Below are 72,089 nucleotides of genomic sequence, written 5' to 3'. Positions count from 1 at the left end.
AACAAAAATAGGCTACGTGTTAGAACAGTTAATGACAATGTTAAATTTATTTGAAAAATATTGTCACGGGTATTGTATTATTCTGGAAGAACTGTGTGGTCAGGTTTTTACTACTCACAGATGTTCAACATCAAACTATTGGAGCAGTATGCTGATGTTGCTTGCAGCCTATTAATGAGGCTTATCAACATTTACCAATAGTGGAGTGGCCATATGGTTCTGTAACATCGGAGGGTTGTGAACAGTGAAAATAAAGACATGTGAAATGCAATTTTGCAGCTGGCAGCTATATCATTTAGAGTAGTCAGTGTTGAACTTCCACCCCCCTCATTTTTCAGCTAGTATAACAATGCAATATGTCGACACCGAGCACTATCAATGAAGAAATAAAGTAGGCAAAATCACACGGTGTACGTCAGGGACGGCCAAGAATGCGGCACGTGTGCATACACGTGTGCCGAGCTTTCACACGCGTGCGGATTGCTGCCTTCTGACGTCACACGTCCACTTCCCCCACTACCGCACCAGCTGACTGCACGCGCATGCGCGGAACTACAAACACGCCGCACGCGACAGTGCATTCGCGTAAGGAACACCGCCCTGCTAGCATGTGGCTGTTTCATATTACGGCATTTGATAATATTAAACTCTGTACAACACATCATGTTGAGCAATACTGAATCTTTGTTGACTGTTCGTACACCTACGGAAAATAACAATAACGCTGAGTTTGAAACTGCATTACACCAACAATATCATGCTTCTCACATCGTCACTCATAAAATTCTTACAACAGTTAAGCTGAGATATAGGAACAGACTTGAAAGTAGTCTACAGCATGCAGTATGATGTGGTATATGTGATTCCAGCTACATGTGAAACAAGCAAATTTTATATTCTGGAACTATTGTACAAAATTTGCAATAACTACAATTCTCAACAAAGCATATGACAAATACAACAAAATTATCACCATTAATTTAATTATTTTTGGTTCGCTGTAGACAATAAAGTACATATCCGGCACAAACTGACGGTACACGGACAAACGCATACAGTTTCTCATATTTTCGTCACTCAGATTGCCACGTACTCCTGACTTATTTAGTTTCATAATCGAAATAAACATTTCGCACACGTATGTCGATCCAAACACTGATATAACTTTTGCAGCCGCATTGTGGAGACGGGGAAACTCTTCCAGAGGAAAACCTTCGTAAAATTCCTGGACAGTTTTTACGTAAAAAAATTGTCTTTCAAATGGGTATTACACTGCAGATCGATCAATTCCATTTGCAAATGCACTGGAGCGCTATCAACTGAAACGGCAAAGGATCTAGGAAATAGTTCAAAAACAGATGTCAGACTGGCAGTGTCCTGAAAACGTTTAGAAAATTGTGCTTGTTGTTCCTCCAACACAGAAACGAATTCGTCAGAAGTTGCGTTTTCTCTGACTTTAGAGAGCTTAGGGCAATGGGCGGTATTCATTTTCATGAGTTGTTCCTTCCACAATGCGAGTTTCTTATTAAATGCATCCACTTTTTTCATCAGATCAGAAATAAGCTGCTACTCACCTTGCAAAGTCTTATTGAGAGCGTTCAAGTGTGCAGTCAGATCAACTAAAAAGGCGAGGTCGGCAAACCATTTTGGATCTTCTAATTTTGGCTCTGCATTTCCTTTTTCCTTCAGAAACTCAACAATAGCGAGTCTTAAATTGAACAATCTTTCGAGGCATGATCCTCGACTTAACCAACGCATTTCCCAGTGATAAATAACATCTCCGTACTCTTCGTTCAGTTCCATGAGAAACTGTTGAAACTGACGGTTTACTAAACCATGCGATTATGGTTACTACCAACTTCATCAAGTGCTCCAAATTTGTATAATTAGCACAAAGAGCTTCTTGGTGTACAAAACAATGAATTCTGTACAAATCTTCTGTCGATCGTCCTAGGTTTTTACGCAACAATGCTATAAGCCCATTTTGAGCACCTCGCATTGCTGGCGCTCCATCCGTGGTGACTGAAACTAACATTTTCCAATTCAGGCCAACGGCTTCAACTGCCTCTTCAACTGCTTTTAGCCTCTGCCATACCAGCTATGCGGCGAGCTATTATCTGTCTGAAAAGAATAATTTCACTAAACTTCTTTACTTCCAGTGGCGTCAAGAGTTCCGCCGCCTATACAATACACTCCTTGATGAAATCACCATCACTGAAAGGCTTATTCGCTCTTGCAATTTTGAGCGCTATTTTGTAGCTTGCTCTTAAAGACAGGTCGCTACATTCAGTTGCAGGCTAAGGAAAGGAAACAAAATTTGAGTGAACTCTAAATTCGAATTCTAATGACAAATATGTACAAATACAAACATCAGAAACACAAAGATTTGTAAGTGGTACTCGCGTTCAGGCCGTCTTGCTGCATAACACTACGTTTTCTTAATTCCGCTAACTTGTTTGATCTATCAACCCAACTAAATCATTAAGTCCTTTGTGTGTGGTGTTATAATGCCGTTCTATTGCAAAAGTGAGTATGCGACTGCATAATAGACATTGAAAATTTTCATACTTCTCTTTGAAAAAATATTGCAATTCCCATTTAGCTCTGAAGGCTCGGGACGTTGTGTCACTACCCTGCCTCTTCGTGAGCATGTGTTCCATTGCAACAACCACTGTACAGTACTTCCTACGAATCACTAACAAATAGCGAGGCATAAACTTGGCTGCCACTACGAATCAACTAACGCACCCTATGCCGGATGAAAAGATGTCGCATCGCACAGCTAGTCTAATGTCGCGCCGTGCCGAGCAGTGACGCGAAAGAGCGAGGAAAGCCGAGTAGTGGCGACGAGGACCGAGCCCTGCACGGCACGCGTGCAGCACATCTGTACACGCGTGCAGTTTGGCACGCCGTGGCCTTCCCTGGTGTACGTTCTCTATCCAGAAAAAACATTTGTTGCTGTTTTCAATTAGTAAAATAATCAATCCATGGAGAAGAAATAAAAACTTTGAGGTTTGCCGAGGACATTGTAATTCTGTCGGAGACAGCAAAGGACTTGGAAGAGCAGCTGAATGGAATGGACAGTGTCTTGAAAGAAGGGTATAAGATGAAAATCAACAAAAGCAAAACAAGGAGAATGGAATGTAGTCGAATTAAATTGGGTGATGCTGAGGGAATTAGATTAGGAAATGAGACACTTAAAGTAGTAAAGGAGTTTTGCTATTTGGCGAGCAAAATAACTGATGATGGTCGAAAGTAGAGAGGATATAAAATTTAGACTGGCAATGGGAAAAAAAGCGTTTCTGAAGAATAGAAATTTGTTAACATCGAGTATTGATTTAAGTGTAAGGAAGTCGTTTCTGAAAGTATTTGTATGGAGTGTAGCTATGTATGGAAGTGAAACATGGACGATAAATAGTTTAGACAAGAAGAGAATAGCAGCTTTCGAAATGTGGTGCTACAGAAGAATGCTGAAGATTAGATGGGTAGATCACATAACTAATGAGGAGGTATTGAATAGAATTGGGGGGAAGTGAAATTTGTCCCACAACTTGACTAGAAGAAGGGATCGGTTGGTAGGACATATTCTGAGGCATCAAGGGATCACCAATTTAGCATTGGAGGGCAGCGTGGAGGCTAAAAATCGTAGAGGGAGACCAAGAGGTGAATACACTAAGCAGATTCAGAAGGATGTAGGCCGCAGTAGGTACTGGGAGATGATGAATCTTGCACATCATAGAGTAGCATGGAGAGCTGCATCAAATCAGTCCCAGGACTGAAGACCACAGCAACAACAACAAAATAATCAATTACTGGTTAATGATCAATTATTGATAATATAGTGTAATAAATCTGCTCATGAGAACACATACACAAAAGGACTTAACTTTTACAAGCTTTTGCAGTCATTGGCTCCTCCTCCTGGCAGAAGAGTTGAAGGGAAGGAAGAGGGGTGAAGGAAAAGGACTGGAGAGGTTATGGTACCCCTGACTGGGGGTTCTGGGTGACTTTTCTAAACTACACCCCTTTCTCAAAACCTCTCATAGTGCTTTTCCTTCACCTCTCTTCCTTCCCCTTCACCTGTTCTGCCAAAACAAGGAGCCACTGGCTCCGAAAGCTTGTAAAAGTTAAATCCTTTTGTGTGTGTGTTACCCTGCCACCGCTTGGTGAGTAGATTTTTTTTACATTATGTTTTCGGTTACTGTAACTTTACATAATGTGGCTAAAACAGTTGAATTATTCTGAAGTTTTGTTATTATTTTAACTAGACTTTTTAAATTGTTGTTGGTTGAGCCATTTTGTTTTATTAATTTAATTTTTAGTATTACAGTTTTGTCAGAAACACATATGTAATCCAGGACCTATGACATTGCCCTATGCTACTTGATCAGTAATAAAACATGCCTGTGTTCTCATTGTTACCCCACCCTCTGTTCATCTTTATCTGTAACTACTTTACTTGAATACTACATACAAATCAGGTAGAATGCTATCGGAATCAGGATCACCCTGCTATATGCCAAACTTTTCATAGATCATATGGAAGAGGCATTTCAAAAGACACAGAATTTGGCATTGCTGTCTTGGTACAGATTCATTAATTATATCTTTGTGATCTCAATCTACGGTGAAGAATAACTCCGTCACTTTGTGTGCCAACTTAACTCCTTCTCATAGCTCAAATTCAATCGATCCCTTTCCAAAACTAAAGCCACCTACCTTGGGGGTAACTTCCTTCTTATTGAAGCCCACATTCAAATATCAGTTCATGTAAAACCAGCCAATAAGAAATATTACCCACACCTTGACAGCTTCCTCCCTTTCCACATCACACATTCGTTTCCCCACAGTCTTGGCATCTATGGAAAATGTATGTGTTTAGAATGTCATCCTCAATTGTGAGAGGATCATAATGAATAAACATCATAGCTTTTCAGAAAGAAGGGAGAGGTAAATTTTGAAGTAGTTGTGGTGTAACGGTTCATATCACGAAATTTCAAAGTTGGATTATTAACAAACAGCTTATTCCCCTTAGTTGCCAAAAAAATCAGGTAGTATATTAATGTGAAATTTAACCTGAGATAGAAAACTCTTTTTTTAAAAAAAAAAACAGTTATATGTTCTGCCTACCAATAACTTTGTTTACTCCTGGGCTTGCAATTTGATCCATAAATTTATCATATATTTATACTGTACAATCAGAGGTGACCCTTGTTAAACAGTCAGTCCCAAGTGTCTTATTGTTTAGGACAAGGCATGCCTGGAAAGTAAATACTTTTTTTAAATAACTAAGTTCCTCCCCCATATAAATTGTTGTGCAGTAGGTGCAAGTTAGTTGTTAAACAACGGATGCGGTTGCTCCATGTTTAATATTATTGGATTTACTTATATTAGGCAGCTGTACCAGTTTCTTTGGCTCTTCAGTGTATATTTTCCTTAGTTGAATGTAATGTTCACTTGGGGTCACATGTTGCATATGAAAAGACACCTAGTCCGACATTATAAAATAAGACAGTTGGGACTGACTGTATAATGTGGATAACCTCCGATTGTAGAGCAAAAATATATATAATAAATGTATATAAAAAAAATCACAAGCCCAGAAGTGAGTCAAGTTGTTGGTAGACATGTGTTTGACTCTGTATAAGTGTTTTAAATGTATTGAACTGTGCTTCCAAGTGGTATCAGCTAACAAGTAACTTACAGAACATCTGCTGTGTGGCGTTTAATAATGCTTTGCAGTCTCTCTTTTGGTGCACATAAACCACCCAACGAATCAAAATTATTATTAACTAAGTTCTGTTTGCAAACTGCTTTAATAAACTACACTGATTACAACAAATGTGGCATAGAAATGCTATATTAAAGCAGGGGAAACGTTGTTCTTTGCAAGAGCAGCGATGCAGTCCTTCCATCATAATTTATACACTGTCACACACAATTTGCCAAAAGGATTACTGTATTTTCTCCATAATTTCTTGGAACTTAGCATTAAATTATTCTCTTATGAGAATATTTGGCACCACTTGGCGACATATTCTATGACATCATTAATTTTTATACTCTCCATGTGGAATTCACATACTACTTTATCTCATAAAACTACACTATAAATCTTCATTAACAGTTAGTTCATTAGTTACGTGTTACATTGATCAATAGCACAGAAAAACCAATATGATATGGAATGTGTCAAATGCACAAGAGATGTGCACAGGAAACTTTTTCTTACATTATTGTGTTATTATACTGTTATACCTACATATTTCTATTACCTGTCCCATTCCCTTAAATGGCACAAAATGCATATATCTCCAGATTTATTTACTTATATTCAAGAATTCATCTATGGTATGGAAGGAGTTGTCAAGGAGGTATGATTTCAATTTGTTTTTGAAACTATTAGTGCTGTCTGTCAGACATTTTATTTCATCTGGTAATTTATCAAAAAGTTTTATAGCAGCATATTTAACCCCTACCTGTGCCAAAGATAGGTTGAGTAAAGGATAGTGTAAGTCTTTCTTTTTCCTGGTATTGAATGTCACTGTTGTTTTTAAACTGGTCCATGTTGTTGAGAACAAATTTCATTACTGAGTAAATCTACTGTGAAGCAGCTGTAAGAATTCCTAACCTTTTAAACAGATGCCTACAAGATGTGCGAGTATGAACCCCTCACATTATTCTAACTACTTCCTTTTGAGCAGTGAATACCTTTTGCCTAAGTGTTGAGTTGCACCAGAATATTGTTCCGTATGACATAAGAGAGTGGAAGTATGCAAAATATGTTAGCTTACTAATTTCTACATTCTCAAAATTGGCAATTATTCTGATTGCAAAAGTTGCTGAACCTAGATGCTTTAGGAGATCCAAAATATGACTTTTCCAATTAGGATTCTCATCTATATGTACACCCAAGAACTTAGTAATGCTCTACCCAGGCTACTGACTTCTTTTGATGTGTTATGTTTATTGCAGGAATTATAGTTTTTGCAGCAGAAATTTGGATGTACTGTGTTTTTTCTAAGTTCAGAGCACACCCAATCACAGAAAACCAGTTAATAACTTTTGAAAAGACTTTATTTGTATTATTTTCTATCGAACTTTCTTTTACTGGATTAATAATTATGCTACTATCATCAGCAAACAGTGTCAGTTCAGCATCTTGTTTCACATGAGAAGGGAGGTCATTCACATATATCAAGAACAGGTGCGGACCCAGGACCAAACCTTGTGGAACACCTAATGTAATTTCACCCCAGTTAGATAAAGTGGCAGACTCCTTTGAGTCACTGGAAGCATATAAAGAGACTTTTTGCTTCCTGTTCTGCAGATATGACTTAAACTACTCTTATGCTGTTCCATTTATACCATAGAATTGTAATTTCTCTAATGTAATATCATGGTTCACACAATCAAATGCTTTGGATAAGTCACAGAACATTCCTACTGGTGACATTTTACTATTTAAAGACTATTATGTGGACAGTGAAATTGTATATTGATGTCTCAGTGGAACAGCATTTCTGAAATATGAACTGTGATTTACTAAGAATCCCAGAACTGTTGAAATGGCTAACCACTCTTGAGTACATTACTTTCTCAAAGATTTTTGAAAATGCTGTAAGCAAGGATATTGGCCGGTAATTATTGATATCTGTGGTTTGCCCCTTTTTGTAGAGAGGCCTGACAATGGCATATTTTAACCTGTCAGGAAAAATACCCTGAGTCAGTAATGCATTACATATGTGACTCAAAACATCAGCTGTAATTGTTCCACATTGTTTTAATAACTTGTTAGAGATGTCATCTACTCCAACAGAACATTTATTTTTCAACTCTTTAATAATTTTTCTTATTTCACAAGAGGCTGTTACATGAAACTTAATCTGGCTTTTTCTTTTGAACTATTCTCACCATTGTGTTCTCCTACATTTAAGAAGTGATTGTTAAATACATTAGCTACCTGTGTACTGTTGGTTAAGATGGTCTCATTCTCTTTAACAATACTACTTACCCCAGTGGTTACTTTCCCAGTCTCCCTTCTAACAACATTCCATACTGATTTGATTTTATTGTTGGAGTTATTAATTTCTTCTCTAACATACATATTTCTTGATTTCCTTACAACTTTTCTTAGTATATTACAATAATTTTATTAGTGTAAAACTACTTCTGGATCTTTACTAGTTCTTGCTGTCTGATACAGTTTTCTTTTTCTTTCTGAAGACACTTTAATACCTGTAGTAATCCAAGGTTTCTTTGAAAAGTTTGTGGTGTTACATTTAGTAATTTTCTTTGGAAAACAATGTTCAAAAAGGGATATAAATTTATCAAGAAATATGCTGCATTTGTCATTAGCATTTGGCTCATTATATACATCTTCCCAGTTTACATTTCCTAAACTTTCTCTGAAGTGATCTATAGATACCGGGTTGAGCACCCCCACACTTTTACTTAATGGTTTCTGAAGTGTATGCCCTGTTAGGTTTTGTAAGTTAATCAGTTGTGCATCATGGTCAGATAATCCATTTACCACAGGGAAAGCATGTGTTTGTTCTACATCCTCTTGCTGTACAAATATATTATTTATTAGAGTACTACTCTCCTGAGCTATACGTGTAGGGAAACTAATCACTGATTCTAAGTTATATGTTGTTAACAACACTTCTAGCTCACTTTCCCTATCAGAATTGCTTAGAAAGTTAACATTGAAATCACCACAGATTAATAACTTCTTAATTTTGTCTGACAGACAGCATAATAGGGAGTCAAACTTTTTTTATGAATAGCTCCCAATCTCCTAGTGGAGATCTGTACACTGTTACTAATATCAACACAACATTATCTATCTGAAATTCACGTCTACAAACCTCAAAGTGCTAATCAACACAAAATTTGCTTACTTCAACTGTTCTGTATTTTACCCTTGTTTTATGGAAATGGCAACTCTTCCTTTATCCATACTAGATCTACAAGTGTAAGATGCTAAATTATACCCACTTATACTGTCATTTTCCATCCCCACAGTTACATGGTGCTCAGACAAAGTACACCAATCTCATTCTTATTTTTGAGATCATCTAAACACATTATCAGCTTATCTACTTTAGTTTTTATTCCCCTGATATTTTGGTGGAGTAAGTTGATACTGCCCTTAGCTTTATTCCTATTTGCTGAGTGTAAAGTTTCTTTTCTTCTATTTTCCTTGGTTGTTGTCTGTCTGGAATCTGGCTTTAACCTAAAAAAAAAAACCTATCTGCCTGGTCCCGATAACCACAGGGATCACCCCTTGTGTGACTGTGCCCCCCCCCCCCTTACGGTATCTGCTAATAGAGAAGCTAATTTATCTTTCCCCTTCCTATTAAGGGGCAGGCCATGTGTAGTGTAGCCCCACCTAACAATAGCATCAACTGGAACAACACTCATGTGAGACTTTGTCTTACATGTGTCTGGAGCATCCAGTTCAGCTCAGTGTTAACATGCCTTACAGCAGTGTTTACCCAGGGCTGATCATGGTGCTGAAAGACCTCCACAAACCCCACATTCGTGTGCTCAGTTTCTGCTCCTATTTTATCCAGGTCACTCCTAATACTATATCTTGGATTCATAGCCAGGCTGTTTCCTGCTCCCCCAACTATAATCACCTGATCTTCCTTCTCGAAGTCCCTGCATAGCTGATCTAAGTTTTCTGTCACCTAGCTAAGGCTAGCACTTGGTTTCACAAAAATTGTGACCTGGTTCTCTGTCCCTAACTTCTCCTGAAGCTGTTGGCCCACACCCCTCCCATGAAGCTGAATTTTTCTTTTCATATTCTGGTTTGATCCCGACCTGTCTTTTTTCTTCAAGCTATTATTCGAGAAGCTCTCTACAGTTCTTTGCCACAGTACAGCAATCATAGGAACCAACCACAAAAGTCGGCCGCGGAGGTCTCGCGGTTCTAGGCACGCAGTCCGGAACCGTGCGACTGCTACGGTCGCAGGTTTGAATCCTGCCTCGGGCATGGATGTATGTGATGTCCTTAGGTTAGTTAGGTTTAAGTAGTTCTAAGTTCTAGGGGACTGATGACCACAGCAGTTGAGTCCCATAGTGCTCAGAGCCATTTGAACCATTTGAACCAACCACAAAATAAAACTTTCTGGGCAAGTCAACAGGGTTAGTAATCAGAAGAAAACTGGATGCCAGATTAAACCACAGGAAGACACAATTACCAGATGTCAAACATGCAGCTAAATTTCCTTCCTACATAAGTGTTTTGTGTCATAGTACAGCAGTGTTGAGACAAATAGATGTTAGACACATCCAGTTACAGATCTCCGATTGTCTTTCCTTCTCATCCCATATGATAAGTCTCCCCTGACCAGTGGTTCTGGATGACTTTCCCGAAATCTGACCCTTTTCCTACACCTCTCCAGTCCTTTTCCTTCATCCCTCTTCCTTTCCATTTAACCTTTTTTCCTGGAGGCCACTGGCTCCTAAAGCTTGCCAATTACAACTGTCTTTTATGTGTGTGTTCTGCCGCCACTTGATGAGTAGATTTTTTATCTATCCACTTAAATAATTTTGTCGTAATTGATTGTTATCATTATTATAGATCTCAGATTGTGGATCACAGACATTGAAATCACTGCAAAATGATTTGATTCTACTTTAAATGGTAATGATGTAATATGGCTGAGACTATCACACATACAAATACTAAAAGAGACTGCTGTGAGGCCGAAACCAGCACCTTCCAGGCAATTGGGACTTATAATTAGTTACACAAATTATCAAACCATTGATACTGACACAGATGTGTCTCTTTTCACCATTTCTGAATCAGCATGTGACATATTTGACATATTTTCTTTAATGGAGGATTTATTAATGGTGGTATGGAATAGAAATCAATTCGTCAGACACGTTACTGGAGTTGGATACCACCATACAGTCAAGACTGTAAATAACATGAGTATTATTATTGTTGTTGTTTTTAGCTATTACTAACGGTTATGTGCTTGCAACTGTGCTCTGCAAAAAATGAAATAAAATACAAGGTGCCAAACCAGGTAAATACATTGGCCAGTCTTGGCTGAACCTCTGCTACCCACTTGTTCACAAATCTTCACTTAGGTACTTTTTTAGTATAAGGGACAAAATGAGCTGCTGCTCCATCCATATGGAACTCAACAGAGTCAACAATGCCTTCTTGGTGAAGCTGAGGTTCCAGGAATTGTTCTTTGAGATTCGGGAAGTTGCATGAGGTGGCTTGTTGTCTTATATGAGGCCCTTACGTTTCTTAACTTTTCCACAGATGTTGTGGAATGTTGGTTCAACAGCAAACAAAAGTGATGCATAAAGTGTTCATTGTGTACAGCTCCTATCATATTCTAATATGCAGCTTGTCGAGTTGCATTATCTTTGTCATCTAATTTGTGAAGCACTTTACTGATGTGACTTCAGTGTCTCACAAGCAACACACACCAGTGTAACACGGTATCTGTGCCCACAATTAACTTATTGCTTGAAAGTGCCTGTATTATTTAAATGTCAGTCGTGTGGTGCCAAATCTGGAAACTGCCAAGATTGGCTGTACAACTATTAAATGAGTTGGATGTCAAATCTGGAAATTGGTAAAAAGATTGATAGGGTTCCCTAAAATGCAAAAATACCAGCCAAAAGAAATTGAACACTTTATGCTGATGTGTGTGTGTATCTGTCTACTGTGTAAAATGCATCTATTCTTGCAGAAAAAGATGCATCCAATGTAAATAATTAGGTGCCTGATGTTAAGTGTAGATCATCACCCAAACCGTTCTCAAGCAAGAGCTAATTGCAATCATGTAGGGTGTACTCAAAAGTATGTGAATGATCTGACATACCTTAATTTCACATTAGTGTAAAGTTATTACATGGTTTGGGTAAAAAGAAGTTGCATTTCACATGGATGGGTCATAACGTGTAGTGATTCGAGAATTTCTGTGTAAATTCCAGAACCACTCAGCCTTCCACCATCTCGAACACACGATCTTCTGGATATGAGTGTGGAATGGTAGAATATTACCTACTGCACATTACATGTTTGTGTGTGCAGATTTGAAAGTAGTTGTGGGAAGAAAGTGGGTATGGCGGTCGGACGGCACCAACAAGTACCTGTCGGGCAATCCATAGATGTTTTAGTGAGTGCGTAAGGAAGAACCATGGAGTTCATATGCAGCTCTGTGCTTATTGTGTCATTGACTATCGTTATTAAAAGAAGAACAGTTGAAAAAAGTACTCTTGTGGACTCTTGACGCAACCTTGTTAGAGACAAGACTCGTTTTATGATTCATGTTAAGAAAGGTCGTGGTATCGAAGCCAACTTTCTTTTAACTGTAACTCTATTTGTTTCTAACGTCTGACTGTATGATATACTTGCAGGAAGTTACATATTCATGTGGAAAGTGAGATTTTTATTGTATATGGAGGTCAAATACATTGTTAGTTGATGAAAAGTAAAGTTTTTATGTCTACTTATTTCATAAGTAGAAAGAGTCTAAAAATTCCTGTACCTTGCCTTATTCGATGGAGAAGAATTCAAGAGGGTTTCCAGCAGCTCACTATTAGGTAAAGAAGAGCGGCTGCAAATTCCAAGTAAGTCACCTCATAAAGAAGTGGAAGGTGGTTTGGGGGAATAAGACGATATAACCCAGATCCACACTCACACTTTAAGTTGTCAGAGCGTTAGAACGTGGTGCCCTGTGTGAAAGGACTGAGAAAACAGGAATTTTAAATAAAAAATGAGAGAAGTAGCTGTTATGTGTTGCCACAGCAACCTAACATAATAAGACAAGGGAATTACTCCTAGACATTGGAATACATTCAAGTATCCAATGGAGTGAAATTTAATTGGAAAAATGTTGAAGAAATTAAAAATTCACAACGATAAAAAAGATTTCGATGTATTTGTCTAAGAAGTATGCATAGAAGGCTCCAGATAAGAAGATCCAGTGCGGAGAGTATACAGCTCTCACATACATCGCAGTTGATGCAGATGCTGAAACCAACATACATCTTACGCCATCAGCACCAGCTGCTGTTCACCAGTGCTGACCTGCCTCCATATACACTTACCTACACAACAAGAATTTTATGCCAGGTGAGTGTGAAACAAAACTTGATTACTTTAGTATGAAGTGGTACAAACTACTGTTGAGTAACTGTTATTGTGCAATTATCATATTTAAGGTTAATTTTAAATGCTTACAAGAGCTAAGGCATATAAAAGTATGCAAAATATACAGGAGGTTGGGGAAACTCAAGACCCAGCTATGGCCATGAAGATTAGCAAAGAAGTGGCTGAGTTGGTAAATTTAATCAAAGCTCAGAGTCTTAAGTTAAACTCATTAAATTCTCAATTAAATACTCAAATGACAAATTTAGGTTTGTTAAATGCCAAAGTTGATTCTCAAAGCAAGGAATTTAATAAACTATGCAAAGGCATGTGTGCTTTGAAGACTGAATTTGACACCATAAGTAATAAAGTAGAGAATTTAAAAGTAGATTTAAAGAACGAGTTGACAAATTCTTTGACCACTCATATAAATCATATGTTTATAACCTTAATTAGAAACAGAAAGACACTTTTCAAGATTTATCGAAAATGTTAGAACTTGACATTGAGAACAAATGTAATAATGTAGAATCAGAACTTATTGAAAATTAGGATCTTTTGAAAACATGTACAATATTAAATATAATTATGTAAGACAGGGAACGAATACTCTGAAAGAGAGTGTAGATAAGCATAATGAATTAATGCCAATTATTCAGTCACAAATTACAGGTGTCAGTACATGGGTAGATAATGTAGAAAGGAATTTCAAAGAGAAAATAGCTAACCCTGATATTATAAATGTAATTAGTTTGGAGGAACAATTTGGAGAAATTATAGATCAAAAGGTTACTGAGAGAATAACTTCTGGTAATATGTTGTCCATACCATCTTCCGAACTTAATAATACCACGAGGGGTATAGACGACCTGTGGAGAGAAATTAAGCTTTATTGATTGGCGACTCCATGGCCAAAACAAAGTAGAAAAAAGGGGAACTTCACCTAAGGTTGTGTTAAATAGTGAAGTGGTGACTGATTTGCAATGGGGAGCTAATTCAGGGTTATCTAGACAATTCCCTAAACTTAAGCCAGGTGGAGATGTACATCCGACCCATTTCTTAAAAAGATTTAACCAAGCTTTGCCAAAAAATTGGGAAGATTCCAAGAAGATTGAATTTGCTGTGGGGTACCTTCTAGGGGAAGCTTCAGAACAAGGAACAGTAAATATTGAGAATTTTTCCTCTTGGGAAGACTTTCAAAAGAAATTTAAAGAGAAGTATTGGTCTGCCAGTGCTCAAGAAAAGTTAATATCAAATCTGTGGGACCCAAAATATTATAATACTTGGGTACTATGAGGAAATATTTTGATTGGTATTTAACATGAGCAAAGTATTTAGATAAGCCAATGGAAGAAGAAGGATTAGTACATATTTTAATTAGAAGATTGCAAATCTATGCGAGAAAAGACATCTTATGTAGTAACTGTAAAAAGATAGAAGAGTTGTTGTCTTTTGTTGACGCACTTGATGCAATAAATAAGGATCACAACGAAACTTTACACCAAGGTGAAAGTTCAAACTATAAAAGAAGTAGCAGAAATAATTTTAAAAAGCATGAGACAAACTTAGCAAAAGTACATCAGTACAATAAGAAAAGTTGTAATGACAGTTGTCAAAAGAAGCATCCACATTCAAAACTAGATTCGGTAGCTTCTCAAGAACTTGTACTGAATAACCATAAAACACACAATGGGAATGTAGTATCTTGTTTTGGTAACCAACCCATAATTAGTAGTAGTGAGGAAAACGTTGTTCGACCTGGATCCAGGGCCGGGGTCCAGGCCGTGGAGATACATTAGGAGGCCTTTTTCCATATAAGTCTGTTAACTTTACACACAAAATACCCACAAAGGAATGGTTGCTGCTTGAAGGGCCAAGCTTGGCCACTAATTGCCCACAACATATAATAACAGGGGCAGTGGAAAATTCTGAGGTTAACATATTTATAGATTTGGGAAGTGATGTATCACTCATCTCAAATGCATTTTTTAACTTGCTACAGAATAAACAGCACTTACTGTTATTGCCAGTGACTGGAGAATACATGATCAGGATAACAGATAACAGGAACGAAAAGAAAACTTGTAAAATACAAAACACAAGTGAACTGCAGTATTGGAAATGTGTTATTTCATCAAACACTATTAATAATAGAGGATATTAATAGAGATGTACTGTTCAGTTTAGATTGGTTGTTAGAGTAAAAGTCATCTTAAACTTTGATGAACATCATCTTTGTTTTGGTGGAGGAGACGGTAGATGCTGGACACCATTTGTGACAAATGGTCGCATTGAGCGACAAACAACTGAGTGTCAGTGTCTGCGATTAACAGCTACAGCTCAATTATCACCAAAAATGGATAATGTGGATCAAGGAACACATCAAACTGATATACATGACACAGTTAATGTATTCCTAATATTAGCCTATCAACAAAGGCGAGAATTATACATAATTTTAATGGAGTTTGAAATGGTATTTCCGATTGTCCAGGTAACATCAGCGACTATATCTACAAGTTCAAAATCAAAGATGACACTCCATTCTTTTGCAAACCCTATCCAATACCAGTGAGTTTGAAGGAAGCAGCTTGCGATGAAATTATGATTGATGATGATATTATAAAACAAAGTTCCAGTGTAATGAATAATCCTATGTTTGTGGAGAAGAAAGCTAGAGGTGGGGTACAATTAGCCTTAGACGCTCGTACATTGAATCGACGTATACAGACGGAGAGAGATTGACTGATTAATATCGATGAATTGTTATCCACATTTGAAAAGACAAGATTCTTTAGCACAGTGGACATGACCATGTGATATTGGTAGATAAAATTACATCCAGAAACCAAAACATATACAGCCTTTTTGTTTGATGGAAAATCATATCATTTCAATGTATTGCCATTCGGACTTAATATCTCTGTGTCTGTATTTATACAAGTATTAGATCAAGCACTAGGGAGAGACTTATTGAAGGATTTGATAATATACATAAACGATATCCTAATAGTATCAGCTACTTGGGAGGAACATTGTCTAACTTTGTGCAACACTCTGCAAAAATTTAAGGAGAAAGGTATTACGGTGAAACTGTCTAAATCATTTTTTTGCTTGCCAAGAACTTAAGTTCTTAGGTAAAGGGAATTAGACCAGACCGTAAATGCATAAAAACTATCAAAGAATGTCTGCACCCCAGAAATGCAAGACAATTAAAATGATTTATAGGTATGGCCAGATACTATCTACAACATATATGAGGGCAAGAGTTAAATGACCCGAGAATTTTACATTTATTAAGAAAGGGAGTACCATGGACTTGGGATCAAGGTGCAAATAAAGTGTTTGAAAATGTTAAAAGAGCACTTGTTGAGTCACCCATATTACATCACCCAGTTATGGGCAAACCGTTTAAACTTTCGACAGATGCATCTGATTACAGTGTTGCTGCCAAACTTTTCCCAGGAGAATGGAATCCAAGTAATGGAGAGCACAGAACCAAAGCTTTTGCTAACTGTTGCCTAAATAAGCACAAACTAAATTACACAGCTACCGAAAAGGAACTATTGGCGATTGTGTGGAGTATTCAAAAGTTTCGAACACTAGTATGGGGATCAGAAATCTATATTTCTACAGATCATCAAGCTTTATCCTTTCTGATGAGTAGTCGCTTACTACATAGTGCGTTGATGAGATGGATACCTTTCCTACAGGAATACAATATTAAGGTACGATACGTAAAAGGTTCCAAAAACATTGTACCTGATACTTTATTGAGGCTACCCACAGGAATGGAAGAATTAAAACGAATGGAAGGGCCCAACATTATTTTTGCCATTAATTTTGTGTCAGCAGAATATCTGAACTTCATTGTAAAGTAAATGGCTCAAAGAATAACAAGGAATATCCATCGTGATCCTTATTAGAGGAGGTGAGAAGCCAAAGGGTATAAGTGACATTTTTGGAAAAAATGAGTTAAGTGCAGAGATGGGTTCCAAATGTACGTAAAATTATGGTGGCCAAGAGGTACAATGTATCTCTGTCTGGTGCTGCAATATGGCGGCAGAAAATTTAACTACTTGCAGAAACGGGTGTATTGTTTGGCGGCCAAGGGCTATATGTGAAGAGGTAATAATGGTGGAATAATGCGTGTGAACACAGTGCTACTGTTACGAAGTGAAGTTTGTTGTTTCATTGCATATAAGTGATAAAACAAACTTCATTTACTGTCTTTCATCGATAAATATGAATATTAATATTATTTTTATTGTAAATTGGACGTAAAATACGAGAGAGAACAGTAATCATGACATCTCCAGAAGGGGACTTTTCTGACAACCCTGAAGGAGAGTAATTAAGTACACCATTAATATTATTGTCTCGTGTTTAAATAAAACACTTCAAAAATATGTATATTTTATATTTAAAGCGAAAAGCTGTTGATATTATTCGCTAGAATGCCCCCCACCCCCTTTTTTTCTACAGACCAGACAGATGATGATATTTCATATGAACCAGAGGTAGATAGTGTAGATACTGGCTCCAGGGAGAACTCTAGTGATGCAGGTTATTTTCTATAATTGATGTAATATGAGAAGTAAACTAAGTTACAGTTTTCCTGGCAGAGTAGCTCCTTTCTTCTCAGTGGAAGTCAGAGTGCATGCATATCTAGAGTGGATTACATATAACAAATACCTACATCCTATTCCTCTCAGCACAGAGCACTCACATAAAGTGGAGAGCAAATTGCCTAAGACCAGTGGAGCCCTACATATTGTTCAGATACTTTTGAGTACAGGCTATGTTTTTGTGATTAGCTCTTGCTCAAGTGCTGTTTGGAGGTTGACCTATCAGGCACATTAGGCACCTAATTATTTACAGTGGAGGCATCTTTTTTTTGCAAGAATGGATGCATATTACACAATAAGCACATACACACATACCAGCACTAAGAGCTCAGTCTCTTTTGGCTGGTATATCTGCATTTTGGGGGACACTACAAGGTATTTTGCTAATTTCCAGATTCAGCACAAATCGAAATCATTATTTTATACTGTCAAAGTACCTTACCTGGCCATTTTTTTTACTCTGCTCCTCACTACATTGCCTGATCTCCTCACTACAGAGCAGATGCCTTGAATGGAGAGCCAGAGCACGTGACTGCTTCTCACGACATCGCATATGGATGCTATGAATGCTAGCAAAATGACAATTTACCATTTCCTGATTCGGCACCACTCAAGTAACATTTTTTACCACATTTGCTATGATGTCTTTATTTTTATACTGTTTTATCTTAACACGTCATGTGTACAACAAATGTGGTGTATGTATGATGTATAACTAGTGCATTTGTGAGGTAATTGTAGTGTAATTGTGTTTGAATTGTGACATTGTGACTCCACTTTATCAATTATACAGTCAGTTCACCAATTTCCTGATGTGAAGACCTACCAAGCTGCCAATTCTACAGCCAATAGTACTTACTTCCAGATTTGGTGCCAATCAACTTACATTTTGCAGACTATGCGATAATGTCATTATTTTGTACTGTCAAAGTATCTCACCCAGCAATTTGTGTGTGTGTGTTTGTGTGTGTGTGTGTGTGTGTGTGTGTGTGTGTGTGTGTGTGTGTGTGTGTTTCCCATTGTACCACCAACCCTCTCACTACAGAACAGAGGTCTCAAAAGGAGAGCAACACCTTATGGTTGATAAATAACACCAGTACTTTTGAACATAAAATTAATTATGGGTCTTGACATGATGTTACACAGACACAATGTATGTGTGTAACATGTGATTTCATTAGATCATTTGGATACTTTTAGGCAACAAAACATTAATTTGTTATAACACATACCTGAGCACAAAGCGAGAATGGACAGTGACATTATGATACACCTGTGTGTGTGTGTGTGTGTGTGTGTGTCGAATATGTGACAGTGATGTTACACTGATGTGATGCATCCATCAGATTGTTTCGATACTTTTGGACAAAACAATAATTTGTTATTACAAATACTTGATCACTGACCTAGAAAGTAGATAGTATTGTTCGAAAGCAGTGGAAGTGCTCAAACGCAGCAGGAACACCTTCATCCTCAAAGTACACACAATAGCCAAATTAAAATTGTTCAAAGGGTGGGGGGCGTGCACACCTTGGCAGATTGCATGATGATGTTGGTAAGCAGGCATGCGATTTGCGGAGGGTGGGAGGTAGGGGTGCATGTCAGTGAGTGGCACTGGTGGAATGTGGTGTGGGTGTCCTTTGCAGGGCAATTACTTGATGATGTCAGGGTTCTGAGAATAGCCTTGGCGCATGTGGCTAAATGTAATGATGGCAGAATTCCTTGAACAGCCTTGATGATAAGAAACTGCTGATGCTGATATCAGTATTTTTCTGCCTAGAATGCCCAGTGACTCCCTCCTAACCGTGTTTATTTTTGTATTTCATTTTTGTAGCCTTCGGACATGATCCCTTCAGCCAGCCTTTGATACATATTATACTGCAAAATGAAATACATATCCACTCAAACTCATACTTACACCCACAATTCCACAGAATATTTTCATTGGTTGTAATGATTAATTACATCATGATGTGCTCCCATCTTTGCTATGAGATGTCCGTGCAAATACCAATTACAAATGAAACAGATAACATTCATGCCTCCTGAGAACTTTCCTAGAATTCACTGCTTAAATCATGTAAGTTATATTAATGTGATGATATTCAGTTACCTGACAATGTTCTCTGAATTGCATGTACGTATAATTCTATGCTGTGGCTCACAAACAATGTTACTGCTACACCTGACAAAGCATCTGGCTGTAGATACAATGTGCTACCCATGCAAAGCCAAAGTGGTTACCAGTCAAAAATTAGAAATGTTAGGTGAAACTGTTACTTAAACTAATGCTGCATATAATAAAAACAAAAACGAAAATCCTAGCTGTTGCATCTGGGTCAAAATCTGCACAGTTTCATAGTAGTAAAAACATACTGAAAAAATTAATTACTCACCTGCAGAAGACAGGTATCTTTGTTATTGTATACAAAGACACATGGCGATGTTGTTCTAAATGGTTTTCAATAGGCCATGGGTTTTTGAGTGCAGCGGAAGCTGAACACAAGAAATTTCCTGAACTAGCTGGATTCACTTAAGCAGCATCAAATACTTTTTCTTCCAAAATATTTTATCATACTACATGAAGTCAAGCTTCTAGAAGTTTGCTGGTACCTTTCCAGCACTATAGTCTGATGCATGAAAAATAGGAGTTTGTGCATGTATCCCCTCTTTCCGTTATCCACCAGGCCTCAATCACCGCTAATTTCAAGTTGCCGCCACTCGTACCTCACCTGTCATTCAACAACATATTTGCCTCTGCACTTCCGCCTCGACTGACATCTCTGCCCAAACTCTTTGCCTTTAAATATGTCTGCTTGTGTCTGTATATGTGTGGATGGATATGTGTCCTTTTTCCCCCTAAGGTAAGTCTTTCCACTCCTGGGATTGGAATGACTCCTTAAGCTCTCAATTAAAACCCACATCCTTTCATCTTTCCCTCACTTTCCCTCTTTCCTGACAAAGCAACCATGGGTTGCGAAAGCTCGAAATTTTGTATGTGTGTTTGCGTGTTTTTTTATTGTACCTGTCTACCTCCCCCATGAACCATGGACCTTGCCATCGGTGGGGAGGCTTGCTTGCCTCAGCGATACAGGTAGCCGTACCGTAGGTGCAACCACAACGGCGGGGTATCTGTTGAGAGGCCAGACAAACGTGTGGATCCTGAAGAGGGGCAGCAGCCTTTTCAGTAGTTGCATGGGCAACAGTCTGGATGATTGACTGTCTGGCCTTGTAACAATAACCAAAACGGCCTTGCTGTGCTCGTATTGCGAATGGCTGAAAGCATGGGGAAACTACAGCCGTAATTTTTCCCGAGGGCATACAGCTTTACTGTATGATTAAATGATGATGGCATCCTCTTGGGTAAAATATTCGGTAGGTAAAATAGTCCCCCATTCGGATCTCTGGGTGGGGACTACTCAAGAAGATGTCGTTATCAGGAGAAAGAAAACTGGCGTTCTATGAATCGTAGCATGGAATGTCAGATCCTGTAATCGGGCAGGTAGGTTAGAAAATTTAAAAAGGGAAATGGATAGGTTAATGTTAGATATAGTGGGAATTAGTGAAGTTCGGTGACAGGAGGAACAAGACTTATCTGACTAGGGGTAAGGTAGACACTGCCTACAGGAAAATGAAAGAGACCTTTGGAGATAAGAGAACCACTTGTGTGAACATCAAGAGCTCAAATGGAAACCCAGTTCTAAGCAAAGAAGGGAAAGCAGAAAGGTGGAAGGAGTATATAGAGGGTCAATACAAGAGTGATGTACTTCAGGACAATATTATGGAAATGGAAGAGGATGTAGGTGAAGATGAAATGGGAGATATGATACTGCGTGAAGAGTTTGACAGAGCACTGAAAGACCTGAGTCGAAACAAGGCCTCCGGAGTAGACAACATTCCATTGGAACTACTGACGGCCTTGGGAGAGCCAGTCCTGACAAAACTCTACCATCTGGTGAGCAAGATGTATGAGACAGGTGAAATACCCTCAGACTTCAAGAAGAATATAATAATTCCAATCCCAAAGAAAGCAGGTGTTGACAGATGTGAAAATTACCGAACTATCAGTTTAATAAGTCACAGCTGCAAAATAGTAACGTGAATTCTCTACAGACGAATGGAAAAACTAGTAGAAGCCGACCTTGGGGAAGATCAGTTTAGATTCCGTAGAAATTTTGGAACGCGTGAGGCAATACTGTCCCTACGACTTACCTTAGAAGCTAGATTAAGGAAGGGCAAACCTACATTTCTAGCATTTGTAGACTTAGAGAAAGCTTTTGACAATGTTGATTGGAATACTCTCTTTCAAATTCTGAAGGTAGCAGGGGTAAAATACAGGGAGCAAAGGCTATTTACAATTTGTACAGAAACCAGATGGCAGTCATAAGAGTTGAGGGACATGGAAGGGAAGCAGTTGTTGGGAAGGGAGTGAGACAGGGTTGTGGCCTATCCCCGATGTTATTCAATCTGTATATTGAGCAAGCAGTGAAGGAAACAAAAGAAAAATTCGGAGTAGGTATTAAAATCCATGGAGAAGAAATAAAAATGTTGAGGTTCAGTCGATGACATCGCAATTCTGTCAGAGACAGCAAAGGACTTGGAAGAGCAGTTGAATGGAATGGATAGTGTCTTGAAAGGAGGATACAAGATGAACATCAACAAAAGCAAAACGAGGATAATGGAATGTAGTCGAATTAAGTCGGGTGATGCTGAGGGAATTAGATTAGGAAATGAGACACTTAAAGTAGTAAAGGAGTTTTGCTATTTGGGGAGCAAAATAACGTATGATGGTCGAAGTAGAGAGGATATAAAATGTAGACTGGCAATGCCAAGGAAAGCGTTTCTGAAGAAGAGAAATTTGTTAACATTGAGTATAGATTTAAGTGTCAGGAAGTCATTTCTGAAAGTATTTGTATGGAGTGAAGCTATGTATGGAAGTGAAACATGGACGATAAATTGTTTGGACAAGAAGAGAATAGAAGCTTTCAAAATGTGGTGCTACAGAAGAATGCTGAAGATTAGATGGGCAGATCACATAACTAATGAGGAAGTATTGAATAGGATTGGGGAGAAGAGAAGTTTGTGGCATAACTTGACCAGAAGAAGGGATCGGTTTGTAGGACATGTTCTGAGGCATCAAGGATCACCAATTTAGTATTGGAGGGCAGTGTGGAGGGTGAAAATCGTAGAGGGAGACCAAGAGATGACTACACTAAGCAGATTCAGAAGGATGTAAGTTGCAGTAGGTACTGGGAGATGAAGAAGCTTGCATTAGATAGAGTAGCATGGAGAGCTGCATCCATCTAGTCTCAGGACTGAAGACCACAACAACAAACAACATCTACCAGCGCCTTCCCATTTGGTAAGTCATGGTTCTTTGTTTTTAATATATTCGTGCCATGTGGAATGTTTCGGCAAAGAGTTTGGGCAGAGATGTCAGTCGAGGCGGAAGTGCAGAGACAAAGATGTTGTTGAAAGACAGGTGAGGTATGAGCAGCGGCAACTTCAAATTAACGGAGGTTGAGGTCTGGTGGATAACAAGAAGAGAGGGTATACTGAAGGGCAAGTTCCCATCTGCTGAGTTCTGACAGGTTGGTGTTAGTGGGAAGTATCCAGATAACCCGGACAGTGTAACACTGTGCCAAGATGTGCTGGCCATGCACCAAGGCATGTTTAGCCACAGGGTGATCCTCATTACCAACAAACACTGTCTGCCTGTGTCCATTCATGTGAATGCACAGTTTGTTGCTGGTCATTCCCACATAGAAAGCTTCACAGTGTAGGCAGGTCAATTCATAAATCACGTGGGTGCTTTCACACGTGGCTCTGCCTTTGATTGTATACACCTTCCGGGTTACAGGACTGGAGTAGGTGGTGGTGGGAGGGTGCATGGGACAGGTTTTACACCAGGGCAGTTACAAGGGTAGGAGACAGAGGATAGGGAAGGTGGTTTGGGGATTTCATAGGGATGAACTAAGAGGTTACAAATGCATACTATGTCAAGAACTCATCTATGGTATAGAAGGAGTTGTCAATGAGATATAATTTCAATTTATTTTTGAAGCTATTACTGCTGTCTGTCAGACATGTTATTTCATCTGGCAATTTGTCAAAAAATTTTATAGCAGCATATTTTACCCCTTTCCGTGCCAGAGATAGGTTGAGTAAAGTATAGTGTAAGTCTTTCTTTTTTCTGGTATTATAATCATGTATGTCACTGTTGTTTTTAAACTGGTCCATGTTGTTGAGAACAAATTTCATTAGTGAGTAAATGTACTGTGAGGCTGTTATAAGAATTCCCAATCTTTTAAAAAGATGCCTACAAGATGTGTGACTATGACACCCACACATTTTTCTAACGACTTTCTTTTGAGCAGTGAATACTTTTTGTTTAAATGTTGAGTTACCCTGAAAACATTATTCCATATGACATCAGAGAGGGAAGGTATGCAAAGTACGTTAGCTTACTAATTTCTATATCCTCAAAATTGGCAATTTTTCTGATTGCAAAAGTTGCTGAACTTAGTCGGTTTAGAAGATCCAAAATATGAATTTTCCAATAAAGATTCTCATCTATATGTTCACCCAAAAACTTAGTGTGCTCTACCCTGGCTACTGACTTCTGTTGATGTGCTATATTTATGGAAGGAACTGTACTTTTTGCAGCAGAAAATTGGATTTACTGTGTTTCTTTCAAAGCTTAGAGCAAGCCCATTTGCAGAAAACCAATTAAGGACTTTTCCAAATACCTTATTTATTTCATTTTCAAGTGAAGTTTCTTTTACCAGATTAATAATGATGCTTGTATCATCAGAAAACAGTCAGTTCAGCTACCTGTTTCAGATAGGAAGGGAGGTCATTCACATATATCAACAACACAAGGGGACTTATGATTGTACCCTATGGAACACCTAATGTAATTTCACCCCATTTAAATGAAATGGCCAGCTTATTTAAATCACTTGACCCATATAAGGAAACTTTTGGCTTCCTGTTCTGTAGGTACGACTTAAACCACTCATATGCTATTCCATTCATACCATAGAACTGTAATTTCTGTAATATAATGCCATGGTTCACACAATCAAATGCTTTGGATAAGTCACAGAGTATTCCTACTGGTGACATTTTACTATTTAAAGATTATTATGTGGACAGTGGACTTGTGTATTGCTGTCTCAGTGGAAGATCATTTTTGAAATCTGAACCGTGATTTACTAAGTATCCCATTACTGTTGAAATGACTAAGCACTCAAGTACATTACTTTCCCGAAGATTTTTGAAAATGTTGTAAGCTACTATACTGGCTGATAATTATTGGCATCTGTGGTGTCCCCCTTTTTGTAGAGCGGTCTGACAATGGCATATTTTAACCTTTCTGGGAAAATACCTTGAGTTAATGATGCATTACATATATGACTCAAAACATCAGCTGTAATTGCTCCACATTGTTTTAATATCTTATTAGAGATGTCATCTACTCTAACAGAACATTTATTTTTCAAATATTTAATAATTTTACTTATTTCACAAGAGATCATTTGGTGAAACTTAATCAGACTAATTTTTTTTCAAAACAGACTCTTCCATGTACAGCCTGCCCTTTTTTTTAAGTGTTCTCACCTATTTTTTCTCCTCCGCTTAAGAAATTGTTGTTAAATACATTAGCTGCCTGTGTACTGTTGGTTAAGATGGTCTCATTCTCTTTAGCAGTAACACTACCTACTCCAGTGGTTACTTTTCCTGTCTCCCTTCTAACAACATTCCATATTGATTTGATTTTATTGCCGGGTTTGTTAATTTCTTCTCTAACATTTATATTTCTTGATTTCCTTAAGACTTTTCTCAGTATGTTACAATAATTTTTATAGTGTAAAACTACTTCTATACCTTTACTAGTTCTTGCTGTCTCAAAGTTTTCTATTTCTTTCCGAAGACACTTTAATACCTATAGTAATTCAAGGTTCCTTTGAGAAGTGTGTGGTGCTACATTTAGTAATGTTCTTTGGGAAACAATGTTCAAAAAAGGGATATAAACTTATCAAGAAATATGTTGCATTTATCATTAGCATTTGGCTCATTATATGATGATGATGATGATTATGATGAGGTCCCACACTACGAGGAGCATAGGGAATGATGCGGGAGACCCGCACTGGCGATTAGGCTAGGGCATAGTGGAGGTAGTTTGCCATTGCCTTCCTCCGACAAATATATATTATATACATCCCCCCAATTAACATTTCTTAAGCTTTCTTTGAAATGCTGTATAGATACCGGGTTGAGCGACCTTACACTTTTACTTAATGGTTTCCGAACTGTACACCCTGTTAAGTTTTGTAAGTTAATCAGTTGTGCATCGTGGTCTGACAATCCATTTACCACAGGGAAAGCATGTGTTTGTTTTACATCTTCTTTCTGTACAAATACATTATCTATTAGCGTGCTACTTCTTAAGCTACACGTGTAGGGAAATTGATCACTGATTCTAAGTTATATGTTGTTAATAATGCTTCTAGTTCACTTTTCCTCTCAGAATGATTGAGAAAGCTTACATTAAAATCACCATAGATTAATAACTTCCTCTTTTTGTCTGACAGGCAGCATAATAGGGAGTCAATCTTTTTATGAACAGTTTGCAGTCTCCTAATGGGCACCTGTACGCTGTTGCTGATATCAATTCTATATTATCTAGCTGAAATCAACATAAATTTTGCTTACTTCTACAGTTTTGCATTTATATCCTTGTTTTATGAAAATGGCAACTCCTCCTATATCCATCCTAGATCTACAAGTGTAAGATGCAAAATTATACCCAATTATACAGACACTATCCATGCCCACAGTTACCTGGTATTCAGACAGACAGAGTATTTCAATCTCATTCTTATTCTTATTTTTGAGATCATCTAAACACACTAATAGCTCATCTACTTTATTTGTTAATGCCCTGATAATTTGATGAAGTAAGTTGATACTGCCCTTAGCTCTACCCCTACTTACAGTACATGAAGTTTCTTTCATTCTATTTTTTTTTTTTTTTTTTTTTTTTTTTTCATCTGTCTGGTCTTCAGCTTGAACCTAAAAAAAACATGTCTGCCTGGACCCATTAATCACAGGGATCACCTCTTGTGTGATGGTGGACCCCCTTACAGTTTCTGCTAATAGAGAAGCTAACTTACTTTTCCCCATCCTAGTCAGGTGCAAGCCATGCGTAGTGTATCCCCACCTACCAATAGCATTTACTGGAACTACACTTATGTGAGATTTTGCTAGCGTCTGGAGCATCCTGTTCAGCTCAGTGTTAACATGCCTTACAGCAGTGTTTACCCAGGGCTGATCATGGCACTGAAAGACCTCCACAAACCCCACATTTGTGTGCTCAGTATCTGCTCCTATTTTATTCTGGTCACCCCTAATACTGTATCTTGGATTCATAGCCAGGCTGTTTCCTGCTCCCTCAACTATAATTACCTGATCTTCCTTCACAAAGTCCCTGCATAGCTGGCCTAAGTTTTCTGTCACCTGGCCAAGGTTTCAAAAAACTTGTGACCTGGTACCCTGCACCTAATTTCTCCTGAAGCTGCTGGCCCAGAGCCCTCCCATGACTGCCGCCTCTAAGCAGAATTCTTCTTTTCCTATTCTGATTAGATCCCAACCTGTCTTTTTTCTTTAAGCTAATATTCTGCTTCAATCTACTTTCCACTACATCTGCCAGAAGACAACAGGTAGCAATAAGGACATACCATGATCAGGATGACCTTGTAAAACAACTGAAAGTGACAATAAATATATCAGAATTACCAGTAAGAGAAACAGATTCAAAACAGCACCCCAAATTCATGCAGAATTGGTTGGAATTATCACAACAACAATATCTGTTGCAACAGTAAAAAGGAGACTTACTCAAGCTGGCTTTGAAGGATGTGTCACAGCGAGAAAACCTCTTCTAATGCCCACAGATAAACAAAAGAGACTTGAATGGGCTAGATAACATTGTAACTGGAAATCGGAAGAGAGGACGAAAGTGTCCTTCGCTGATTAATTGAAGTTTGAGATTTTTGGAACCAGAAGGAGAATATTTGTTCGCCAATTTGTAGGGTAAAGGGTCTCCCAGCAGTGTGTTCTAACTAAAGTTAAACAAGGTGGAGATTCTATTATGGTTTGGGGATGTTTTGCTGGAGATAGAGTTGGCAACATTGTGGAAATAGGAAGTATGGATCAGAAGCAGTACAAAGTGGATTGCGCTTAATAGGGAAAGGGTTCGCCTTATAACAGAATAAAGACCCAAAACATCAGGTGGCAAACCGTACAAACTACACTGCATCAAAGGAAAAACAGAAAGTACTGAATGATATGGCATGGCTGTCCTAAAGCCCTGATTGTAATCCCTTTGAAACTGTTTGGGATGAAGTGGCCAGACATATCAGGGAAGTTAATATATCCAACAAGGAACATCTCTGGAATATTGTTAAGGATGTGTGGAATCATATAGATTCACAACATCTACAAGAATGAATCAGCTGCATGCCTCAAGTCTGTGAGGCAGTCATTAAATCTAAAGGAGAATACTTTGATGAAATTAAAATATAATGATTGTAATTGTTTTATGTATGTGGAAGTTAATATAATTATATTTTGTCAGAAATAATGTTTGATTTGTGTTGTAAATCTGAAATACCAGGGCATATTTAAATTAATGAGCAGTAGTGTAAGTGCACAGAACAAGCCTAAACTTGACCACAATCATTCATGACTCCAATGTGGTCACTCCAAAGCACATGCTTCTGAAGGGGGGATAATGTCTTTACACAGTGGTACCGAAATCAGGGGATTCTTTTGACAACTGACATTGGCCACAGACAGCGGATCTTTTCAAATCAATACAACAGTATGAGCACAGTCTCAGTGCAGCTGACCTCAATGCCCAAACACACAAACTTCAGATAAAAATACAGAGTCCATCGGAAAAATGTATACACACTTTAAGGAACAAAAAACATTGCTCATGTCTTTGTTTTACATTTAATAATTGATCACACATGTTGTACAACCTTCAGTTTAGCACAAGGTTACTCTAGATGTTCAAAATGTTCACTGTTGGGAGCTATACACGTAACAGAGCGGTCGCCACAACTATGTCAGTCAAACTTACAGTGGAGATTGCTGCACAAGTCGCTATAATCTCCTGGCAAAGTTCCTCCATCATGCATGGCTTACTTCAATAGACGTTATCTTTCACAGTTCCCCATAAGTAAAAGTCTATATGAGTTAGATCTGGTGACCGTGGAGGAAACTCGATGGGCCCTCTTCATCCAATCCAATGCCCAGGAAAATGGTCATCCAGGAAAGCTCGTATGACCAGGTGGTAGAAGACGTCTTCATCAGCTCCGTGAAACACACATATACCTGGCAAAATTGATGTGTGTAACATTTCCAGTTACACTTCTACAGTGACAGTAGCATCAAAGAAAAAGGGTAATACTAAGTCCGCAGATGATAGTCCATATCACACATGAACTCCTGGCAGATTGACCACTTTATCCACATAAATATGCGGATTTTCCAGTGCCCAGTACACACTGTTATGCCGATACACAGTCCCATTAAGTTTAAATTGTGCCTCATCACCCCACACTACCTTCATCACACATTGTTTGTTATCAGTTACCATTTGCTGATACCATTTACAAAATTGCATTTGGTGATCAGGAGTGTCGTCATTAATCACATGCAGTAATTGTGGAATGTAAACTTTCCACTTTGCAGCATTCAGAATTCGTTGTACACTTGTACTGCTAACCCCCACTTCATGTGTACATTGTGTAGCAGACTTCTGTGGAGAATTAACAAATGTTCCAACATGAGAGCCAATGAAGCAGGACTTGTAGCTGTAAGCTGTCTTCCTGATCTTCCTTTGTGAATATCACAAATCATTCCATGCCATTCAAACTTGTCAATGATGCATTTAATTGTTAGGCAGGTTGGCGATTCTGTTCAAACTCCCACCTCTACTGACATTGCACTTCAACGGAATTATCAAACTTGCAAAACCACTTCACAATACATTTACGTTGCTCGAATGTCAAGCGCTCACCAACCATTTTGTTTTCTCAATACCACGATGAGAATAATAAAATCTGTTGAGCCAATGACCATACTACAACAAATTTGTAACTCAAATCGAATGGCAATATCAATATCTCAACAGAGCCTGACAAAGAATGTATACATTTTTCTTGTGGACTTTGTAGGTGGAATTCAGATCCGTTTGTTTTCTTTGGCTGAAATTCACAGATCTAACATATGGATAGTCAGACATTTTTAATGGTTCAAATGGCTTTGAGCACTATGGGACTTAACTTCTGAGGTCATCAGTCCCCTAGAACTTAGAACTACTTAAACCTAACTAATGTAAGGACATTACACACATCCATGCCCGAGGCAGGATTCGAACCTGCAACCGTAGTAGTAGTGCAGTTCCAGACTGTAGCGCCCAGAACTGATCAGCCACCCCAGAAATTTTTAAGTTTGGTACAAGAAAGATGCAATTTGTAGCATCCTGAGGATGAGAAAGATAATGGCAGGGTTCTCTCGGAAGGTGTCAATTGAAATCACTACCTTATCAGTACCAGTACCCATAAGTTTAAAACAACTTAAAAACAGCCTAACTAGTGGTATGTTGCATTGTATTACATTACTCATGTTTTGTGTCTGTCTATCCATTTCAGCCTCATGCCTATACTTAACCCTAACAATACCAATGTCTTTTTTTTTTCATAACAGCCATTACAAGGGAGAGGGGTGTTACTTTATGTCCATTGTAAAAAGAGTTTCTTTCAACTTTTCCAGATCCCATCTCCTTAATTTTCAACCTTTCTCCAATTTATTCAGTTTTAATCTACAGTTAATAACCAATAAATTGTGGTCAGAGTCCACATCTGCCCCTGGAAACGTCTTCAAATTTAAAATCGGGTTCCTAAATCTCTGTCTAATCATCATATAATCAGTCTTAAACCTTCTGGTGTCTCCAGGTCTCTTCCACATAAACAATCTTATTTGATGATTCTTAAACCAAGTGTAAGTGATAAATAAATTATGCTCTGCAAAAAATTCTACCAAGTGGTTTCCTCTTTCATTCCTTTTGCTGAGTCCATATTCACCTACTACTTTTCCTTCTCTTCCTTTTCCTACTATCAAATTGCAGTCCCCCATGACTATTAAATTTTTGTCTCACTTAACTATCTCAATAATTTCTTTCATCTCATCATAAATTTCTTCAATATCTTCATCATCTGCAGATCTAGTTTTCATGTAAATTTTTACTGCTGTGGTAGGTGTGGGTGTTCATAGTAGCTTACCCACATTTCCATTTTTTTATTCATTGTTAAACCCACTCCTGTATTACCTCTATAGGACTTTGTATTTATAACATTGTATTCACCTAACCAACCAGAAGTCCACTTCCTCCTACTACCAAACTTCACTATTTCCTACCATATCTAACTTCAAATTATCCATTTCCCTTTTTAAATTTTCTAACCTACCTGCCTGATTAAGGGATCTAACATTCCACACTCCGATCTGTAGAATTCCACTTTTGTCTCTCCTAATGACAACATCCTCCTGTGAGTAGCATTACCGCCTACCACACAAGGGGGCCCGGGTTCAATTCCTGGCATGGGACAACGTGTTGTGTGTCCATCATCACTGACACGCAATGCGCTGAAGTGGTGTCACCTAAAAAGACTTGCAATATGGTAGCCGAACCCCTGAAGTGGATACCCCAGCCAATAAATGCCATACAATCATTTCATTTCATTTCTAATTGTATCTTCATGAACCCTATGTGAGCGATAAGCAGGGGGTTATGGTATATTCCTAAAGTAATCTTTTAATGCTGGTGTTTGAAATTTTTTTAATAGAATTTCATGGAATAGTTCAAGTCTACCTTCAAAAGTCTCCAACTCAATTCCTTCAGTATCCCTGTGACACTCTCCCATGGATTACAGAAACCTGTAACTATTCGTGCTGCCCTTCTCTGTATCCCCTGTTAGCCCTACCTGGTACAGGTCCCACACACTTGAGTAATATTCTAGGAATGATTGGATATGTGATTTGTAAGCAATCTCCTTTGAGGCTGATTGCAGTTATCCAGTATTCTACCAATAAACTGAAGTGTACCACCTGCTTTACCCATGACTGAACCTATGTGATCATTCTTTTTCTTATCCCTACAAAGTGTTATGCTCAGCTATCTGTACGGGTTTCCCTGATTCCAGACATGACTCACTGGTATTATTGTCATAGAATATTACATTTCTTCATTTTGTGAAGTCCAAAACTTTACATTTCTCAATATTTAAATCACATTGCCAGTCTCTCCATCACTTTAAAACCTTACCAAAATCTGACTGAATGTTTATGCAGCTTCTTTCAAATGGTACTTTATAGATGCTTCAAATAGTACATTATAGATAACTGCATCATCTGCAAAAAGCCTAATTTTGCTATTAATATTGTCTGTGAGGTCATTAACTTACAACATGAACAGCAAGTGTCCTAATACACATAATCTAAATCATTTGATCCAGTTACAAGAGACACATCAAAACTGTGATAAAAGTTTACTGTAACCATAGAAAAGCTGACACTAACAAACAGCATAATAATAATACAATTTTTCCATCCTCTATGAATTCTTCTACTGAATAGTAGCACTTCTCCCACAGAATCTGCTGTAGGCTTGTTTTTAAAATATCTGACTTTGCCCATTAACCTGTTATATATAGTCATCCCCACATGCTGTGGGGTCCGTGCCTATAATTTCAATTGGTGTGTAGGTAGCATTAAATTATTTTTATTTCTCATGTTACATGTGTTTAAATGATTCTCCTAAAATAATTTTTGTCTGCTCTGTAGGAAAGATTATCATTTCATAAAATATATGGATTGAACAGTTAGGATTTGTAGTTTTTGCTGTGCAGTACATACATATCTGACAATTTTCTTCTGCCATTTCAATAATTAAGATACACTATTTGAACATCACCAGAAAATTATATCACATCATATCTAATGACAAATTCAAAATAAATATGATATGCTATTTTCCGTGTACTAAAGTCAGTGGAATTTGCTATATGTGAACAGCAAATGCAAAACTGCTTAGTTTATTTACTAGGAAGTCAATATGTGTATTCCAGCTTAAGTTCTTGTCCACATTCAATCCTAAGATTTTGATCACGTCACCTTCTTCCATAAGTTGATTGTTGTGTTGTATTTTTAAGTTCCACATATTTCGAATGTTATGTTTTGAAATGTGCCATATGAGTTTTGTGGTGTTCAGCTTAAACCCATTTAATCAGTTTTCTAGGGTATCCACTGTACTTACAATGGAGCTTGGAATTTTTTCTGCATCATCATCTTCACTTAAAACAGATGTATAATCTGCAAACAGAACTAATGGGGACTTTATGTTTATGGGTAAGTCATTTACAAAGAATATGAAAAGGATTGGCCACAATGGAGCCTTGAGGCACACCTTGTGATACTGTACTCCATTTAGAATAATAATTCAGTGCATATTAAATGATACTTGCCCTCTGTTTTATGTTGCCCTTAATCCCACATTTGTCTAATTTGTAAATAAGCAATTCAGGGTTCATGGAGTAAATTTCTTTTGTAAGACCATAGAAGATACCTGCGACTTTACTCCTCTGATCCCATGATTTTCATATCTTTTCAATAAAGTTATTCTCTGCATCCAGAGTGTTTTTCCCTGGTTGAAATACAAATTGGTTACTTTATCATCATAAATAAAATTTTTAATTGGATTGCAGCTACTTTCTCTAATATTTTTGATAGGACTGAAAGAAGAGAAATACAGCAACAGTTTCCCACGTCTTCCCTCAACCCATTCTTGAACAGAGGTCTGATTTTGACATACTTCAAAAGAGCAGGAAAGCATCCCTGTTCAAAAGAATGGTTGAGTATTTTTGTTAGTGGAGTTACTATTATGCCACACACTGTTTTAATCGTTTTAGTGGGGATCCCATCCCACCCAGAAGAGTTTTGATTTTTTAATGATAATATAACATTTACCACATCCTTTATTATGACTTTTTCAATATCCATAAGGTAATCAGCTTCTTGGTGGAATCCAAGGGATTTACTTTAATTTGATGCTCTGCTGCAACAACATATTTTTGAAAAACTCATTTAAACTTTCTGATATTTGATTGGATTTACAATAGGTTTATCGTCTACTTTAATCCTACATATTTCATTATTAATAACTCTAATGCCTAACTCTGATTTGGCAATGGACCACATTGGCTTTGTCTTACTTTTATATTGTACAATGAACTTACTGTTTGTCATTTGTTTGCCTGCCTTCACAACTTTTTTAGATATAGCTTTATAAAGTCGAAGATACTCAGTAAAATGTTTGTTTTTATTATATTTCACTTCATTTGGGAGTTGCCTCTTCCTGACAATAGAAATTTTTATACACTCAGTTAGTCATTTAAGTACATTAGTCATTTTGTTAATGTCGTTCTAAGTGGGAAAGTATCATAAAACATTTGAAGAAAGCTACTCAGACATTTGTTAAAGATCCTACTGCTTGAAATACAGTGTTCTAACATCATTCAACCTTTATTAACCTTAGAAATATAACTGATTTTTTTAAAATTGAAGTTCCTTTTCATATGGCTTTTGTTACACGAAATTTCTTTGTTAATTTTGGATAGTTCCATGAATAATACATAGTGACCAGAGATGCGTAAATCAATGCAAAACTTATAAACATCTTCAAATACATAATTTGTTAAAATATTATCAATACAGGTGGCTGACTGTGCATTTACTCTAGTAGGTTGCATGAAGTTTATTTTGAAGCCAAAGTTTTCTATTAAGTCAGTGAATTTGGACACATCATTGCTTTCATGTGTGATATTAATACTGAAGTCAGCAGCTATTACAATCTTTTTTCTTTACTGAGCTTTTCAAGCAGGTAGTGAAAGTTCATCAGAAAAGCTTCAATTGTAGCTTTCTCTGGAACTCTGTAAATAGAAACTGCTATGTCATTTAGGTTCCTTAACTCGATATGGTGGCTTTCAAATATAAACCCTTCATTCAAATGATCAAAATCATTTCATATTTTACATCAGAAAGAGTAACTATGCATGAGCCTCCACATGATTTCTCTCATCTACAAAAGCTGTTGGCTACTTCTCAATCTACAACACTCAATAGGACTGTGTTTGAACATGACTGGAACTCTTCAAACTGTTTACGTCACAGATTGGAAAATCTTGGGTTTTGATCAGCCTGCGATCTACTGACATTTGTTGGTACTATCACAGTGACTTTTATTGGTCCACTCAGTTATTCAATGTACACAAGTGTACAACATGATATGGGACAAGTCAATCAGATGATGAGAAAAACATTTTATACAATATTGTTACACAAAGTATACATCTCACAAAAGACGTATTACAGATGTATTCTTATTCAATAATTCGCAATGGTTTATAGATTACACTGAAGAAAGTCTTGTATACTGCAGAAGCACTGCTTTGTTAAGGGTGCTCCTACAGATCTGCCTCCCTTTTAAGTTAGTTGGTTCTTGAATAATTTCTGTTTCTCCCAGAAGATGGTTACAAAGTTTGATTCCCATACATTTAACACTGCTACTGTACAGTTTAATTGAATGGGGAACTAACATTAACAATCTCTTTGGGGAACTAACCTTAACAATCTCTTCAGCCTTGTGTAATGGTGGTGACTAGCCAGGTTCCGGTCCAGGCTACTGATTTTGTTTAATAAAGCAGAGTAATTCAAAAATGTATTGACTAGGGAAAGGCAGTGTGACTATTTTTTTAAAAATTGGTTTATAGGCTTGTCATTGATGCTTGTGCAGGATTACTTTAATTGCTTTCCTTTTGCAGTTTGAATAATTTCACTGATTTGGTATTATGACCCCAAAAAATAATTCCATAACTTATTACTGAATGGAAAAGAACATGATACATAAATTTGATGTGCTGTTATTTAGCTCATCCCTGAGTGGAACATAAAACACACTTTTCTTTACCTGTAACTAATCACATCAGTGCAGTTTCTCCATGAGAGCGTGTTTGTGATGTGGATCCCTAAGAATTTTGTCTCATTGGGAAATTCAACATTGGTGTCATGTAATGTTACTGTTGGAATCTATGAAGTTCTGTTCTGAATTGTGTAAAAAGTTACACATACTGTCTTTCCTGTACTGAGGAGCAGTCTGTTTGATGCTAGCCAAGAGTCTATTTGGGCTGTATTTCTGTCGACTGCTGACTGTAGAGATTCAGCTGTATTTGAGATAAGGACATTAGTGTTGTCGCCAAAAATAAAAAAAAAAAGCTTTACTAGCAGGTAGGATGAAGGGGAGGTTGTCTACATAAAAAAGAAATAACAGAGGACCTATAACTGAGACCTGTGGCACAGCATTTTTTTTTTTTTAATGACTTGTGTAAATGAGTGCACCACATTTAGGATACCTGAATGATTTACTTTATTTATATGAACATACTGAGCTTGATATTTAGCATAACTACTGATCCAGCCACCAGCAGTTTCCTCTCATCTGATACTAGGCCAACTTAAGTGTTTTTAATGCACTATAGGTTTTATAATAAAAGTAACTGTGAAGCACTGACTGAAATATCTTCTAGCAAGCAGGTCATGCTTAACAACAGTGGTTGATAAATAAATACACAACTGCAGTCATGACTGCCCAATTTTCGAACTTTCACTTGTCCTGCAATCTAGTGACATCTGATGGTACTATCTCCAAGATGAGTTCTGCTGCTGTAATTTCTAGGGATGGTTGTGCAATCTCGGGATAAATCTACAGGTAGCTAACTGAGTAATAGGGTAGTCACGGGTTAACTTGGAGTATGCATTTATTCCTCAATTAATTATTTCCGGAATAGTGTTCATGTCCAGTTAAGTTGGTAACAACTGAAGAGTACTCGGGGTATTTTCGCATACCTCATTTCATATTTTCTTAGTCATCATCTGCAGAAATAGCATGTCACTTGTCAGACACGAGTGATAAGCATTGCATACCACAAAACTTTTCACTTGACCATACTTTGAGTCTGGCAGTTTCTATAAATGAGTTCAGGAGTATAGTAGAACATGATAAGTGCTGCAGTCTCATTCAATGAAAATTAGTGCAAAACATTTAACATAATTGGTAGAGTACTTATATATATATAATGGTTTATCTTTACATTAGTTAGAAGATCGGGTATTTGATATTTGCCCAGTCAGACATATTTCTACATTTCCAAATAAAGTACAGGAAAAAAATATGCAACAGTTTCCATTCACAAACAACTTCACATAGATCGACAGAGCACCTACAGCAGATGTACAATTATTATTAAAGAAAGAAACATGTAAATATTATGCACAGAAAAGGTAGCACAGGCTTCAGATTGGTGGTACCCCATATGTGGAACGTAAATTCCAAATTGTGTCCAATGAAAAACAGAAGTTGATAAAGTTGTCAACAGAAGGACGCCATTGTCAGTTCAATTCAGATGAACATTTCTACGTGACAGTATTCCACCAAATGTACCTGTATGGTAGATGGTGAATTGTAAGTAGGTACGTAAATAGAAGCAACTGTGAAATGTGGTCTTCTCCATCTCTCCAACAAACTGAAAACACAGCCATCATAGAGATTGATTTGACCAAAAATTCTGAGAGGTGTTTCTGGCAAGCTTACTGCTTTATTTACATCTTAGAATGATTAATTCATTACAGCATTAATTGATATTATACTTAGCACTATTTGTGCATCCACTTTCGCACTTCTTCGGCAAATGTAAATTCTGTTTCTATCATTTGGTGATTATTAATTATATTGAAATATATGAAGAATAAAATGCCAACATTACAATAAGCAACCAATATTTTTTTTATAATCCTGGGGTAGAAACATACCTGTGGCACATATCAAACTGGAGGCTGTCGTATCTCACACTACATGTTTGAGGAACATTTACGATTTCAAACATAATTTTAGGTTTTGCAGTCATCTCTAGTAGCTATAGGTAACCTGGGAGGAGAAGGGGAAGTAACCAGAGGCATTACATTCCGAATAAAAATTCCTGTTCTGAAATGTGAAAGAATTAACAGAGTTACAGAGGGTGCTGCTTCAAAAGTAGCTTGGCAAGAACTACAGAAGGAAGAAAATCTGTATTGGTTAAAAGAGAATAATGAAACTCAAAATAAGGATCAGAAAATAAAAACAAATGATTTTAGAATAAAAATATATTAACCCATATACATTTATTTATTTTATTTTATTATAATTACATCAGAGAAGTGTATGAATGAAGTCTCTAGTGGACACAAAGAAATCGCCAGAGGCCTATATTCTTAGGCATTACAGAAGTGACAAATTCCAATTGTCTGCTCTGAGCAATGATGTCATCAACACAGCAGAAAGGGCAACTTCCAGCGTATACAAAATGACTACAATAACGTCACTACATATACATGACAACAAACACAAACAAAAATTAAAATGACACAATTATGTCTCATTCCAAATATAAAATGAAATTAATGGAACAACAACGGAAAACTGAGGGTTTGGAGCAGGTAAAAGATAAATATACAACAATAAAAGAACGCCGCACCACCCCACAAAATAATATAAAATAATAATAATAATAATAATTTATGGCACTCCGCTACAGCAACAAAACCACATGAATCTGACACTTCCCTTGACCTACATAGGTCAACTGCAGCTACCGAAACCAAAAAACCAATACCTACAACTCCAAAAAGTGGAATGGAACCAACGCACACAAACACACACACATTTAACACATTATAACGTGAAAACTAATTACCACACGAGTGCCAAACTTGGTCGCATTAATGGCAAGGACATGGGGAAGAGATATAATGCAGAACCAATTCAATTGGAACACTTTAATTTGCTGCAATGGTACATCATACCATTACACACTGATACCATCAGCGTCCAGAAGAAATCTGAAAGCGCAAGATTGCATTCTGTACAGCAGAACAAAGCATGTCCATAGGTATGCTGCCTACTTCTCTTGATATGTTGTGCTTGAGATCAGCACATATGTGAATGATCCTCTAGTAAACTCTTTCCATCAGTTAGGCCCACAACCTGAAATCGCAGGGGGTAAGATTAGGTGATTGTGCTGACCAAGCATTTGGAAATGATCAGCCAATAATTCAATGGTTTCGAAATGTGTTTTGGAGAAGTAGGTGAATTAACGAGCAATGTGCGGTGGGGCCCCATCTTGCACAAAAACTGTTCAGTTTGATGCGTCTTTCTCCTGTAGGACGGGTATAGCATGCTGGCGAAGCATATCACAGTAATGCTGCCCTGTCACACTGCACGCCTTGGTCCTTGAGTGCCAACCTGTTCCTAAAAGACTGGGCCAATGATGAACATAACTGTGAAGCCACACCATACGGTGACATGTTCACTGTACAGAGCAACTTCATGCACAGTGACTGGAGGTGAAGATCCCCCACACTCAGCAATTCTGTGTGTCCTGTCACAGAAAAATGAGCTTCGTCTGTCCATAGGATGATCCAGGGCCAGCCCATGTCAACTTTGATCCTTGCAAGAAAGTAGAGAGCAAGCCCAACACATACTTGTGCATCCTGTGGTGCAAGCTGCTATAAAATATGGATCTTGTATGGATACCACTTGAGAATGGTTTGAAGCACCTTCCATACAGTTGATCATGGGATGCGCAACTGTCGCGATGGCATATGCACTGCCTGATGATCGGGAATTGTGTGCAGGGTAGTCTGCCATAGCAACAGCGATTTCATCAACCTCTCCCCAGAGCAATGCCCAGTTCTCCAGTTGATTCAAACTTCTTCGTCATGCTCCGAACATCAGGTGGAGAAAGAAGACCCTTCCGTAATACTTTCAGCCAGAGATATTCTCAAAGTGCAGCTACAGCATTACTGCTGTTTTGATAACAGAGTTTCACCAATAATGCCCTGCTCCTTTTGAACAAGCTCATGTTGACACATCAACAAGTGCATTGTGTTTGGTCAGGTGTGTGAGACTATGCATCACCATGACTGATCACAGCAACTAGTGGCCATAGTTGGCACTGGATGGTAGTGCAGTGACGCATGGAATCATGCACCCCACACTCAGGACATTAATGCTATCACGTTTGGTACTCATATGGTAATTAGTTTCCGTGTTATAATATGTTAAATAGGAAAAGTTTAATTATAACCACCTGGTACATATCCTGGGCCCGAGCAGCTGGAACTCTCGTCAACCTCATGTAATTGTCACAAACACGACGCTTAACATATTCAGCAATAAAACCGAATATCGGCAGAAACTGTATGACAGACATCATATCCTCATCCATATCAGAACATATTGATACACTCATGAACTTCACTATCATATCCACACCTAACCAAAAAATCAGTTAATAAAATTAGATTTCTTCCACAACAAACACCAAAGTAATCAGATCTAACAAAAATGACAAATACATAAACAAAAAAAAACCTTATTAACTCACTGAAAACACTTCCACAACTCACATTACCTCACCAACTACCGAAACTCAAAACCATGTTAGCACAATGACAACCAAAACTCAAATGAGCCCAATACCACACATGAAACTCAGCACATTCACATCCACCACAATAGGGCACCATCAAATACAACAACACCACATCTAAAAACACAGCCAACTTAAAAACTCCACGCCATAGCAACATCTGATTCACAACACCATTACATCATGGGTCAATGCAGAAGGGTGGAATTGGATGCTTCCTAGGCCACTCCCAATCCCTGTGGAAGACCTCGATCCAAGACCTGTCCAACGGGTCAATGGGAGCATTTGATTCCACCCATCTGCTTTGTGTGACCCGTGATGTAAGGGTGATGTGGTGTGTGACGTCACTATGGCGTGGAGTTTACGAGTTGGTTGTGTTTGTTGATGTCGTATTGTTGTATCTAATCGTGGCCTCTGGTGGTGGTGGTGTGTGTGTGTGTGTGTGTGTGTGTGTGTGTGTGTGTGTGTGTTTTGGTATCGTCAGCTGTGGTTGACCTATGCAGGTCAAGGGAACTGTCCTATTCCAATTTTCGTAGTTTTAGTTGTAGGTGTTGGTGTTGGCGTTTTGGTATTGTCAGCTGTGGTTGTCCTATGTAGGTCAAGAGAAGTGTCCGTTTCCTGTTGATTTTTGTTCGTGTAGTGTAATGAAATTTTTCTTTGGATCGTGGTGTGTTATTTTTATTGTTATATCTAGCTTGTCCCCAACCTTAAACTCGCAGTTACCAGCGGTTGTCCCATTAGCTTGATTGTATTTTCGGAGGGACATGTTACTGTCTTATTTATTTGTATTTTCGTGTGTATGTAGTCATAGTCGCCATCTTGGAGACGCTTCGAATAGCGAACTTCCGCCAAATTGTTGATGTCATAGGTCAAAGCAGATGGGTGGAATCTGACACTTCTGTAATCCCAAAAACATAGTGGAACAGTATTTCCAGCTATTGATGAAATTGGAGCACTACCATTTTATCAAAACGTTTTGCAACTTGAAAAATCGATTTTCCCTCAAAAACAAAAAAAAAACTTTCAATAGTATACATAACAGGTGTGGTTTTCTGTTTTGATTAAGCCTATTATGGGACTGTCTGCTAAATAGAACGGAACAGTGCTTTTCGCTACTGCAGCATTTTTAATACACACCAGATACACAAGCCTATGTTTTGTGCGAATCTTCATTTTAATGTGCGTGATTTACATACATAACACCACGAAATTCACTTGGTACTGAAATCGAATAAAAAGTATTATTTTATGGGGAAAATAGTCTCACCTGCCGTCATGTGCTCCAGGTTTTGACGTACAAGCTTGACAAGACGAAGTACGGCTTCCTTTGATAAGCAATATGTGGATATAAATTCGGAATCGGCGTCGTCTCTCTTCCTTTCCCTTCCTCTTCCTCATGAACAGTACTCCAAAATCTCGTCATCACTGTCTGCACATTCCATTTTGAAAAGTTATTCCCCAGCTACCCTTGCCATAAATCACCGGTTACATTATCACGAGTTTTTATTTTTTATTTTTTTATTGAGTCCTTTGATCATATGTAGTACAGTGTACAGGATGATAATGGACTAAGTTCAAAATGATACATATTTAAATACTCATTTGTCAACATGCTACCAATTTCAATAGTTGTAGTTCTTACAATGATACAATTTTACAAATTACAGTAGCTTTAGTTCTTAACAGTTATTCTGGTCCAAGTAGTCCTTTACTGAGTAGAAACAGTGGTACTGTAGATATTCTCTGACAGATCTTTCAAAAGCACTAATATTTTGTAAGCATTTTACACTATTTAATAGTCTTTATAGAGTTTAATACCCAGATAGCATGTACCTGTCTGAAACAAACTGGTATTGGCTGGGAGTACATGCAAGTTATATTTTATTCGAGTATAATAATCATGTATATCTTTGTTTTTTAAAGTATTATCATCATTTCCAATCATATACTTTCTTACAAACATTAGTGTGTCAACAATAAAGATACACGGTAGAGGTAGTATATTCAGTGCTTTAAATATTGGTTTGGAGGACTGTCGAGCATCACTCGCTGTCATAATCCTAATGGCTCTTTTTTGTATTCTGAAAGTCCTTGAGCTGCTGGGGAATTTCCCCTGAATATGAGTCCATACTTGAGATGGGCATTGAAGTACGTATAATAGACACACAATAGTGCCTGTTCATTTATGCATCGTTTGAGAACCCTAAGAAGATAACAGCCCCTGCTCAGCTTGGCATTAATTTGTTCTATGTGTTTGTCCCATTTTAAGTCTCTCTGTATCCAGATGCCGAGAAATTTTGTTGCTTCATCATTTGCAATAGGGTGTTGACTGATTTTTATTTCTGGATATATCAATGTGGTGTTTTGGTGGTTATGGAAATTTAAGGCTACTGTTTTGTTGTAGTTTATTATCAACTGATTTTCTGCTGTCCAGTTACTTAGATGTTTTGTAACTGTGTTTACTTCTTCTTGTATATCTTCATTCTTTGCTACTTTTACCAGTATTGTTGTGTCATCAGCAAACAGTATTACTTTGAGGGAATCAATATGTATATCCAAATCATTGATATATAACAAGAAAAGTAGGGGTCCCATTACCAACCCTTGCAGTACCCCGTAAGTGATTGGACTTTCTGATGATACATATTCTGTGATTATTCGTGCTTTATCATCTATATGTCTGATGGATACTTTTTGTTTACAGTCGCTGAGAAATGAATGAATCCATTCATTTGCCAACCCCCTAATTCCATAGTGCTCTAGCTTCTTCAATAGGGTTTTGTGGTTTACCATATCAAAGGCTTTGGTTAGGTCCAAAAATATACCTGTTGTTTATTGTTGTTCATCTATTGTTTTTAATACAGAAGATATGCATTCATAGATTGTTGTCTCCGTTGATTTCTTGCTTCTGAAGCCATGTTGAGTATTAGATAGCACACTATTTTTGTTTATAAACATTAACAACTTACTACACATAATTTTTTCTATTACTTTTGAGAAACAGGATGTTAATGTAATGGGACGATAGTTTATTACTTCATCTTTGTCACCAGCTTTGAAAATAGGGGTGACTTTTAATGTTTTTAGTTGATCTGGAAAGATGCCTGACTCTAGGGAACAGTTGCATAAGTGAGTAAGGGGGTCAATTATATTTTGGATACAGAGTTTTAGGATTCTGTTCGGTATACCATCAATTCCTGCTGAGTATGTTGTCTTTAGTTCTCTGACAGCCTTCAATGTCTCCTCCCTGCTTACTTGGTCCACAAACACTGAAAATTTATTACTGTTGCACTTGTTTACCACTTGATACTAAGTTGTAAAATTAGTTTTTATTAAATTTTCAGCTATCCCAGTGAAGTATTTGTTGAATATGTTTGCTGTTTCTGTAGGCTGTAAAATCTTTTTATTGTTGCGTATCAAGACAATGTTCTCCTCAGTTCTCTTATTTTTGCCAGTTTCTTTTTTAATGGTGTCCCACATAGCTTTCACTTTATTTGTAGAATTATTTATGTAATTATCATTGTACATTCTTTTTGCCTGTTTAGTGACCTTTTGTAAGATTTTAGTGTATGTTTTGTAGTGAGTATGCATTTCCTCAGTGGCATTATTTTCTTTGCAGATTATGTGGAGCTCCCTTTCTTTCTGGCAAGAAGTTCTGATTCCCTTAGTAATCCAACCCTTTCCTCTTGTCTTCTCTCTTATATTTATCATTTTTTGAGGGAAGTTTATTCTCCGGTAGACGGTATTCTGAATTCGTGAAGTTCGTACAGCCCGTTTCTCGCGCTATTCCGATAACAGAGCTTAATCAGCTGCCAACTGGAGATTGTACAACTGGCCCGTATTCACTTTATCATTACATATTTTGTTAGATCGATATTTAATTCATCATCAGTTGCCTTGACTGTTTCATCTGAATGTTGCCGTCTTTTTTTAAAACTGATGAAAATATGGCAACGTTTTTATTTCACTCCTTTCTGACGATGTGGTTCCGTTTGGAGTCACCTGGCATTTTCTCGTGTCGTGGCATATGCACAATAGCTGCTGCATCTGCAGCCACCCTTTATATCTCCAATACATGCTACCCTGCAGCTTCTGCAGCTCGAACGGCAGTTATCTTCTTGACAACAACACTGCTTCTCAGCATGTAGGCAGCACTGCAAATTGATGTACTTCATCAGAAGATGGCCTATTGTATTTCACGATTCCTGTCACTTAAAATGAATGATTTTTGCGATCGTGACTGTTTCTTCGTAAGCAATCATCACAAGGACGATCGCTGACACTGCCTATCATGTTGGTTACGGTACAACTTCATGTGTCTGAATCTGTATTTGAAACTGCCCAGTAAGTGTTCTATAGTAATGCATGTCACACTTGTTTTTTCACATTTTTTGTTTCAATGTACGCTTCATAATCTAATAAAAACAAGAAAATTCAAAGAATGTAATTTTTATATGTTTCGACTTTCGAGCCTGAAAGGGTTACCTATTCTAATAAGTGAACAGGGATTGAATTGCTCATCTGCAACCTATATGGTACCGGTAAATCATTACCGCCTATCATGAACAAAGCACTATACGGTGTTTAGTCATTTGGAGGAATATATTTTCATATTTGCATTTTATCTTTGATAAGAAACAGCAATCAGCGTAAAAGTTTATGTATATCATACATACCGGTAATGTATAAGAACTCATGCTGTAAATTTGCTCAGACTCAATAGGAGTTTTTGTAGAGATAGGACTTAATGCTATTTTCTACGTTGTTTCACGAAAACGTCAAATTTTAAGCACAGCCATAGCTTATTTTTATGGCTAGTTCACAGTTACTCATGTATCCCTTGCACTCACGCCGCTCGAGAGTGGAGTCAAATGTAACATGGTTCTTCAAATAACTTGGATACTGTATCGGACGCTGGGGCATATCGGGAAATCTCGAGCCCGGTCGAAAGCGAGCATCGTTCGTCCAGCGCTAATTACAGGTGACATCACGACCTCCAACCAATCAGCTCATAAAGGGCTTCATTCGGTGGCCGTTCCCATTAATTAAGGTTTGTAGCCAAAAACTTTGTTTGCAATGTAACAGATTCATACCTGTTTTCATACCCCTCCAGAAAGTAAAGAGCGACAAATTGAAGATGAATCTTCGTTCCAGGTAGTGTTTTTTTTTTCTTTATTAGTCGAGTTTCAATATTTGGATATAATTTCTCCTCCTCCTGTTAGACGTTGTCTATGAAACAGTCAGACAGTGCATAAATTTTTGGAACATAACCTTTCAAGCGTAAATTTTAAAGTTTTAAATATTACTTTTTACGTTCCATAGCCGCCAAATGATGTTAGTTTGAGGAAAAAAAGACAGACATCTCCCCGCCCCCACCCCCCGCCCCACCCATTCACTTTCACCTGAATGGGAAGCACAAAAATTCAGACGTATTACAGATGATGGTCTTTGTACTAATGCATGATGCTGTTATAGACTCATCAGTATTTTATTAATTTCACCACATGTACGTAAAATACATGAATGAGAAAATCAAATGAATGTGAATCCCTTTTTGCGTATATGTTTGTGTTGATGTATGCAAATAATCGGCGCCTCCGGATGTTACGGAACTTCAGTTAAAGCTGCCCCATAGATATTCAAGTGGTCGACTGTGGCGTATTCCTGAAGTGATTACAGAGCATTCTTCCAGTCATCAAGATAAACTTAAAAAAAAAAAAAAATCAGGTTCTACTGTTGCAACCGTTCATTGTGTGTCGTGAAAGACAAATATCTGTGCCTTTGTAATTATTGAGCAACATGTTTTAAATTCTGAGACAAAACATAAGCTTCTTCCTGTACAGAGGCGCTCCTTGTAGATAAAAAGGTTAATTATTTTCTCTTTGTTTTAAACAATCTGCTGTTTTTAATAGAAGACGAGGACATTGATATCTGTGATAACGTGAATCATATAATTCCCAATTTCAGAAACAAAATTACATAACATTTCTGTGCGGTCGAATTAGTTCTTTCTGCAGTAATGCTGAAACGTTGAAGTCCGAAAAAGCGGAATTTCAATATGAATCTACTTACAGGCGCAATATTTACTTTTGCGCTTTACACGGGAATCTCATGTTTTGTTCAGACCCGTAACCAGCCACTTTCTAGATGGATGCTTGGAAGAATCCAAAACGCTTGTCCATCGGCAGCAAATGATTCATTTTGCCTCAACGGTGGCACATCCAGAGCCGAAAAGATATATAGACAAACTTTATGCTACTGTGAATGTCCTCCAGAATTTTTCGGAGAAAGATGTGAGATCAGAAGAAAAAGTGATGAAAGTAAGACCTGTCACACAGAAGTGGAGCAACATTTTTGCTTGAACGGTGGTACATGTGTTGAAGGCAACATAGGAGAACAATTAATTTACTACTGTGTGTGTCCAAACTACTACTGGAAGGAGAAGTGCCAAGCGAAATCGTTACCAGAAGCGCAGCCGTGTCCACCTGATAAGGACGAAACTTTCTGTATGAATGGTGGTACATGTTATTTTCAGTGTCTTGAAAACGAAGAGCATTACTACTGTGACTGTCCAAGAGATTATACTGGACTTCGTTGCCAGCATGAAACATTCCCTGAGAAAGCTTGCGGACCACCATTCTATTTTCTTCTCTGCTTGAATGGGGGCACGTGTAGTCGAATGATATGGAAATATACCGTCGTTTACAGTTGCCATTGTACAGAAGGTTTTTATGGCGTGAGATGCGAACATGAGTCGAGAAATGCAGGCCACGATAAGTGTCAAAGTGAATCATTCTGTCTGAACGGTGGAACGTGTTATGCCGTGAGCGCAGAAACCGAATCTGTTTATTTTTGTGAATGTAAAGATGGATACACAGGTCAGAGATGTGAGTTACAATTAGAAGCCTATGGAGAGCTGTGTTCGTCTTCATTACAAGAAACATTTTGTCGGAATGGTGGCACTTGCTATGAAGGGAACGTCACTGGAATTACCATGTACTATTGTCAGTGTCGTGTCGGCTTCTGGGGAGCTAGATGTGAAGAACAAACTATAATGCGGCTCGAATGCCCAGAGACATTAAAGCTAAATTTATGTGAGAATGGAGGAACATGTCTTGCCATTACATCCAACGGACAGGATATGATGTACTTCTGCAAATGTGTTGAAGGATTCACTGGAATAGCCTGTGAGTATTCAGACCAGCTTTTGAGCACTGTAAGTGATTGCCCACCACATATGTCGAGAGAATACTGCTTAAATAATGGAACATGCTATAAGGATATAATTTCAGATGTATCAGGCTATTATTGTGTCTGCCCTTATCCATTTCACGGGGAGAGATGTGAACTGACGTTCCCCACAGAGTCACATTGTCCAGATTTCATTCAAAAGCAGTTATGTTCACAGCATGCTACCTGTATTGAAATCACGTTGAACGGCTTTGTTATATACTACTGTGAATGTTTAGAAGGGTTCTACGGTTTAAGATGTGAACATACTTCTATAACAACAGCAGAAATTGGAGAAATGGTTTGTCCACCTCCTCTGGACTCAATTTTATGCCTGAATGGTGGAACATGTGTTCAAATAATAACAAAACAACTCCACAAACTTCACTTTTGCGAGTGTGTAGTGGGTTTCTATGGACTGTCTTGTGAATATCCATACCCTCCTGTACGCAGACTTAAGTGCCCATCAGTGATAGCTGATACTCGCTGTTTAAATGGTGGTACATGTTTCATGATGATTGTAAGTAGTATGCCAGCATATTACTGTGTTTGCCCTAGTCAGTATCATGGAGACAAGTGTGAATCTAAAAGTGCTCGAAAGTTTGATATTCAGGATTCCTCAGGTACTCAGTGTCCAAACAATATTGCAAAATCTTACTGTCAGAATGGTGGTACATGTTACATGGAATTTAGCACTGTAGGTGAACCAGTCTACTATTGTGCCTGCTCTAGTCCTTATTATGGTGAAAGGTGTGAAGAGAAAGTTCACCGTCGTTCCCTACATCTGCCTGCTGAGGTAAATGGTACACGCTCACCATTAAAGGCAGCTATAAAGTGTCAGAATGGTGGTACATGTGTTACAAATGTGACCAGTGGTGAGACAATTCCCTATTGCGTTTGTCCTGCACCTTTCTATGGAGAGGAGTGTGAATTCAGTACTCTAATTTCAAATTACCGCTCCAAGCGTTCTTCAAAACTCCCCTGTCCACCAGAAAAGAACGATTATTGTCGGAATGGTGGTACATGTTACATGACTGACACACAGGAGATCTTTTGTGACTGCCCACCCCATCTCATTGGATATCGGTGTGAATTTAATTTCGGGATACGCGGTGGAAGACTACCTTGCCCGGAAGATTTGGATGTCAACTTCTGTCAAAATGGTGGTACGTGCTATATGGAGCGTGGCATTGGTTCTCCTACAGTCCATTGCATTTGTACCCCACATTACAGTGGAAAGAGATGTGAACAAAATGTTTATTTCCATTCTCACAGTGGCCAGTGTTCTTCAGAAAATGCTAATAAGCTTTGTCAAAATGGTGGCACATGTTTAGCGTATACTTTTACTGGTGATACAATATATTATTGCCATTGCCCTTACCCCTTTTATGGCAAAACATGTGAGCTGAAATACCCAGAACCATTCAGTTGTCCAACAGAACTCCAAGCATCACTGTGTCTGAATGGTGGTTTATGTGTAGAAGCAAAATCATATGGGCAATATATTTACTGGTGTCAGTGCCCAGAAAATTACTATGGAGCTAGATGTGAGCACGTTCAGCGAAGACAACTTTTTTGTCCACCACCTTTTAATACTGTTTTGTGCAAGAATGGTGGTTCTTGTGTCAATGCCATAGACAGTGAAGGACAACAATTTTTTTTCTGCCAGTGTGCTAAAGCGTTTACAGGACCATCTTGTGAATATTCTCTCCCTTATATGCCTACACTACCTGATGTCTGCCCACCAGCTATGAAAGCAACCTTCTGCCTGCATGGTGGAAAATGTCAAGTGCATCGATTCATGGACAGTCTGACATATTTTTGCAGGTGCCCTTATCCTTATCATGGTGAGAGATGTGAGCATATGTTTTCTGCTGTATCACCTTGTTTACAGAGTGTTGGTTCTTGTCTATGCTGCAATGGTGGTGAGTGTTCCAAAATAACCTTGGATAACTGTGACATTTATTACTGTGGTTGTGCAGAAGGCTACTATGGAGCTAGATGTGAACATGCTCATGAAACACAACAGGAATGCCCACGTCCCTTTAGTACTGAATTGTGCAAGAATGCTGGCACATGTGTATCCATCATGACCAGTGGCAAGCAGAATCTTTACTTCTGCAAATGTGTAGAAGGATTCTATGGAATGTCCTGTGAATACCCCTATCCAGCATTACAGTTATCATGCGTCCAATGTCCTCCGTATGTTACAAGAAGCCTTTGTTTAAATGGTGGTAAATGTTGTATGGATATTGTTGTTGGAGAGCCAATCTACTACTGTGTTTGTCCTGAGCCGTACTATGGCGAGATGTGTGACCTGAAACATTCCCAAGAATTAAGTTGTTCATTGCCATTCAGACTATTTTTATGCCTAAATGGTGGTTCATGTGTTCAAGGGAAATCAAATGGCTATAACATTCAGTGGTGTGAATGCACAAGAGGATACTATGGAGCAAGATGTGAACACGTTCAAAATCATACTGCAAGCAATGTACTTAAATGCCCCCCTGATCTAGAGACAGATCTATGTAAAAATGGTGGTACATGTGTGGGTATAGTATCCCCTGCAGACCGTGACTTATTCTTCTGTGAATGTCCAGAAAGGTTCTATGGGTTATATTGTGAAAACTTACATACACCTGTACCTTCCACAGTTGTGTGTCCACATGAAGAAATAGCACCATACTGTCTACATGGAGGTACATGCCTTTTTGATGCCTTTCGGTTATTGTACTACTGTACTTGTGCTTATCCTTTTGCTGGTGAAAGATGTGAGTACATGCATCCTGTGCAATCATCTTGCCCACAGTCCCTTGCTAAGTACTTGTGCCTTAATGGTGGCACATGTATTCATATAAGACTGACCCATTATGGAATTTACTTTTGTAAATGCACAGAAGGGTTCTATGGAAGTAAGTGTGAATACAATTCTGAAGATGCAGGTGTCCATACATTTAAGTGTCCACATCCATTGGATTCAGAATTGTGTAAGAATGGTGGAACATGTTATGGTGTAGCTCAGCCTATTAATCATCAAGAACTCTATTTTTGTAAGTGTCTAGAGAATTTCTATGGTCTTTCATGTGAACATCAACATGTTCATGAGGCAAATAAAGGAAATGAATGCCCACCAGAAATCGAACGACATTTCTGTGAAAATGGTGGTACGTGTTATGCAGTGAATATTGAAGGAATTCATGTTTACTATTGTGAATGTCTTGATCCATACTTTGGTGGAAGATGTGAGCTCATTAATACAAAGCCGCAGTCTTGCCCGTGGATATTAGATCAATTTTTATGTCTCAATGGTGGTATATGTTCTTCCTTATTACAAAAAACTCATCAATGTGACATATACTATTGTGAGTGTAAGGAAGGATATGGTGGACATAGATGTGAAAATAAGATATTCCCTGAGATAGAGACAGAGTATTGCAGTCAACCTGGTAGTGATTGGTTCTGTCTTGGCAATGGTATATGTTTTCAAGAAGTAATTAATGGACAAAACATTTATCACTGTGACTGTAAGACAGATTTTGTTGGAGAGAGGTGTCAACTGGACGTTACAGGGAAATCAAAACCATGTTCATATGGATATAATGAGGTATTTTGCTTGCATGGTGGCACATGTTTTCAAACTTCAGTCGATAAAGTAACAATGTTTTATTGTGAATGTCAAGATGGTTTTATTGGAGAACGTTGTGAATACAAGCAGCCCAGAATTAGAGATTGTTGCCCAGTATCCATAGATAGAATATTATGTCTGAATGGTGGGACATGTTACAAAGAAAATATCCACCAGCAGGATTATTACATGTGTGCATGTCAAGGGCACTACTTTGGACCCAGATGTGAATATAAGCCAGTGAGTACAGAAACCTGTCAATCAGATTTAGCTGAAATCTTCTGCCTGAATGGTGGCACATGTTATTCCTTTCTGTTTGAATCAGTCACAGTCTATTATTGTCAATGTACAGATGGACACTATGGAGGAAGATGTGAACATGCAGTAAATAATACTTTAGTAGAAGGACTCTGCTCAGCAGACATAGCTGACTGGTTTTGTGCAAATGGTGGAACATGTTTTAATATTCTAGTGTTGAATGAGCCATTTTATTATTGTGAATGCCCAAATCAATACACCGGGGCAAGATGTGAGTCTAAATTGTCTACTGAAGCTGTTACATGCTCTGTAAACATTAGTGAAGTATTTTGTCGCTTGGGCAGTGAATGCTATGATATGGTGATAGGGGGTACAATGTTTCACTACTGTGATTGTGCTGAAGGTTACAGAGGTATGAGGTGCCAGTATGAAAAATACAAACATAACTGTCCAACAATTTTGGCAACAGAATTTTGTTTAAATGGTGCTACATGTCATGTGCTTTTTTTCAAAGGTCATGTTGTTTATTATTGTGAATGTACAACTGAATACTATGGACTAAGATGTGAGACTAAATTTCCATACTCTGAAGGTATAGCATATCCATGTGAAGAGACATTTGGTGCACATTACTGTCTGAATGGTGGAACATGCTATGAAATAGATCATCCAGATGAAAAAGTGACCTTTTGTGAGTGTCCAGAAGGCTACAATGGGTTAAGGTGTGAATTTTCTGATTATCAACCTGTAGATAAGCCAGAATGTCCACCTCCATTACATGAAACCTTCTGCAAAAATGGTGGCACTTGCCATTTGACACCATTTAACACTACTGGCAGTCCCTACATATGTGAATGTCCAGAAGGATATCAAGGTGGACAGTGTGAATTCCATGCAGGTGAAGAAGTTATTGGTAATTGTTATCCTCCACACAATGAAAGTTTCTGCCTTAATGGTGGAACTTGTTATCAAGAGGAACCAGGACCAGATGCAGATCGTGTGTGCTACTGTACTGCAAACTATTATGGGCCAAGATGTGAGTCCAGTGCTACACTTTTAGCATTCCAGTGTCCACTAGCCATTGCTTCTAATTTCTGTTACAATGGTGGAACATGTTATCAGGCAGATCATGGACCTGACACAATTTATTTTTGTCACTGTCCTGAGGACTACAGGGGCTTAAGATGTGAATATGGACCTGATACGAGTGTAAATCAGACAAAATTGTGCCCTCCTCCACTTAATGAGGGCTACTGTCAAAATGGCGGAACATGCTACCAGATGGACAATGGGACTAATACATTTTACTTTTGTGAATGCGCTAGTGGATTCACAGGCACAAGATGTGAACATTGGTCACGGAATGTAGAACAGTGTGACTTTCCATTAGATACAACTTTTTGTTTTAATGCAGGTACGTGCAATCAAGTGAAAATTCCAGAGTCTACAGTTTATTACTGTGAATGCACATCAGACTTTTATGGACTTAGATGTGAAATTCGCATGCCTTGTGCAGGGTCTGTAATTAGGCGATGTGACAGGGAAAAAGAAAAGGATTTCTGCCTTAATAATGGCTTGTGCTATGAATCAGAATGTGGAGATAACACAGTTCGTGCCTGTACCTGTCCAAAGGGCTATACAGGAGTAAGGTGTGAATTTCCACCTGCAAGAAGACTAGGGTGTCCGTATCCTCTAGACAGCTATTTCTGTCAGAATGGAGGAATTTGTGTCACCATACTGTTTGAGGGTCATGCTTTGTTTGGTTGTCATTGTACAAAAGGTTACAGTGGAGAGAGGTGTGAATTGGATATGAGTTCTAAGCACGAATTTTGTCCCATTCAGTTTGGAGAAATTTTTTGCCTCAATGGTGGGATATGTTATGAAACATCTCTTATGAATGAAGTGGTGTACTATTGTGAATGTCCAGATGGATACTGGGGTGAACGATGTGAATTTAGTGGTGCCCTTAAATTCCCTTGTCCAACGTCACTGGGCAATATATTCTGTCTAAATGGCGGTGTATGTTATATGTTAATATGGGCAGGCACTGACAATTACTATTGTCAATGTCCTGGAGGTTTTACTGGAACAAGATGTGACAAAAAAATAACCCAAGAATCTCTAATGTGTCTGTCAGAGGCATGTCAAAATGGAGGAACATGTTATACAAAAATGGCTGGTGGAGAAGTGACCTACGTCTGTGAATGTCCTGGAGGATCATGGGGAGAAAAATGTGAAAATTCATATTCTGCAATAGATTCCAGAGAAATTCTTACCAATTACTCTAATATGCAGTATGTCTTGAGTAACAGCTGCTGTCCTATGTTGGGGCATCATACGTATTTATCAAAATTTCTGTTATGGGTTTATTTGTTTTTCAGATTTCTTCTTAAGATTAATAATTGTTCTTACAGATTTAGTTGTTATTAACAGTTAAAGTAAAACTATGTTTTATACAAGAATAAATATATTTCGTTGTCTTGCATTTTGTAGGTTTTTTGATATGTTTAGTACATAGAAAACAACAAGCAATCCTTCAGTTCTCTACATATCTGTCAACTGAAGCAAATACACGTATGTAACAGTTGGTGCAGATATGAAGGAGAATGTTCACCTAGATTCAGTATTGGGCAATGTAAGTGGCAGACTTCCAATCACTAGTGGCTTAGTGGTAAATTGCAGTCCATCTACTGTCGAGACTGTTTACAAAATACATGTACGGCACATTCTAGTATGTTGCTCAGATATTTAGGAGTGACAGGGGTTGGGGCTGTGAATGTGTGCAATGAAGTTCAAAATGAATGGTCACATGTTTCTGTGTGTCATGAAAGAGAATGATGGAAATGCTGGTATGTGTACTGGCAGGTACAAGAAGGCAGAATTGTGTTTCATTTGTATCATTATATACACTTGCAATCAGTATGATTTGTATATGGGCGACACACACACACACACACACACACACACACACACACAGAGAGAGAGAGAGAGAGAGAGAGAGAGAGAGAGAGAGAGAGAGAGAGAGAGACATAAATAGTGATTCTTCCCACAGGAAGACACCCCAACAATGGTACAATGGAAAGTAATATCGTACTATCAGTAACAGTAGTGATAATTTTAAAATGTTATTTTTCTGGAGATCCGCAGTATCAGTGTGTTTTGAGAATGAAGACATCTTCCAATTAGCTTGTATTTTTATTATCCATGCAATTGGCAAGTTTCAACCATGGGTCTTTTGGAAGTATATCTCTTAAGCTTCCAGCTTCCTTTTGCATTCTGATATGTTGCTGGTATAAGTGGACAGGTGTACATAATATTTCTGTGCATATGTGAGACAAAAATAATTCAATAGTGCACATGATTATGTCCATAGGCTAACACAAACAAACCTGGATGCAATGATATGGCAACTATCGGTTGTGTCAGCTTATGGATGTAATCATGTTTTCTGTTGTATTGTTTTCATGTCACATACACAAAGAAATACAATGTATACCTGTCCACATATACCAGTAATGTATTAGAATGTGTAATGAAGCTGGAAGATGTATGTTTAAAAATGACTCAGTTGAAATTGGTCATATGCATGGATAATTTAAAAAAAATACAGCTTAAGTGGACTATGTTTTCTTTCTCAAAGTAATAGTTTTATTATTATTATTTGACTATTACAGCAAATATGTAATTGAACACACAATACAATAATTCAAAAATTCAGAAGATTAGTGATTCAAATTATGCTGTTCTACTACAATTGAAGCATTCCTTTATCTCATAGAGTTTGTTAGTAACTAATCTTTCAAATCTTGTAGAAAAAAAAGAAAAAAAGGAATAGTACATAAAGAACCATTGATATATCTGCTACAACAATGCAACCAGCTACACACTAATCAGTTGCAGACAGCTTAAAGTCTGACAACAATAAATGTAAGTCTCACATAACAGTCATAGGATGTATTAATAATATTATCAGACTTCTACATCTACATCTACATCCATACTCCGCAAGCCACCTGACGGTGTGTGTCGAAGATTCATTGTTGGTGGAGGCTTCAGTATTAGTTATCTATCTGATTATACTGATTGAAGCAGGTATGGATTATACTGATTGAAGTAGGAATGTGAAGAAAAGACATGGTGCCTAAAGCTCATTGACAACTTAGTGAGCGATAAAGTCCATTCATTATTGAGGATATGTAATGGCCTATTGGTAAAAATTCGGCAATTGTAATAACACTGTGAGTAAACAATTGAGTCATGGATTTGTATATTTTCAAAATAGGGTGGATGTGAAGTTCCTGTAATAAATTCTAAAACATTAAAAAATTGCATGACAAATTGCTTGAAGGGTTTGTTTTGGGTTCTTTGACTGGATGAAGACCATAAAACAGATACCTTCAGACAATGTATCAAGAAGTGTTCCGTTAGTCTCAGTGAGTAAAGTGAACATGATTTGTAACTTAAAATTGTACAATGTGTTGAGTAATGAAATACCAACATCTGTAGTTGCAGTTGCAAGTTTATGAAGTGATGTAACTCACACAAACCATCCAGGTAAGTATATTCAGAGATGAAATTTTTGTGCAAAATGAAATATTACTTCTCAGACAGAAGTAAGTAGGAGCAAGACTGCATGCATGATCCTAGATGAGCATTTATCCAGTATTCCAAAATTCAGAAGCCAGGTTCTGTGTCTAAAATCACTTTCAGCCTTATTTATGAAATGGTAATTGGTTTTGTTGCAATGTGCTTATTGTGTAGTTTCACATCCATGTACAAGAGAGCAGAGCACTTTCACAGTGTTCCTTACCAGCTCAAGAATAACATTCTCAGGTTAAGGACATTTAAAGTTCTCTTGCGTCCAGCTCTAGAATAGTTCTTACAGTAACATTATCACTAATGATTGGAATTCAAGTTTATTAGCCAACAATAACTTAAGTGTAGGCCTATGTACCTTCAAGTGATCACATATTGTCAATAGAACATCCTAATTAATCAGTTTTAGTCTGTAAAACTACATAACAAAGTCGGAAAATTGCTCAAGTCACACCAATACCCAAAAAGGAACGTAGGAGTAAGCCATTGAATTACAGGCCTATATCACTAACATCAATTTGCAGTAGGGTTTAGGAACATATACTATATTTGAACATTATGAAGTATCTCGAAGAAAACGATTTATTGACACATAGTCAGCACGGATTCAGATAATATTGTCCTTGTGAAACACAACTACCTCTTTATACTAATGAAGTATGATATCAACAGGAGATGTCAAATTGATGCCATATTTTTAGATTTCCAGAAGGCTTTCGACACCGTTCCTCACAAGCGTCTTCTAACCAACCTGCATGCCTATGGAGTATCGCCTCAGTTGTGCGATCGGATTCTTGATTCCTGTCAGAAAGGCCACAGTTTGTAGTAATAGATGGAAAGTCATCAAGTAAAACAGAAGTAATATCCAGCATTACCCAAGGAAGTGTTATAGGCCCCCTTTTGTTCCTGATCTGTATGAACAACATAGGAGACAATCTTAGTAGCTGTCTTAGATTGTTTGCAGATGATGCTGTCATTTACTGTCTAGTAATGTCATCATGATGGAAAATGATTTAGATAAGATATCTGTACGGTGCGAAAAGTGGCAGTTGACCCTGAATAAAGAAAAGTGTGAAGTTATTCACATGAGTACTGTAAGAAATCAGCTAAATTTTGATTATGCGATAAGTGACACAAATCTGAAGGCTGTAAATTCAGCTATATACTTAGGGATTACAGTTACAAATAACCTAAATTGGAACGATCACATAGATAATATTGTGGGTAGGGCAAACCAAAGACTGTGATTCACTGGCAGAACACTTCGAAGGTGCAACAGGTGTACTAAAGAGACACCTTACACCACACTTGCCCGCCCTATTCTGGAGTGTTGCTGTGCGGTGTGGGATCCGCATCAGGTGGGGCTGACAGATGACATCAAAAAAGTGCTAAGAAGGGCAGCTCATTTTGTATTATCACGAAATAGGGGAGATAGTGTCACAGACATGATACGTGAATTGGAGTGGCAATCATTAAAACAAAGCTGTTTTCTCCTTGCGACGGGATCTTCTCATGAAATTTCAATCACTAGTTTTCTCCTGGCTCTGTTGGCATCCACCTACATAGGGAGAGATGATCATCACAATGAAATAAGAGAAATCAGGGCTCGCTTAGAAAAATTTAAGTGCTTGTTTTTCCTGCTTGCTGTCTGAGAGTGGAACTGTAGAGAGACAGCTTGAAGGTGGTTCATTGAACCCTCTGCCAGGCACTTTATTGTGGATAGCAGAGAAATCACATACATGTAGATGTTAACTGCTAGTCACAAAGTTGAGAAAGAATGTATGGAAAGAACAGTGTGATGGAAATTGACAGATCATATTCTAGAAGCACTGTCTTGCTTTCCCCTAAACCAAACCTTGCTTTCCCCTAAGCCAAACTACAGTTAAACACAAATAGAGACAAGGGATGAATGTCAGCTGGGTTTAAAGTATCCTTTAGCAGGAAGAGAAAGTCTTATGTTATTCAGAAGACAAGCCATAACCAAGAGCTGTAGCTTCATTACCACCAGATCCACAGCCTCCAGATGCTTTTTGGAAAAAAAGTGTGTTTCAGGGAGAACAATTTTCTGTTTGCTGCTATTAGTCAGTTTTGACTGTGAGGTGGATGTGAAACTACACAATGAAGCACACTGCAACAAAACAAATTACCATTTCATAAATAAGTTACAAGTCGCATAAGGAGAGCAACAAAAACTCACGTTTCCGGTACCAGGAATCGAACCCGGGCCTCCTGGGTGCCCTTACTCTTTGCCTTTAAATATGTCTGCTTGTGTCTGTGTATGTTCGGATGGATATGTGTGTGTGTGTGTGTGTGTGTGTGCGAGTGTACACCTGTCCTTTTTTTCCCCCTAAGGGAAGTCTTTCTGCTCCCGGGATTGGAATGACTCCTTACCCTCTCCCTTAAAACCCACATCCTTTCGTCTTTTCCTCTCCTTCCTAAAGAAGCAACCATTGGTTGCGAAAGCTAGTAATTCTGTGTGTGTGTTTGTGTGTTTTGTTCATTGTGCCTGTCTGCCGGCGCTTTCCCGCTTGGTGAGTCTTGGAATCTTTGTTTTTAATATATTTTTCCCATGTGGAAGTTTCTTTCTATTTTATTTGTAAGGGATTTATTTTAGATGCAGAATCTCAGTCCAGTTGCTTCTAAAAGCAATGCTATGTGCTTGACAGTGGCTTTACAATGGAAATCAGACACAGCAGCAATTACATGAAAGGTTTCACATCTTCAATGGACAATGTTTTCTTTCCTAAAAGTCTTATTATCAAAAAAAGTGAAACATTTGTACTAGCTTAGAAGACTCAAAGAATGGAAGACATTCAGTCTGGATTGTTATCAACCAGAAGATAAATAAACAGCCAGGCACAAGAAACTCTAATGTCAGATAACTGCAGAAATAATGGCACATTGGCATGACTGGCATCACATTCAATGATTATTAGCTTACAGTGCCAAAATCCATTGCACCTGATAATAAACAGCCAAGTGCAAATCCATTGTATTTCCTCTGAAAAACATTATTTCCCTACCAACATACATTTGATTCCAAACTACAACACCTACTGGAATTACAAAAAATCATTATATCCCTATGATGCGGTGATTCTTGAGGCAGGGTTTTAAAATCTAGTACTGACCTGATACGATGACATTTAAACATCTTTGCAATCTTTCAATGTCTGAAGTCACATATCCTGTAAAAATAAATTATTATATAGTGACATGCATCTACAAAAATCGAGATATGCACAATACCTTTAATTACTTTGAGAGTAGCCTACAACAGAACACTGTATCATGTTTTTTCAGCATAATTCGTTCTCTCCCTGACAGTCTAGCTACTGTAAAAGTTTCTCTTCAGAGAAAGGCAAATATGATCTCACAAATGAGGTTCTCACGAGTGCAACAATAACAACTCTCCTGATTGCATATTTTGTTACCTTGCCAAGGCATTTATAGGTTTGTGCATAAAACTGTACATGGTTAACTATGTTGGTCTCGGACTAATGGTAGCAGTCTTGAATGGACAGATTATTACGTTCATTACAAAAAGGATGAAGTCACATTGACTTACTGAACCAGAGAAATAACATTTAACTCAAGACCACACACCAAATAACAAAAGTGTTGAGTCATTAGCAGGCCCATACAAATGAGAATGAGAACTTTGCTAGTTTCAGAAGAAATTCTTTGAAGGTCTAGAATGCTGCATCTACTCTATCTTCTTAAAGGATTTTTTACAAAAGATGGCCAAGTTTTCATTCTGTGTCATTTGTTCCTGTCGGTGACTCAACGTTTCTGCTATTCAGCGAGGGGTTCCACTTCTCCTGAATTATTTACATTCTGCGTTAACATCCCTTACTGAATTTAAGTCAGAATTAAAGAACACAGGGATTCCTATGAGATTCCATATTGATTCTAGTTGTATTTCTGTTGTACAGAAATGGCCTTGAAAAAACTTTGAAGGATTGCCCCAAAACTGTAATTTTTGCTGACGCACATGCATATTAAACAAGGACCATTCATATTGTTCCATAGAAAAATTAAAACCTTTAGGTGTGTGGAACAAGTCAAAGCAGACATTAACAAAATGTAAATAATACAAACTTAGTATGCATTCTTTATTAATAATAAATTAGACTTGCTATCATTGCTTATGTCAGCTAAATTTAATCAAATAAATTGGAAAGAAAACTGTTGCTATGAAAAAATCTGTTGTCTCCTTAGTTATACTAAATAGAGGCTTTTTATCTTCTAACTATAGCTTAATATTTACTTGGAAAATAATTATTTTTTGACAATATGATGTAATGAGATAGATCAAAAATCTACTCACCAACTAGTGGCAGGAGAACACACTAAAAAAATAAAGTCTTACATATGCAAGCTTTTAGAGCCAATGACTCCTCCTCCTAGCAGAAGGGCTGAAGGAGAAGAAAAATGGGTGAAGGAAAAGCACTGTAGAGGTTTAGAAAAAGGGGTATAGTTTGGAAAAGTTACCCAGTACCCCAGATCATAGGAGACATACCAGACAGATGAGAAGGAAAGACTGATTGTTGGGGACTGCCAAAATCAGCCTTTCCTTCTCATCCTGTCTGCCAAGTCTCCCTTGACCCGTGTTTCTGGGTGACTTTTCCAAACTCTACCCCTTTTTCCTAAACCTCTCCAGTCCCTTTCCTTCACCCCTCTTCCTTCCCCTTCTGCCAGGTGAAAAGCTACGGGTTCTGAAAGCTTGCTCAATATATTAGTACTTTTTTTGAAGAAAGTAATTACCTATATATGTAAATACAGTCACACATATCCAGCAATCACAGGCCCTGTAGTCCATGCACTGCCTCCGCAAACTGCTTCCATTCCTTTCTGTTTTGTGCTTGGTTCCTCCAGGTGTTTTCAGTCCCCAGGACTACCAGGTCCTTCACCAGGTCATCCATCCAGCACTGCCTTAGTCGGCCTACGAGTGCCTTGTGTTTGGTTTCCCCTCAAGTGTGTTCTTCACCTGTCTTCCTTCTAATACATGGGCTACATGGCCTGCCCACTGCATTATTTTGCTCTTCAGCATCTGTAGGATTGTTAGTTGTTGCATGAAGAGATAGATTTCCTCATTCTTCCTCCTCCACCATGCTCCTTTATCTAAGATGGGTCCCCATATCTCCCTCATTACTCTTCTTTCACATATTATTAATTTTTCCTTTTCTTGTTTAGTCATGCTCGAGGTTGCTGAGACATATATGACTGCTGGGTATATTACTGTGTTACATATTCTCATCTTAGTTTTCACAGATACTGACTTCGAGCTGAGTGTTTCCCTGAGGGAATACATGTATTTTATTTCCACTGCTATTCTTTCATTGATGCCCATTCCTATTCTGTTGTCACTGCTAAACCAAGATCCCATGTGTTTGATCTGGTGAACTTTCTTGAACCTCATACCGTCTACCTTAAGAAATTCTTTCTGCTCTTGTCTTCTTCCTAATTGCATGAACTCTGTTTTGACTTGATTCGCCTTTTGCCAGAGTATTTTACTACTTGCCATGAAGCCTTACAATGAACACTGCTATTTACCAAGTAGCTAAAAGAACTTTTCAGTCCTTGACTCTTTGTATTCAGTCAATTCTTGAAGGATTGGCTAATGAGGTGCACCTTTAATTTTGTTTCGAACTAGTTAAATTTCCAATTTATTGCTTTATATTAGATAGATTGTGGAATCTCTGTCAAAGTTATTTCCAAGAAACACAATTGATCTACTATTATTGGAAGACATTAATGGTCAAATATCAGATGAAGCAGTATGTATGAAATTCTTTTGGATCCAGCTGGATAACACATTAGAATGGAGTCAACACTATTAGGAAGCTCAGTTCAGCAGTGCCTATCTCTATACACAGCTCCCACTGTATTGATTTGCAGATCACACCCTCTTGTCTTATTGAATTATCTTGTAGTCCAATGCAGGTAGTATGAAGAAATGAAAGCGCAGTTAGAATATTGTGTGTTAAGAATGATGACCATTTTCTCAACTACAAAAAAAATTAACCACATTGAACCAGATCAGCACCTACATAAGAACAACAACAAGTTTCTCGAATATGAAAATATTTCAGCACATTGAACCAGTGACTTGGATGGTTCTTCAACCATGTAGGTTGCAGGTTCCTCAACTTCCACCCTAGTGTGGCTGCTTTCTAGGTTCGGTTAAATAGGTCCGAAGTCCACTACATGTAGGATGCGATTACATAGGTAGCAGGGGCTGCATTTAAGGGACTTAATGGTTTTTTTAGGTTAGAGGATCATGGGACTGTGTAGTAAGGACTTCAGTTTCAAAGGGACCAGAGAGAGGGCAGACATAGGAAAAACCAATATTGTAGTTGTAAATTGTTGTAGCTGTGTTAGAAAAGAACCAGTTCTCCAAGCGCTAACAGAAAGCATTGAATCATAAATCATTATAGGCTCAGAAAGCTGGAATAAATTCTGTTGAAATTTTTATAAAGGGCCTCTGTCCAGAAAGGATAGATTAAATACAGTTGGTGGTGGAGTGTTTATTGCTCTTAGAAGTAGTTTACCTTGTAGTAGTGAAAGTGAAGTAGGTAGTTCTTGTGAGCTAGTATGGGTGAGATTATACTTGCTGAATAAATAATAAATTAATAATTGGTTTCTTTCACTGACCCCCCCCCCCCCCCCCCTGCCCAAGACTCAGGTGACAGTTGTTAAACAGTTCAAGGAAAACTTGAATATCATTTCAAACCGGAACCCAACTCATCCATTTTTAGGTGGTGGTGATGATATGTGTTCAAAGAAGGTAGTAAGCATGAAACATCATCCAAAATCATACTGAATGCCTTCTCAGAATATTATTTTGTATGACTACTTCAGGAGCCTACTCAAAGTTTAAATGATTCCAAAAACATACTTGACCGAGTAGCAACAAATGAGCCTGACCAAATAAGGAGCATCATGACAGACACAGGGATTATTGATCACAATGTTGTTGTAGCTAGACTGAATACAGTAACATCAATACCCACCAAAAATCATCTCAAAATGCATCTATTTAAAAATACGAAATGTTGCTTGACACCTTCCTAAGAGACATTCTCTGCTCCTTCCAATCTGACTGTGTAAGTGTAGACCAGATGTGGTTTAAATTCAACAGCAATTGAGAGATATATACTAAATATATTAATAAGAGTTGGTACTGATCTCCCACAGTACACAAAACAGGTAAAAAAACCATGCCAAATTTACAAGAATGCAATATCCTCAAGATTGAAGAAGTTATTCAGAAGCTCACAATTTAGCACGAACTACAATATGAAATGCTTTTGATAGTTCCCACAACAAATCTCTGCCTCAAAATCTGGCAGTAAACCCAAAGAGATTTTGGTCATATGTAAAGTACACTAGTGGCAAGATGCAATCACTGCCTTCACTGCTCAATAACGATGGTGATCTTATTGATGACAGTGGCAGGAAAGCATACTTACTAAACATGACTTTCTGAAATTCCTTCACAAAAGAAGACAAAGTATACTCCAGAATTCCAATCGAGAACAACAGCTGACATGAGTAACTTTGAAGAAGATATCCTCAGAGTAGCAAAACAGCTTAAAATATTTAAGAAAGGCTTGACTTCTGGTCCACATTATATTCCAGTCAGGTTCCCCTCAGAGTATGCTGATACAATAGCTCCATACTTAGCAATCATATACAACTGCTCGCTCATAGAAATATCCATACCCAAAGACTGAAAAGTTGCACAAGTCACACCAATACCAAAGAAAGGAAAGGGGAGTAATCTGCTGAATTACAGATCCATATCACTAACATCAGTTTGCAGTAGGATTTTAGAACATATATTATGTTCAAACATTATGAATAACCTAAAAAAATTATTGGCAAATAGCCAACATGGATTCAGAAAATATTGTTCTTGTGAAACACAAATAGCTCATCATTCTCAGGAAGTAATGAGTGCGATCGATAGGGTACGTCAAGGTGCTTCCACATTTTTAGATTTCCAGAAACCTTTTTACACTGTTCCTCACAAGTGACTTCTAATTAAATTGCATGCCTATGTTCAGTTTCAACTGTGTGACTGGATTTGTGATGTCTTGTCAGAAAGGTCACAATTCATAATAACTGATGTCGACTAAAACAAGTAATACCTGGTATTCCCCAAGGATATGTTATAAAACCCTCTGTTGCTCCTGATCTACATAAACGATTTAGGAGAAAATCTGAGCAGTCCTCTCAGATTGTTTGCAGATGATGCTGTCATTTACTATCATGTCAAGTCATCAGATGATCAAAATTGATTACAAAATGACTTAGATAAGGTATCTGCATAGTGCAAAAAGTGCAAGTTGACCCTAAGTCATGAAAAGTGTGAAGTCATCCACATGAACACTAAAAAGAATCCACTAAATTTCAATTACATGATAAATCACATAAATCTAAGGCTGTAAATTCAACTAAATTCTTAGGGATTTCTGTTTTGAATAACTTAAAGTGGAACAATAACATAGATGATTTTGTGGGGAAAGCAAACCAAAGATTGTGATTTATTGGCAGAACACTTAGAAAATGCAGCAGATCTACTAAAAAGACTGCTTACACTTTGTGTGTCCAACCTCTTCTGAAATATTGCTGTGTGTTGTGGGATCTGTATCAGGTAGGATTGATGGAAGGCATCAAAAAAGTTTAAAGAAGGACATACTTTGTATTATTGTGAAATAGGGAAGAGTGTGCCATGGATATGATACATAAATTGGGGTGGCGGTCATTAAAACAAAGGCGTTTTTCACTGTGGTAGGACCCTCTCATGAAATTTCAATCACTAATTTTCTCCTCAGGTGGTGAAAATATTTTGTTGATGTCCACCTATATATGGAGAAATGATTGTCATAATAAAATAAGAGAAATCAGAGCTCACATGAAAATATTTTAAATGTTCATTTTTCCTAAGCGCGTTTTGAGAGTGGAGTGGTAGAGAAGTAGCTTAAAGGTAGTTTGATGTACCTTCTGCCAGGCACTTAATTGTGAATTGTAGAGTAATCATACAGATGTAAGTGTATATGTCAGTAATGCTGATTTGCAGGAAATGCAGTTCCAGTATTTGTGTATACACAATAATATATGAGTCTACTGGTACTGAGTAGGCAATTCCATACTTTATTAGCTGGGCTGGGTGGACAGTACACTGTGACACTCAAGTCAGAGGTACAGAGGGAACTGAAATCAGAGTCAAAGATGTTGTTGCCTGCTGCTCAGGGCATATGATAATGATATTTACAGTGAGAGATGTTAAATAGTTACTATGTCACTTATCACATCTGTAACTCTGGATTTTGTAAAATGCCTTGGAAACTTCAGGGTGAAAGACTCAGATATCTTTGTGAGTTTTGACATTGTTCCATTATACACTAGGGCATCTCTAAGAGAGGCACTAGAGCTTATTGGTCAAAAATCCAGTGAGAAGACTATTGACCTTTTTGAGGCATGTCATGACCTTCACATAATTTGTGCTTAATGAAAATTACTATCAACAAACAGGAGTCACAATGGACAGCCCACTCCTGCCTGTGGCCATGAATTTGTATATGGAGTACTTCGAGGAGGAAGCCCTGGCATCATCCAAATGGAAAACCATGCATTTTTTCTGTTATGTGGGTGAGATGTTCATCATCTGACTTCATGGAAGGGACAAACTGTCAACTTGCTTACACATTTGAACTTCATATATCCCAAAATCAAATTCGCTAAGGATACCAAAGCTGAAGAAGGATTACCATTCCTGGATGTCATGGTCAACAGAAGGGCTGATGGCCTCCTGAGCCATGGTGTGTACCAGAAGAAAAAGCACGCTGACCTGTATTTGCTCGCAGACAGGTGCCACTACCCTGCACTAGTACACAGGACACACAACATTATTTCATATGCAGAGAGTCTGCCCCAGTAGGTGGAACACATCAGAACTGTATTCCAAAAGATTGAGTACCCTGAATGGAAGATGGGCAGCTCTTCACCCCACCACAATAGTACAATCTGTAGAGACAAGAAGTCATGGCGGATGTGGCAGCCACTGTCTTTATACTGTACACAGGGCACTATGAGAAAAAAATCAGATGCATATTGAAGAGTCACCAAGTAAAAACTGTGAAACTTCCTGGAAGATTAAAACTGTGTGCCGGACTGAGACTCGAATTCGGTACGTTTGCCTTTCGCAGACAAGTGCTCTACCAACTGAGCTACCCAAGCATGACTCACGCCCCATCCTGACAGCCTTAATTCTGCCAGTATCTTGTGTCCTACCTTCGAAACTTTACAGAAGCTCTCCTGCAAAACTTGCAGAACTAGCACTCCTGAAAGAAAGGATATTGCGGAGACATGGCTTAGCCACAGCCTGGGGGATGTTTCCAGAATGAGATTTTCACTCTGCAGCAGAGTGTGCGCTGATATGAAACTTCCTGGCAGATTAAAACTGTGTGCCGGACCGAGACTCAAACTCAGGACCTTTGCCTTTCATGGGCAAGTGCTCTACCAACTGAGTTACCCAAGCACAACTCACGTCCCATTCTCACAGCCTCACTTCTGCCAGTACCTCGTCTCCTTCCTTCTCAATATTACAGAAGCTCTCTTGCGAACCTTGCAGAACTAGCACTCCTGAAAGAAAGGATATAGTGGAGACATGGCTTAGCCACAGCCTGGGGGATGTTTCCAGAATGAGATTTTCACTCTCCAGCGGAGTGTGCGCTGATATGAAACTTCATCCAAACAGTAGATTATCAAATTACTTACAAAAATAAACTTTTTATAGTGCCAATAATCATTCATCGATTCGAAAAATGCTTGTGCAATGCATTAATTCACCAAAATGATATGTTATAGCGCAGGTTCCTCCCTGTAGGTGAGTGATGTTGTCACTACAATAAATATTAGAAGTCCAGAACTATCAACTACAAGCATCAATACCTTGTGTGTATTTGATGTACAACTGTAGCTGTAATAATTTTTGTAATAATAAAATTTGTAATAAATAATCATATCAGTGCACACTCTGCTGCAGAGTGAAAATCTCATCCTGGAAGTAAAAACTGTCTTTTGCCTGCCCAATAAAGTATGAGTATTGTTGGGAAGCATCAAAGATGATCTTGGTTTGCAGAAGGCCGACGTATGCCAGGTTCCATGTCAATATGGAAAGGCATGTATTGGTCAGACAGTGCACACCATTGAAGTTTGTTACTGAGAACATCAGAGGTACACTTGACTGATGTATCCCGAGTCAGTGGTAGCAGAGCACTGTTTGTCTGACAATCACCGACGGAATATCAATGTACCGATATCTTCAGGTTCCAATTACTGGGGCAGCGTTGTTAGAGAGGCTGTAGAAATTTGTACCAGGGATGATCTCATTAACTGAGATTGTGTCTATAACCTTTGCAAGGCTTGGGAACCAGTGCTGAGTTTAATTAAGAATGCTGTCAGCAAACAAAACAATCTGATGGCCAAGGTGAACAGAGCACCTACATCAATGCTACCACATATGCCAATGCTAGTGTCTTTTTTACCAACAACATGTCGCCACAGGCATAGACAGAGGGGGCAGGGGATATTAGTTGTCCCCACGCCCTCATGAGCTCAGTTCGTCAACTAAAGAATCACAGTTACTCTCTTGTTCATAATTAGTAAATGTGGAATCTATACTTAAGCGGTGATCCAGTTATTAAACTAAGACATTCCCACTTCGAAAACTGTATCATTATCTTCGGCTGAACAAATTAAATCAATTTGTATTTAGGCACAATTTCAGTATTATTTGTTGAAAGCACCATGTCTGATTGTGATTCAAACAACATGCCTGTTGTCTGTGGTACTATTACTAATGCATTAATGGATCACACTGTCAAGGCAAAAATTAGAATTACAGTGAATATGGTTGTAAATAAAACAGAAAGAAACTTCCACATGGGAAAAATATATTAAAAACAAAGATTCCAAGACTTACCAAGCGGGAAAGCGCCGGCAGACAGGCACATGAACAAAACACACAAACACACACACAGAATTACGAGCTTTCGCAACTGGCAGTTGCTTCGTCAGGAAGGAAGGAAGGAAGGAGAGGGAAAAATGAAAGGATGTGGGTTTTAAGGGAGAGGGTAAGGAGTCATTCCAATCCCGGGAGCGGAAAGACTTCCCTTAGGGGAAAAAGGACAGGTGTACACTCGCACACACACACACATATCCATCCGCACATACACAGACACAAGCAGACATATTTAAAGGCAAAGACTCTTTGCCTTTAAATATGTCTGCTTGTGTCTGTGTATGTGCGGATGGATATGTGTGTGTGTGTGCGAGTGTACACCTGTCCTTTTTCCCCTAAGGGAAGTCTTTCCGCTCCCGGGATTGGAATGACTCCTTACCCTCTCCCTTAAAACCCACATCCTTTCATTTTTCCCTCTCCTTCCTTCCTTCCTTCCTGACGAAGCAACTGCCAGTTGCGAAAGCTCGTAATTCTGTGTGTGTGTTTGTGTGTTTTGTTCATGTGCCTGTCTGCCGGCGCTTTCCCGCTTGGTAAGTCTTGGAATCTTTGTTTTTAGTGAATATGGTTGAATAGTTCTAAGAGTGAAATGATGAATGAAATTCAAATGCAACTATTTAGGTAGTTAGTTGGGTTTTCCCAGAGTAATACCTGACAATATTCTTTTTGTTTCTGCAGCCAGATTGTGAAGTCATCGTGTCAAAATATTTCCACAGTCAACCTGGCCATCATCTTCAAGTGAGTAAACTGTTGCATGAAGTCGCCAGAACTGAATTCAGACTGCAAATGGCAGATCCTTTATACACTGCACAAGACCAATAGCGCATGTGCAAGAAATTGTCATAACTGCTGTCTAGTGCGAGAGAACATATAGCACAGCAGTGTTGGAAGTTGGTGAAATTGATAAATCAAAAGCTATTCTGATGGCTGAATCAAATATTGTTGTCTTTTAATGTCTGATAAAACAAGAGTTTTAAATGTGACAAAACACTAGAACAGTGGGAGGGGTCAAAATGACCCGTGTCATATGTTTTTCGTTCATTGTTATATCCAATTTATTTACTTCGTTAATGAAATTATATGACTCTTTCTAATTTGTTCTCCTCTTTCTGAGGATGTTGTAGTATTTACAAAATATTTTAATTTTCTTTGCCATTTCATTCAATATACGTAGAATGCCGGAAGTGGTCAATTTGACCCCAATGTAATTTCTCTTCTGAATATAAGAAAACTATCCAACAACGCAGTGGCAAGAGTGAGCAGTAACGCAGAGCAGTTGCTCCTCATTGTTACCACTTGGCACGTGTACATTCCAATCTGCCACTGCTGGCACGTGTACATTCCAGTCTGTGATGCTTATGTTGTGTCACTCAGGCATTCTTTGTCCGTGAAATGTTTTTGAACATGTATCGTCAGCATGGACTTTCTGATGAAGCCTTTGTGAACAAGGGGCGATTAGTGGAAGAGGTTTCAGATGCTGATGTATGTCAATCATCACCTCTTTCACCAGAGCAGGTACTGCTGGAAGCATCTACAAAGATGATTGCAAGGGATGGAACTGTGTGGGAGATTGGATATTATTCATATTCTGAAAGGCGGTCAGCTGTGAATGTTCTGCAGGATGGGAGGAGGTCCTACTGCTTATGCTTGCCAATGAGTAGACAGGTCTGCCTTCTATCTTATTATTAATGAAGCAATGCTATGCCTCATGAGGAAATATGCAGAATCAAATGCTCAAAAAGTACTAAAAAAACAATGAATGGACTGTGTCACTTGAGGAATTGGAGAAACTGATAGTCATCTTGTATGTTTGGGGTGTATGTCTGTGGATGATCTCTGGGTGCACTCTTGGGGGCCTGCTTTTATTAAGGACATTATGCCAAGGGACAGATTTCAAGGGCTTAGATTTCTCCATTGTGGCAGCCATCATATTCACTCTTGTATCTGAAATTTGGGGAAAGTTCTTCGAAAACAGTATTCACACTTGTCTCCCTGGAGAAAATGTATCAATTGACTAGCAGCTGTTACCAAACAAAGCAAGAGGCAGGTTTACTCAATTCATGTCCAAAAACCAGACAAATACGCTCTCAAATTCTGGCTGGCTATTGATTTAATGACAGAGTATATATGTAACACTTTCCCATACCTTGGCAAAGAGGACATATATAGAGAGAAACAACCACTTGGAGAATACATCATTCTGCATCTCATGGAGCTATTTGTAAATCAAGGAAGAAATTTGACCATAGACAATTTCTTTAAGTCTCTTCAACTTGCTAAAAAAGTCAAAGAAAAGAAAATTTCATTAGTTGGTACAGTGAACAAGATCCACTGTGAAATCCTCGATGAAGTAAGGAAACCAAATGCTGAAATACATTCCACCCCAATACTACACAATAGTGGTGACACAGACTGCACCTTAACTGTATACCAAGGAAAGAATAATAAAAATGTCATTCTTCTGAGTACGCTACATACTGCAATAAGCAAGGAAGGAAAGAAAAAACCTGAAAACATAACGTTCTACAATGCAACAAAGTATGGGGTGGTTGTGGTTGATCAAATGATCTGTAAATATACTACACAGGTTGCATGTAGGAGATGGCGAACGCATGTCTTCTACAACATACTAGACATGGCGGCAATGAATGTATGGGTCATCTGTAACATAGTAACAAACAAGAAAATTAAAAGGAAGTAGTTCATACGTCAACTGGCAATTGTACTCAATGGAATGAAAGAGCAAGAACATCAGGCAGAGGAAGAGAATATGGGATTGATATTACCTAGAAAGTGGAGGAAGTGCCAATTCAGAATCTGCCAAGACAACAAGACCAGTGTAAAGACTACAAAGCCATGCAGAAAATGTGCACGTTAAACAGAAATCACCTGTGCTAAATGTGTCTATCCGCTTCAGATGAATTTAGTGAAAAGTAATACAGAGCTGTTTGTAAACACAGGTGACAGTAAAATGGACCAAATATACTGAATGCATCTTGAAGATTGTATGAATAGTTAATAAATTAAAATTTATAATTAAGAAACTTGTTAGCAGTAGTGACAATAAATTTGTATGATACATTGTTGTTCAAATAAATTAGTAATTATTGTTTATAATTTAAATAATTGTTGTGATTACTAGAAATAATGTACAGATTAAGAAAAACACCAGAGTACTCATTTAAGTCAAATAAGAAAATATTTTATGTGGTGTCAAAATTACCCCTTTCCACCTTTTTAGGAATGTCAGAAACTCTGCCATTCTAGTGTTAAAGTGTAACCCTTTTCTTCGTTTATAAGATTGTCCGATAGTTGAACCTCAGTTGATTCTTTTAAAAAACAGTCCCAGTAGCGAGATGCAGGGGCATCCACTTGTGTCTTTTCATGCAAGCTTGTCAGCTTTGATTTAGTGTCAGTTTTTACCTGGCTTCCTCTTGCAAAATCCTTGCAGTTAATTGGTGAAAAACTGAACAAGGAGACAAATAAGTTTTGTCGCAATGTGCCGGAGGCAAAGTTCTTTTCATTCAGTGGCAAAGTTTTTGAGCAAATTGATGAAGTGGGTATGGGGAGCCCACTGCCCTGATAGTCACCATTTTATTTATGGAGGATACTAAAAACATGGCACTGAGGATGGAATTTATAAAACCTACTTGTTTTTGAAGGTATGTTGACGGTACATTCATGGTATGGCCACATGGGAGGGACCTACATCTGCATCTACATCTACATCTACATGATTACTCTGCTATTCACATTTAAGTGCTTGGCAGAGGGTTCACCGAACCACAATCATACTATCTCTCTATCATTCCACTCCCGAACAGCGCGCGGGAAAAACGAACACCTAAACCTTTCTGTTCGAGCTCTGATTTCTCTTATTTTATTTTGATGATCATTCCTACCTATGTAGGTTGGGCTCAACAAAATATTT

At 38.0% G+C, this 72,089-nt stretch overlaps 2 protein-coding genes across 2 annotated transcripts; both read left to right on the top strand.

Annotated features, from left to right (window-relative positions):
* Window positions 1-46,476: 46,476 nt before the first annotated feature.
* Window positions 46,477-47,926, top strand: LOC126336010 (fibropellin-1-like). The gene is made up of 2 exons (XM_049999488.1): window positions 46,477-47,836; window positions 47,907-47,926. The coding sequence occupies exons 1-2, from the start codon at window positions 46,477-46,479 to the stop codon at window positions 47,924-47,926; spliced, it is 1,380 nt and encodes a 459-aa protein (XP_049855445.1).
* Window positions 47,927-47,946: 20 nt separating this feature from the next.
* Window positions 47,947-53,968, top strand: LOC126336009 (neurogenic locus notch homolog protein 1-like). Its single transcript, XM_049999487.1, has 2 exons — window positions 47,947-53,524; window positions 53,913-53,968. The coding sequence occupies exons 1-2, from the start codon at window positions 47,947-47,949 to the stop codon at window positions 53,966-53,968; spliced, it is 5,634 nt and encodes a 1,877-aa protein (XP_049855444.1).
* Window positions 53,969-72,089: the final 18,121 nt, after the last annotated feature.

This window comes from Schistocerca gregaria, chromosome 2 (assembly GCF_023897955.1).
Source record: "Schistocerca gregaria isolate iqSchGreg1 chromosome 2, iqSchGreg1.2, whole genome shotgun sequence".
NCBI classification, from domain to species: domain Eukaryota; kingdom Metazoa; phylum Arthropoda; class Insecta; order Orthoptera; family Acrididae; genus Schistocerca; species Schistocerca gregaria.
The sequence above is the reverse complement of the archived record's forward strand: the minus strand, read 5'-3'. Positions and strand labels throughout refer to the sequence as shown.

Coding starts and splice junctions, on each gene's coding strand:
- LOC126336010 (XM_049999488.1), top strand. CDS start 46,477: ATGAATCTACTTACAGGCGCAATATTTACTTTTGCGCTTTACACGGGA. Junction 47,837..47,906: donor ATGTTCACAGCATGCTACCT/GTATTGAAATCA, acceptor CTACGGTTTAAG/ATGTGAACATACTTCTATAA.
- LOC126336009 (XM_049999487.1), top strand. CDS start 47,947: ATGGTTTGTCCACCTCCTCTGGACTCAATTTTATGCCTGAATGGTGGA. Junction 53,525..53,912: donor CCCTTGTCCAACGTCACTGG/GCAATATATTCT, acceptor TTTGTTTTTCAG/ATTTCTTCTTAAGATTAATA.